The sequence below is a fragment of the Fundulus heteroclitus genome, unplaced genomic scaffold (genome assembly GCF_011125445.2).
Source record: "Fundulus heteroclitus isolate FHET01 unplaced genomic scaffold, MU-UCD_Fhet_4.1 scaffold_185, whole genome shotgun sequence".
Taxonomy (NCBI): Eukaryota; Metazoa; Chordata; class Actinopteri; order Cyprinodontiformes; family Fundulidae; genus Fundulus; species Fundulus heteroclitus.
Genome location: NW_023396597.1, coordinates 159,365 through 231,453, shown reverse-complemented (window position 1 = coordinate 231,453; position 72,089 = coordinate 159,365). Strand labels below are relative to the sequence as shown.

General features: G+C 40.4%; 1 protein-coding gene and 4 long non-coding RNA genes across 5 annotated transcripts in view; 2 read left to right on the top strand and 3 right to left on the bottom strand.

Moving 5' to 3' along the window:
* LOC118558955 overlaps window positions 1-8,920 on the bottom strand; it is a 16,206-nt gene extending 7,286 nt beyond the window's left edge. The window contains exon 1 of the long non-coding RNA XR_004928563.1: window positions 8,594-8,920. This is a non-coding gene — a long non-coding RNA (uncharacterized LOC118558955). The remainder of the gene's footprint in view (window positions 1-8,593) is intronic.
* Window positions 8,921-21,522: 12,602 nt separating this feature from the next.
* LOC118558953 lies at window positions 21,523-28,357 on the bottom strand. The gene is made up of 2 exons (XR_004928561.1): window positions 27,659-28,357; window positions 21,523-22,311 (listed from the first exon to the last, which is right to left on the bottom strand). It is a non-coding gene; the product is annotated as an uncharacterized LOC118558953 (long non-coding RNA).
* A 3,741-nt stretch (window positions 28,358-32,098) lies between these two features.
* Window positions 32,099-32,587, bottom strand: LOC118558952. Its single transcript, XR_004928560.1, has 2 exons — window positions 32,542-32,587; window positions 32,099-32,460 (listed from the first exon to the last, which is right to left on the bottom strand). It is a non-coding gene; the product is annotated as an uncharacterized LOC118558952 (long non-coding RNA).
* Window positions 32,588-37,386: 4,799 nt separating this feature from the next.
* On the top strand, window positions 37,387-38,240 carry LOC118558950. The gene is made up of 2 exons (XR_004928558.1): window positions 37,387-37,497; window positions 37,878-38,240. It is a non-coding gene; the product is annotated as an uncharacterized LOC118558950 (long non-coding RNA).
* Window positions 38,241-55,577: 17,337 nt separating this feature from the next.
* LOC118558957 (gastrula zinc finger protein XlCGF57.1-like) lies at window positions 55,578-56,789 on the top strand. Its single transcript, XM_036129566.1, has 2 exons — window positions 55,578-55,613; window positions 55,695-56,789. Exon 2 carries the CDS (start codon window positions 55,971-55,973, stop codon window positions 56,787-56,789), a length of 819 nt encoding a protein of 272 aa, XP_035985459.1. The 5' UTR covers window positions 55,578-55,613; window positions 55,695-55,970.
* The last annotated feature ends 15,300 nt before the right edge of the window (window positions 56,790-72,089 follow it).

Here is a 72,089-nt window from a genome sequence, read left to right as displayed (position 1 = left end):
CCATACTAATCATAAACAACAGGTGTGTTCAAAGAACCCAATTAGCCGGATCAGGATTAGCCGGATGAAATCATCTTGGATGTCTCATTTGATCTCGGATGTTTTAAACAACGTACGAAGAACGGACCCCAGCATAAAACCTGCCCAACTAAAAATAAAAAAACAAGCCCAAATCTCAAGCTCTCTTATGTTAAAAGCGCATTATTATCAATAGCTTTCCAACATGAGTAGTAAATTTACCTTTATATAAACGTAATTTGTCTTACAGAATATAGCTCAATCAAACATTTCTCTTTCACACAGCCATGAAATATTTTTAAGTTGATCTCTTGGGGCGTTTACATTGACCAATACAATTTCATAGTGACACTTGATTAACCATTATTCATTTCTTGTTTTATTATAACTGTTAATATTATTCATTAGAACTATTATTCATTGATGATGTCAGATTCACCTCATTTAAAAAATAAATTGACCAGTAAAATGAGTTAAATGAGATGGCATTTTATTAAAGGGGTTTTAGTTTAGCTCAGCCCGAAGAGGTGACATGGGTCCCCCTTCCGACGGGCTCACCACCTGTCGGAGGGGCCAAAGGGGTCGGGTGCATTGTGTAACGGGTAGCAGTAGAGGGCGGGGACCTTGGCGTTCCGATCCTCGGCTGCAGAAGCTGGCTCTTGGGACGTGGAATGTCACCTCTCTGGTGAGGAAGGAGCCTGAGCTTGTGCGCGAGGTTGAGAGGTTCCGACTAGAGATAGTCGGACTCACCTCGACGCACCGCTCTGGCTCCGGAACCAGTCTCCTTGAGAGGGGCTGGACATTCTTCCACTCTGGAGTTGCCCATGGTGAGAGGCGCCGAGCTGGGGTTGGCATACTTGTTGCCCCCCATCTCGGTGCCTGCACGTTGGGGTTTTCCCCGGTGAACGAGAGGGTGGCCTCCCTTCGCATTCGTGTGGGGGGACGGGTTCTGACTGTTGTTTGCGCTTATGCGCCAAACAGCAGTTCATATTACCCACCCTTTTTTGGAGTCCTTGGAAGGGGTACTGGAGAGTGCCCCTCCTGGGGACTCCCGTGTTTTGCTGGGGGACTTCAGCGCTCACGTGGACAATGACAGTGGGACCTGGAGGGGCGTGGTTGGGAGTAATGGCCCACCTGATCTGAACTCGAGTGGTGTTTTGTTGTTGGACATCTGTGCTCGTCATGGATTGTCCATCACAAACACCATGTTCAAGCATAAGGGTGTCCATTTGTGCTCTTGGCACCAGGACACCCTAGGTCGCAGTTCAATGATCGACTTTGTTGTCGTTTCATCTGATCTGCGGCCGTATGTCTTGGACACTCGGGTGAAGAGAGGGGCGGAGCTCTCCACCGACCACTACCTGGTGGTGAGTTGGCTCCGATGGCGGGGGAGGAAGCCGGTCCGACCGGGCAGGCCCAAACGTACTGTGAGGGTTTGCTGGGAACGTCTGGCGGAGTCCCCTGTGAGGCGGAGCTTTAACTCCCACCTCCGGGAGGACTTTAAACACGTCCCGAGGGAGGCGGGGGACATTGAGTCTGAATGGACCATGTTCCGCGCCTCTATTGTTGAGGCGGCTAGTCGGAGCTGTGGCCGCAAGGTTGTCGGTGCATGTCGTGGCGGCAACCCTCGAACCCACTGGTGGACACCAGCGGTGAGGGAAGCCGTCAAGCTGAAGGAGGAGTCATACTGGTCTTTTTTGGCCTGTGGGACTCCGGAAGCAGCTGATGTGTACCGGCAGTCGAAGCGGCAGGCAGCTCGGCTGGTCGCCGAGGCAAAAACTCGGGCGTGGGAAGAGTTCAGAGAGGCCATGGAGAAAGACTTCCGTACGGCTTCGAAGCGATTCTGGTCCACTATCTGGCATCTCAGGAGGGGGAAGCAGTGCAGTACCAACACTGTTTACAGTGGGGGTGGTGTGCTGCTGACCTCGACTCGGGACGTTGTGTTTCGGTGGGCGGAATACTTCGAAGACCTCCTTAATCCCACCAACACGTCTTCCATTGCGGAAGCAGAGCCTGAAGACTCTGGGTCGGGTTCTCCCATCTCTGGTGCTGAGGTTGCCGAGGTTGTTAAAAAGCTCTTCGGTGGCAAGGCCCCGGGGGTGGATGAGATTCGCCCGGAGTACCTTAAGGCTCTGGATGTTGTGGGGCTGTGTTGGTTAACGCGGCTCTGCAGCATTGTGTGGACATCGGGGGCAGTTCCCCTGGATTGGCAGACTGGGGTGGTGGTCCCCCTATTTAAAAAGGGGGACCGGAGGGTGTGTTCCAACTACAGGGCAATTACACTTTTAAGCCTCCCTGGTAAGGTCTATTCAGGGGTTCTGGAAAGGAGGGTCCGTCGGATAGTCGAATCTCGGATTCAGGAAGAGCAGTGTGGTTTTCGTCCTGGCCGTGGAACACTGGACCAGCTCTACACCCTCAGCAGGATTCTGGAGGGGGCATGGGAGTTTGCCCAACCAGTCTACATGTGCTTTGTGGATCTGGAGAAGGCATTCGACCGTGTCCCCTGAGAGATCCTGTGGGGGGTACTCCGGGAGTATGGAGTACCGGGCCCTTTAATAAGGGCTGTCAGGTCTCTGTACGACCGGTGTCAGAGTCTGGTTCGCATTGCCGGCAGTAAGTCGGACTCGTTTCTGGTGAGAGTTGGAGTCCGTCAAGGTTGCCCTTTGTCACCGATTCTGTTCATAACTTTTATGGACAGAATTTCTAGGCGCAGCCAAGGTGTTAAGGGGATCCGTTTTGGTGGCCTTAGGATTGCGTCTCTGCTATGCGCGGATGACGTGGTCCTATTGGCTTCATCAGGGCGTGATCTACAGCTCTCACTGGAGCGGTTCGCAGCCGAGTGCGAAGCGGCCGGGATGAAAATCAGTGCCTCCAAATCCGAGACCATGGTCTTGAACCAGAAAAGGGTAGAGTGCCTTCTCCAGGTTGGGAAGGATGTGCTGCCCCTAGTGGAGGAGTTCAAGTATCTTGGGCTCCATCCTCCCCTCGAATGAGGGGAGGATGGAGCGGGAGATCGACAGGCGGATTGGTGCAGCGTCTGCTGTGAAGCAGGCGCTGTACCGATCCGTTGTGGTGAAGAGAGAGCTGAGCCAAAAGGCCAAGCTCTTGATTTACCGGTCGATCTACGTTCCTACCCTCATCTATGGTCACGAGCTTTGGGTCGTGACCGAAAGAACGAGATCCCGGATACAAGCGGCTGAAATGAGTTTTCTCCGTAGTGTGTCTGGGTTCTCCCTTAGAGATAGGGTGAGGAGCTCAGTCATCCGGGGAGGACTCAGAGTAGAGCCGCTGCTCCTCCACGTCCAGAGGAGCCAGTTGAGGTGGCTCAGGCATCTGGTCAGGATGCCTCCTGGACGCCTCCCTGGTGAGGTGTTCCGAGCACATCCCACCGGGAGGAGTACCAGGGGAAGACCCAGGACACGCTGGAGGGACTATGTCTCACTGCTGGGAACGCCTTGGGATTCCCCCGGAGGAGCTAGCCCAAGTGGCCGGGGAGAGGGACGTCTGGGCCTCCCTACTGAAGCGGCTACCCCAGTGACCCGACCCCGGATAAGTGGAAGAAGACGTACGGACGGACGGACAGACGGGTTTTAGTTTTTTCTCCTGACATAGACAACTATTTTGATATATATTTTGTTAATAATTCTTTCTAATAGCCCAACAAATGTGAAAAGCTTCCCAATTTTTTACAACCTGCCCATAACCTAACCCCCCCACCCCCCCTAATTTGTTTCTGCAGACGGGTCTATCCGAGCATGAATTTAAATTGCTCACAGCTCAGATCTCACGTTATTACAACGCGATTAAAACTATTTCAAAGCAACTTGCATATGATGAATGATGAGAGTGAGAAAGAGATCTTTACATCATATAAAGATGATCTACCATCAGGATCAACATTCAAGCAGGGAATGTTTGTGGCACACAAAGTGGTCATCATCAGTGGAAAAACCCAGCTCTCTACCTGAAATTCTAAGGAAAACAAATATGAATTGCTACCGAAACATTTCTATGATTCGTCACCTTCTGTCAGTTATATCTGTTACGAGTGCTTCTGTGGAACGTGCTAACCTGGGCCTTAAAGAAGTGAAAACTTTGCTAAGGTCGACTATGGGACAAGAAAGGTTTGTGGCTTTGCTACTTATGTTTGTCCACAAGGACATTCATTTAGACATCAACAAAATCATTGACATATTTGCCCAGAAGCATCCCAGAGGGTTGACATTTGTAAACCCATTATCATTGTTATGGAGATATTTTCCTGCCAAAAGGTTGTAAGCAAAAAAATGTGTTGCACACAAATAAAACTTGTTTTGCACACAAAATGATATGTTTCACACAAAAAAATTTGTTTTGCAAACTGTTCGCCAACCTTGCACTCAAAATATAATTTATAAGTTTTCCTCGGGTACAAAACTGCCTCTGCTGCACAAAACAGCCTCTGCTGCGGTAAATTTGTGCCAAAAGTCACGTGATAGATGGAGTTGTTGTTGTTGTTGTTCAGACTTCCCGACAGCAGGGGGCGCACCCGAAAGAAACTGAAACGCGCCGGATTAGCTGAGGAAGAAAGACGCGATATCATAGCTCAGTGCAGCTAACAGCAACAGCTTCTCACAGGTAACTTTCAAAACTTTCCCGGTGAAAAAGTAATCGCTCACTTTGCAGATACATCATGTAAGATTTCAGTTAAAGGCACTGCTGTGTTACAGTAAGGGACCATGTTACGTTTTAGAGCAAATAACATGAAAGTTAGCGTTAGGTTGAACGCCATGCTAAAACAAGTTTTGCTTTGTAATGTAACCCCAGTGGTTGGCTTCTCCCTTTACTGTGCTGTGTCAAATAAATAGTACCTGAGTGGACACCCAGATAAATGCATTGTTAACAGATTATAATGTGTTTTTATGTTGTTTTCAAATGACTGTCTGTTGTTCTTATTGGTGTAAACCTAAATTGGTGTTTGGATTTGGTAATTTATCCTAAAACTGTCAAACCAATGCATGTATGCTTATATGCAAAACGGATTCTTAAGCAATTTAAAGAAAGTGGATATTGATTATATGAAAATTGGTAAGGAAATGAATTAAAAATTGCGTTTTCTAACATAAATATGAATGTTACAAGTAAAGCATATAGCAGCAGATCTAGATTATATCTCACTACCTTTCTGACTCCTTAAAGGGGAAGTCCGGTCAACAAGGAAAAATCTGGGTATCATTAGCTAAAACTAAAACTAATACGTTTGTGGTTATTTAATGAAATTATCTTTAATCAATAAGAAAATAAAAACATAAATTGTCGTCTGAATCACTGTGTATAGGGGCTGACATTACTGCCCATATTTGGGCAGTAAGGGGCGTTTGACATCACATCCTGGGGCGTGGAAAAGCGGAAGCGGCGACAGCATTTCTCTCCGCTTTCCATGCAAAGTCAATAGGAGCCGTTCTACACAGCTGCGATCATCAATAATTTTTTCGGATTTCCAGAGGACTTCACTGCTGACATTCCCAAGAGCTTTTTGCTGAAGCAACAATGCCCACGTGCATGGCCATCGGATGTTCCAACACAACTGGTAAAAGTGGAAAAAACATTGCTTATTTCAACTTCCCGATTCATGAGCCACCGGGCTCATTGCTGGATTGCCAACTTGAAGAGAGCAGATTTGCCATCTAACTTCTGGCCAGAGAGAAAACACGTCATATGCAGCGACCATTTTGAAGAATGTTTTCAACATGACATGAGAGCGAGGATTTTCGGTAAGTTATTTTTTATTTTAGAATTTTTTATTTAGAATTTGCGGGGATGGTCACCGAGCAGAGGGGCGGAGGGATACCACATGTGATGTGGTATCCCTCCGCCCCAGCATGTGCTGGAACGCTCTTATATTTTAATATTTATACAATAATGACCACCTGCCCTATTTATTAGAGGGCAAATATATAACTTAAGTCACTTCAGCGATCTCTCCTCCGCTGTGTGTGTGTGTGTGCTCCGCTGCAGCGCCGGCAAAGCCGTGCTGCGGCGGAGCGCGCACACACACACACACACACACACACACACACACACACACACACACACACACACACACACACACACACACACACACACACACACACGTGTATACATATATACTGTAGGACCCGACTGAGTTTGCACTGGAAATAGGTAGGCTGGATTCCGTCAAAAGTCCGGTTTCTGTCAAGAAACTCTTCTAAAAAATCCATATCGCTATCAGATGATGATAGCTCCACGGAACTCTCATCACTGTCACTAAGTACTTCATCACTCTCTGCTTCGTACAGAGCACCAGTCGTCACCATGTTGGAAAATAGTGCGCAGTGACAAACAAAGCGTTGAAACTTGCTCAACTGCGGGTCCGCCGAGTGACGTCAAAAAATGGGAGGTGACAGTACTATTCTTGACCAAGATGGATTCCTACACATAAACATGATTAAATGAAAATTATTCATAATTAAAAAAACGTATAATTTTTTGCACAGTATGTAGTAGTTTTATATTTAAAGTACTTTCAGCAGTTTGAATTCTGATTTTGACCGGACTTCTCCTTTAATTTCTTCAAAGTAAAAATAAGGTCATCTGTGCCCAATTGCAAATATGTGTTGTGCACTTAATAAAATTGGTTTGGCCATGGCAAAAACCACAGCTGGAATTGGCCACATGGGCAGATATTTTCTTAAAACGTTTGTTTTCATCTTGGTGATTTTTTTTTTTTCTTTAAGAGGAGTATTATCCTTTACATAACCATAACACATATCTGTTTTCCAGCATCCACTGATGAGGTGAAGGCCATCAAAATTATTGGCTGGATGGAAGGCTACCAGATCATCAACCTGCTTTGAGACACGCCGACTTCCATCACAAGACTACCAAGACTTGAACAATTCAAAATTTGATGTAATCTTTAAACATACGGCGGATGTTGCAAATAATTTTTGCAACAATGGTAACCACAATAAGATTAAACCCATAAAGTGTTGGTCAGTAGCAACATATATATATATATATCTGAGCCGTCCGATTCAGAATGTCCCAGTGCATCCATGGCTGCCCTCAGTGCTACCAGTTGTTCGGGGCTCAACACATCGCCAGTTTCAGGAATAACACAGTGGATAAAATGCTTATTGCCTGAAAAAGGACAGGACACTCATTACCATCCAACTAAATCGTTTTTGTCCATGCTGAGGAATAAGAAGAGGACTTAAGAAGTTTGGGAGTACATGCCAGAGACCTATGGATTTGCCATGAAGGAGCAGTTGCCTGAGAACACTGAGCTGACCACTTATGCGCGAATAGATTCATGTCTGCCACGTGCTCAGACTGGCCTGACGTTTTTTACTTGCGTTATTGACGTACGGACACTTTTTATATCACAAAACTGATTTTTTCCTTTCTCTTCTCCACTGACTTCCATCACCATGTTTGATCTTATGTGTTATGATGTTTATACTGTGATGTTGCATTATGATGATCGCTATGGCTTTATGACTAAGAATGGAAACTCTCTGTTACAGACACACACACCAAGACCTACAGTTCTTGCAATCTTTTTGCTTTGTTATATAGAGAACCAGGATCTGATGGCTATCACAGATCCATAAGTTACTCGGTAAGGCTAATTTCTAGATTCAATACAGGGTGTCTTCTCGCTCAGATTGGCCCAGAGTGGGAGTGCCCTTGACTGGGGCTCCATCACTTTTTTGCCATTTCTTAGAGATGGTTTTTTGTGATGAAGACTCAGCCTGCCCTATGATGCCCCCTACTGGTACTCCTGGATTTGTGAGGTTGAAAGCGATGGATATTTGTCCATAGGAATGGAGAGTGGAGGACCAAGTAGGAGGTTTTTCGGGGTGGGGGTAGAGTAGACGAATTTGGCCTTGATTAAGGTACACCTTTAGCTTATATAGTCTAAAGTAAACTTAAAATAATGTGCGCATAGGAACCTAAAACAGGCCTAGCTCAAATAGTTGAACCCTAAATTGTAGTTAAAATGCTTGGACTGTGGGCTTGAGTAAAAAATGCTGAATTATGAAGTATTCATGCTGATTGATGCTAAGATGTTTCCATTAAGGTTTGTCCGGCCCATTCCTTGGAACTGTTTTCGTTGTGATGTGCCTTTGGGGCACACCAACAGGGGGGGGGGGCTAACGGACAACTGGACTGTTTTTTACAAAGTGCTTTTCAGTCACACCAGCAGAGACTGTGTGACCCCAGATGACCCACAGTGTGGGTCATCAAGCAGTCCACTGTCGTCCCAGTCAATATGAGGCAGGCAGAGTCTCGCAAGAAAGACGGAGATATATAGTGAATAAAAAAGAGGCCATGATTCTGTTGCTACAACTTACTGAATATAATTGAATTTATGAAGCTAAGGATGGAAAAGCAAATGACTCCAAAATCCATTAATTATTTTGAAGGACCATAATAAACAGCTGTCAAAGAAACCAGTTTCAGTGCCACCTCTCTGATGTACTCAATGTTTTGTTGTATTGGAGTGATCAGATAAATTATTTTTTGGTTTGAAACTGTATAATAGCAAGTACAAAAAAATCCATCTTACCTCCGTGATTTCTGGTTCTACCACAGCATGCTGGATGCTTCCCATCTCCCATAACTGACTGAGTGTTAGATTCCCTTCAGTTCTGAGTGAATGGTCATCCCAGCCACTGCTGATGGTGTGAAAACTTAGTTGTAATCTTGGGACAAATAAATAGTGACAACAGAAGTTATCTAACATGTTTGACAGGTCAAGCAAACTGTTGTCCTCTCCTGAGTGCAGCACATTGTTGTGTACGTTAGTTCCTGCGCACCACACGTCTCTCCAAAGACGTTCAATTCTGAAAGGAGAGTTAAAGATCAAATCATGGTTTAAATACATTATTTTTCAAAAGTCCGTTAAACAGCATTTTTAGATCAGAGATAAAACTAAACAGGGCCTTTAACTGAAATCTTACATGATCTATCAGTGAGCTGTTACTTTTTCACCGGGAAAGTTTTGAAAGTTACCTGTGGGGTGCTGATGCTGTTAGCTATGATATCACGTCTCTCTTCCTCAGCCAAACCGGCGCGTTTCAGTTTTTTTCGGGTGTGCCCCTGTTGTCGGAAAGTCTGAACAACAACTCAATGCATCACATGACTTTTGGCACAAATTTACCGCAGCGGGGGTGGGATTGTTTCGTACTCGAGCAGAGGCTGTTTTGTGCGAGCAGAGACCATTTTGTACTCGAGGAAAACTTATAAATGATATTTTGAGTGCAAGGTTGGCGAACAGTTTGCAAAACAATTTTTTTTGTGTGAAACATATCATTTTGTGTGCAAAACAAGTTTTATTCGTGTGCAACACATTTTATTGCTTACAACCTTATGGCAGGAAATTATCTCCATACATTGTCATCATAAAGTTGAAGGTGTTGTAGAAGAGAACAATATTCTTTGTCAAGTCTTACAGTTCTATTATAGGCTTATGGCTTAACTTCACCGTACATGTTAATTGGTTTAACTTACTTTAAAGTTTTTTTTTCTCTCAACATAGTTTATCCCGTTAAAATATATTCAAAAATCCTTTATCACTTGAACCATAACAAACTATTCTTGATCCTTGGGTCTTTTTATTTCATTTTACCAAATAAATATCATTTCTGGAAATAAAGAAAATCTTTGTTTGAATAATTGTTGATAAGGATAATTTTTTCTTAAAAGTACTTTTTAATCTTTTGCATGCTGTAAAAAACAAGAAGTTTTGGCTTAAAAATCCTTTTTCAATTACAATAATGTAATCATGCTAATTTCACTTATGTTCATCCATTAAAATTATTATCAATTCAAAAACCCTTAGATGAATAATTAGGGTAGTGTGAAAGAGTAAAGATGGCATTCTTTGGTCATTTAGCCTCACATTGTCTTGACATGACTCTTAGGTGCGCACCCCCCTTTGAAAAATCCTGGATCAGCCCCTGCTTTGTGCTGGATGATCTTCACTATGACCCTGTAAATTAGCCTAATAGTTCAGAGATAACTGAATTCTTCTCAACTCAAGAGGCATTTCTCCCAATTTCTACCTGTAATGCTGCCGTTGGAGTTGTTTTAAAAGCCCCTGTGCATAATCTCAAAGCCTGAAACTGGATGTTATCTAACTTTTTTAGAGATGAACTTGATGCAGATCCATACACCACACAACCATAATCCAGTACTGATCTAATTAATCCACAGTAAATTGCCTTCAACGCTTTCCTGTCAGCCACCCAATCACTTCCCACCAAACATCTCATAACATTTAACACCTTCCTACATTTGTCTTGTATTTTCTGGATATGTACACTCCGTGTTATTCCCTCATCAAACCATAACCCCAAAAACTTAAAATGTTTCACTCTTTCTAATTCTTGATTATACAGCTTTAGTTTATTGGTACCTCTGTACCAATTCTTTTCTTTGTAAAAAATATTGTCTTTGTCTTAGGTTGTCAAGACTAGTTAAAGCGCTATACAAGTTCAAGCCATTTACCATTTACCATTTATCTACTGAGAATTTAAAGCCCCATTTATATGACCACTCCTATTTACATACATTTCAGATTTCTTCCCCTCTTCCAAATTGCCCCATCGTCCGCAGAAAGAGAAAACCCCATCCCATTTCCTAGTTCCCTGAAAACATTAATTAATATAAAGATAATAAAGGACTCACTATGCTCCCTTGAGGTGTTCCATTCTCTACAGTATATTTTCGTGAGTAATTCTTCCCTATTCTAACTTGTATTGATCTCCCTTGTAAAAAATCCTTAATCCATTTATATATTCGCCCTTTGACACCTAATTGACATATTCTAATTAACAATCCTTCTCTCCACATCTTATCATACACCTTCTCTATATCAAAGAAGACAGCCACGACACTTTCTTTGTTAACTTGTGCTTTTCTAATTTCATGTTCTAAACTTACAGCTGGATCCATTGTATTTCTTCCTTTCCTAAAACCACTTTGGTATTTAGCTATATATCCTTTCTTTTCCATATAGTATGTTAACCTTTCATTTATCATTATCCCCATTATGTTGCATATGTCAGATGTTAAAGCAATCGGTCTATAATTTCCTGGATTTGTACAATCTTTTCCTGGTTTGTGTTTTGGCACCACCACAGCTTCCTTCCAGCTCTGTGGCAGTTTCCCATCCTCCCAGACTTTATTATATAGCTCAAGTAACACATCCTTTGAATTTTCACGGAGTTGATTTATCATTACATAACAAATCTGGTCGTTTCCTGGTGCTGACATCTTGGATTTCTGGAGAGCGCGTTTTAGTTCTGTCATTGTAAAAGCTTTGTTTAATAAGTCATTATAATTTTCTTCTTGTTGTAACTCTTCATTCTCCCTTACTGCTTTTTCCTCCATCTTTTTCCTTCTTCACTAATATTATTTGAGCTGTGAATTTTTACAAAAGTTTTAGCCAGCATCTCTGCTTTCTCCTCATCTCGTACTGCTATTATTTGTCCATCATCTAAGACTGGGTATCCATACTTTCTTTTTATCCCATTCATCAGTGAGAATGCTATACAGCATTCTCACTGATTTATTATTATTATTATTCCGTACGTTTTTGTGCGTCTAACTACTCCCGCATACTTCAACCGATTTCAACGATTTTCGTACCAAAACATTCGGCTCGTTCTCGACATTACTGCTACATCTCATGGTTATGGTACCTTTTTATACTTTTTGAAGTATTTGTACTTTAGTACTACTACTACTACTACTACTACTACAACCAATACTACTCCTACTGCTGATACTATTACTACTACTATTACTACTAATGATACTACTGCTGCTACTGCTACTACTCCTGATACTACTACTACCACTGATACTACTACTACTAATAATAATAATAATAATAATGATATTACTACTGATACTACAACAACTACTACTGATACTACTACTATTACTACTACTAATTCAACTACTACTACTTGTAGTACTACTGATACTACTACTACTACTACTACTACTACAAATTCCTTCAAATTCTTCAATTTCCTTAAAATTCTTTAAAAGCTGATACTACTACTACTACTGATGGTACTACTATTACTACTACTACTACTACTAATGATACTACTGCTGCTACTGCTACTACTCCTGATACTACTACTGATACTACTACTATTACTACTACTGATACTACTAGTACTACTACAAATTCCTTCAAATTCTTCTTATTCTTCAATTTTTTCAAATACTTCAAATTTTTTAAATTCTCCGAATTCCTTCAAATTCTTTTGATACAACTATTACTACTACTACTAAAACTACAACCGATACTACTCCTACTACTACTACTAACCCTACTACAACCGATACTACTACTAATACTACTAGTAGTATTACTAGGAAGTGAGCTGACGTCACTTCCTGTTTGCGGTAAGGCGTATTGTATCACTTCCTGTTTTCACTGCGTGAGCAACGGTTTATTGCTCCAGATTCTCTCGCTTTTATCTTTAATCTCTTTGCTGTAACATCTGTTTCTAACACATAAGCACTTTTAAAACATTTTCTGTTGCTGCACATCACGCTTGGGAACTCCTCGTGTTTCACGGTTTGCTCTCTTGGCGTGGTAGAAGGGCGCTAGCCTAGCTTTAGCCTAGCCTAGCTTTAGCTCCACAATGGCTTCCTCTCCTACTATTACTTCAGCTTCTCCGTCTCTGACTAAGTCTCCCCTTATCTCCTGCTCTCTGTGTCAGATGTTTAGCTATTCCTCTGCCTCCTTTAGTGATAATGGTACTTGTAATAAATGTAGTGTTTTTGTAGCTTTGGAGGCGAGGGTGTCAGAATTAGAGTCCCGGCTCCGTGCTATGGAAAGACCAGCTGATAGCCGCCCCTCTGCTAGCGCGGAGCCACATAGACCTAGCGTTAGTTCACTTAGTGGTCCTCCAGAAGCACCCGAGCAGACGGGTAAGCAGGCCGGCTGGGTGACAGTTCGTAGGAAGCATAGCTCTAGATTTCAGGCCCCCAGTTCACCACCAACCCGTCTGCGTTTCAAACAAATTTTCCCCACTCAGCGACACACCCGCTGAGAAGCCGATCCTGGTTATTGGGAGCTCAATAGTCAGAAACGTGGCACTAGAGACACCAGGGACCATAGTTAAATGCCTGCCAGGGGCCAGAACGGGCGACATAGAATCTTATCTAAAACTGCTGGCTAAGGATAAGCGTAAATACAGTAAGATTGTTATTCACGCTGGCGGTAATGACACCCGATCACGCCGATCGGAGGTCACTAAAGTTGGTGTTGCTTCGGTGTGTGAGTTTGCTAAAGCAATGTCGGACTCCGTAATTTTCTCTGGTCCCCTGCCTGATTTGACCAGTGATGACATGTTTAGCCGCATGTCATCATTCAACCGCTGGTTGTCTAGGTGGTGTCCTGAAAACGACGTGGGCTACATTGATAACTGGAGAACTTTCTGGGGAAAACCTGGTCTGATCCGGAGAGACGGCATCCATCCTACTTTGGATGGTGCAGCTCTTCTTTCTAGAAATCTGGCCGGATTTATTAGTCCTCCTAAATGCTGACAATCCAGGGTCCAGACCAGGAAGCAGAGCCGTAGTTTAACACACCTCTCTGCAGCTTCTGTACTGTTACCCATCCATTATCCTATTGAGACGGTGTCTTTCCCACGGCCAAAACTTAACAGATCAAAAACTTATCTAAAAGGAACAAATCATAAAAACCTAATAAAAATCAATACGGTTCACCTTGAACCTAAAAATAAAACAATTAAATGTGGTCTATTAAATATAAGGTCTCTCCCTCCAAAGACTTTGTTAGTTAACGAATTGATTTCTGATAAACAGATTGATTTGTTTTGTCTCACAGAAACCTGGCTACAAGAGGACTACGTTAGTATAAATGAGTCAACTCCCTCCAATTATTCAAATTTCCACATTCCCAGATCTGTGGGAAGAGGAGGAGGAGTGGCAACTATCTTTCAGTCTGATTTATTAATTAGTCCCAGGCCAATTAATAACTACAGTTCTTTTGAACATTTAACCCTCAGTTTCCCTCATCCAAGCTGCAAAGCAATAAAACCTCTTCTGTTTGTTGTTTTGTATCGTCCACCAGGCCCTTACACTCAGTTTTTGGATGAGTTGTCAGATTTCTTATCTGATTTGGTGTTAAATACTGATAAGGCTATTATAGTGGGTGATTTTAACATCCATGTTGACACAGAATGTGATAACCTTAGTGTAGCCTTTAAAACTATCCTAGATTCAATTGGTTTTGCTCAAAATGTGCATGAACCGACGCACTCTCGGCTCCATACTTTAGACCTTGTTCTGACATATGGCATTGATTGTGAAGAATTAACAGTATTTCCTCACAACCCTGTCCTATCTGATCATTTTTTAATGACATTTGAGTTTAATCTAACTGAGTTATCCACCCTAGTAGATCTTTATCGGATAATGCTGTATCAAAACTTAAAGAGTCTGTCCCCTTTTTAATATCCTCCGTATTGCAGAAATGCCCTGTAGATGGCAGCAATGTTGTTTCTTCCAATTCACAAATAGATGTCTTTGTAAACGGTATGACTTCGTCATTGCGTTCTGCATTAGACAATGTAGCTCCCTTGAAAAAGAAGGTGATTATTCACAGGAAGCTGGCTCCTTGGTTTAATTCAGAGCTGCGTTCCTTGAAGCACAATGTTAGGAAATTGGAGAGAAAATGGCGCTCTACACACCAAGAGGAATCCTACCTAATCTGGAAGAACAGTCTATTGTTGTATAACAAGACCCTTCGCAGAGCTAGAGCAGCATATTTTTCATCATTAATTGAGGAGAATAAGAATAATCCTAGATTTCTCTTCAGTACAGTTGCCAAACTTACTCAGAGCCACAGCTCTGTTGATCCATCCATTCCCTTAGCTCTTAGCAGCAATGATTTTATGGGATTCTTCATAAATAAAATTGATTCCATTAAAAATAAAATAATTGGCATCCTCCCAAACATGATTACCTCATCCTCAGTAAGTGAGGCAGCATTGGAGGAATCCTTAGAACCTGCGCAGTGTCTGAACTGTTTACAAGCAGTAGAGCTTTCTGAGCTATCTAAAATTTTAGCTTCATCTAAACCTTCTACCTGTATGTTAGACCCAATCCCAACCAAGTTGTTTAAGGAGGTATTCCCTCTGATCAGTGGTCCTATTTTAGACATGATTAATCTATCTTTGGTAAATGGATATGTACCACAGGCTTTTAAAGTAGCTGTTATTAAACCTTTACTTAAGAAACCATCTCTTGATCAAGATGAGTTAGTAAATTACAGACCTATATCTAATCTTCTTTTCTTATCTAAAATTCTTGAGAAAGTAGTTGCTAATCAACTATGTGAACATTTACAAAGTAATGACCTACTTGAGGAGTTTCAGTCAGGCTTCAGAGCTCATCATAGCACTGAAACAGCTCTGGTGAAGGTCACTAATGATATTCTCATGGCCTCAGATAATGGACTTGTGTCTATACTTGTCCTGTTAGATCTCAGTGCTGCATTTGATACAGTTGATCACAATATTCTCCTACAAAGACTTGAGCATACTGTAGGGATTAAGGGAAAAGCATTAGGCTGGTTTAAATCTTATCTGTCGGACAGATTCCAGTTTGTTCATGTTAATAATAAATCTTCCTCAAACTCTAGGGTCACTTGTGGAGTACCACAGGGTTCAGTCCTTGGACCAATTCTATTTACTATATATATGCTTCCGATTGGCAAAATTATCAGACAGCATGGGATTAATTTCCACTGTTATGCTGATGACACTCAGCTATATTTATCCATAAATCCTGATGAATCCAATCAGTTACTTCGACTTCAGTCATGTCTTGATGACATCAAAAGCTGGATGACTTTAAATTTCCTGCATTTAAATTCTGACAAGACAGAAGTTGTAATCTTTGGGCCAGAGTCTTCAAAAAATAAAGTTCTTAATCAATCCCTTAACCTGGATGGCATTAACTTGGCCTCTGGTAATAAAGTTAAAAATCTTGGTGTTGTTTTCGACCAAGACATGTCATTTAAATCCCATATTAAACAGGTTTCCAGAGTTTCCTTTTTTCACCTCCGGAATATCGCCAAAATTAGAAACATTCTGTCCAGGAGTGATGCTGAAAAACTAGTCCATGCATTTGTTACTTCAAGGCTGGACTATTGTAATTCTTTACTATCAGGAAGTCCACAAAATGCAGTTCGAAGTCTTCAGCTGATTCAAAATGCTGCGGCAAGAGTTCTGATGAAAATCAACAAGAGGGATCATATTTCTCCTGTTTTAGCTTCCCTTCATTGGCTTCCTGTTAAATCAAGAATAGAATTTAAAATTCTCCTTCTAACGTATAAAGCCCTTAATAATCAAGCTCCATCATATATCAGAGCTCTGATTACCCCGTATGTTCCTAACAGAGCACTTCGCTCTCAGACTGCAGGTCTGCTGGTGGTTCCTAGAGTCTCTAAAAGTAGAATGGGAGGCAGATCCTTTAGCTATCAGGCTCCTCTCCTGTGGAACCAACTCCCAGTTTTGGTCCGTGAGTCAGACACCCTATCTATTTTTAAGACTAATGTTAAAACTTTCCTTTTTGACAAAGCTTATAGTTAGAGTGGCTCATACCCTGAGCTATCTCTATAGTTGTGCTGTGATAGGCCTAGGCTGCTGGAGGACATCAGGGTCTAATTTTCTCACTCTACTGATTTCTACTGTTCTTCAGTCTACTGTTCTCCAGTTTTGCATTGTATTACATTGAAATGACTTTCGTCATTTCAGCTTTTAACTTTTGCTCTCTCTCTTTTTCTTCATAGTAGGTACACCTGGTCTGGCGTTCTGTTAACTGTGACATCATCCAGAGAAGACGGCTCACCCGCTACTTCCATCTAATGTAGAACAGATTACTAGATCAATGTGTGCTTCTGTGCTTTTTTGTTTCTCTTGTTGTGTCTCTGTTCTGTCTTCTGTAACCCCAGTCGGTCGAGGCAGATGACCGTTCATACTGAGCCCGGTTCTGCCGGAGGTTTTTCCTTCCCGTTAATGGGTGGTTTTTCTTCCCACTGTCGCTTCATGCTTGCTCAGTATGAGGGATTGCAGCAAAGCCATGTACAATGCAGATGACTCTTCCTGTGGCTCTACGCTTCCCTAGGAGTGAATGCTGCTTGTCGGAACTTTGATGCAATCAACTGGTTTCCTTATATAGGACATTTTTGACCAATCTGTATAATCTGACCCAATCTGTATAATATGATTGAACTTGACTTTGTAAAGTGCCTTGAGATGACATGTTTCATGATTTGGCGCTATATAAATAAAATTGAATTGAATTGAATTGAATAGTATTAGTAGTATTACAAGTAATACTACTGATACTACTACTACTACTGATACTACTACTACTACTATTACTACTACAAATTCCTTCAAATTCTTCAAATTCTTTAAAAGCTGATACTACTACTACTGATGGTACTACTACTACTACTGATACTACTACTAATGATACTACTGTTGCTACTGCTACTACTACTGATACTACTACTATTACTACTACTAATACAACTTATACTAGTAGTACTACTGATACTACTAGTACTACTACAATTTCCTTTAAATTCTTAAAATTTTTCATATTCCTTCAAATTCTTTCAAATTCTTCTTATTGTTCAAATTGTTAAAATTCTTAAAATTTTTCAAATACTTCAAATACTTAATTTTTTTTTAAATTCTCCGAATTCCTTCAAATTCTTCTGATACAACTACTACTACTACTACAACCGATACTACTACTACTGATACTACAACAACTACTACTGATACTACTACTATTACTACTACTAATACTACTAGTAGTATTAGTAGTTCTACTAATACTACTAGTAGTATTAGTAGTTCCACCCTATGTTCACCTCCGCATTTAGGACATATCTGCTTCCCTTTGCAGACTACTGCTATATGTCCATACCTCTGGCATTTGTAACAGCGTAGCGGTGGAGGAATGTAGGGCCTTACTGGAAAGCTCATGCATCCTATTTTCACTTTCTCTGGAAGTACGGACTCCTGAAACTCCAGAAGAACCGACAAGCTCTCAAACCTTTCTCCATTTACTGTTCTCAACAGTCTCTCAATTCTGCTCACCTCGCCTCCATTAATACTGTGCTTGAGTTTGCCCAAGTCTTCTTCTACAGGTAGCTCTGTTATCACCCCTTGTAACTCTACTCTCACCCACAGTCTTTCTCTCATCAATTATTTTCTTACACACACTTCCAACTTCCCAGGCTTTGTTTTTCTGTTCCTCCGTTTTGCATGTTATCAACAAGCTTCCATCTCTCAAAATCCTTGCCATTTCCACATCTCCCAGCTTCTTTTTTAACTCCCTAGACCAGGGGTGGGCAGTTATTTTTTCCAGGGGGCCACATGAGAGACAGAAAATGTTGCGGAGGGCCGGACCAAAAGACTGCACTCAATCCTGCATAATATTAATTGTATTTCTTTATAAAAAGCAGTAAATAACATTGTTTTCACAAGCTAGTAATGGTATATGTTAAAATTAAGCAATGAAAAGTGAAGTTGCCTTACAAAAAATACAGTTTATTTAGTCAAATTAGCCAAAACAATAATGAACAAAATGTGAAAATTTTATACCATTTGTGACTCATATTAGTGAACAATTTCAGTCACATTCACTCCAAAACACATTCAAGAAGTTTCAAATACTGTTGGAAAGTGGTGCTTAACAGACTAAAGACACCACAATATTGTATTTGTACTCCAAACAAGATACATCATATTGAACTGATTTTGAGAAAAGGCTTCCAAAGAAGCTTTTGCTTACATGTCTTTCTAGCCATTATCAGGTTTCATAAACAATAACATTTCTGGCAAACAAGCGATCCAACAGAAACGCTGTCATCATCTCATCCCCTGAGTTGGGTCTTCACCGTGATGAAAGCCATTATGGACTCGACACACGGGGAGCATAGCCTTGGCTGATAACATTTATCCCATGCATCATCATCACCATCATGAACCCCATAAAATGAACAGAAAATAAAGAAAATGAGCTGAATTGTATCCTTTGGTCTTCAACTAGAACGACCTTATTGAAAAAGGATTCAGTAAAAAATGTAAATATGGATACAAAAACAAGTACCAATAAAAATATGTATTTGACATCTAATGAAAATAGAAATAAGCAGTTGAATCAACCTGTAGTACCTGACCCTATTTGACCCAAGGCTAATCCTTGTAATCAAATTTTATTATTGCAGCCAACAGTTAATTGGATAAATCTGAAAGGCCTCAGCAGAACTGACATCCTTACATCCTACTCTAGAGATTTTACACACCCTAGCTGGGAATAAATGTCAATCAAACTTACTAGAGTGGATTTAAAATAAAAACTATTCAAAATAAAATATAAAACCAACACGGTTCCTCAAGACCATTGGAAATAACCAATAAACTTTTTACAAGATGGAAGGAGTCTTACCAAAAGGAAAGGCTGGGCAGGGCAGATACAGACTGCGTCACCAGAAAAGGGTAAAATGAGCGCTGGAGAGACGGTATGATAACTTGTAAAAAGGAAATATGACTAATGTTAACTTCTGGTCAGAGTAACCAAATTTTAAAGTGTGTCGAATGGATCTCTCCTGATATTATGTTGGTAAAAGTTCAGTGTAATATTTTACACATGGATGCATTGTGGTCATTCCTGCATTATGGTGCAAAACTAACATAACTTAAATCTAGGTACTACCTATTAGAATTTTTTTTTCTTTTTTTTTAGGGAATAAAAATTCACCGATCACTTATTTGTTAAACATCGTTTATTACAGTTATTTTCTTGCTCATGTTAATACTCTACTAAGGTTTCCTATCATTGTCACCAAACACAGTTTTAAATAGTAAATATTTACTTTTATTTTTGTTGTTTTTTGTCAATGCTAATTGTTTCTAAAGTCATGAAAAAATTTCTAATAATATGGATTTAGTTTCAGTCCCTTGAATCTAGCAGTTGTTATTAGCATGTTTTGATATAAATTGTGAAAAGTTAACCCTTTTTAAATCATGTGTAACTAGACAAAATTTAACACATTACTGGTCAACTCCTTGTTCCACTTTTCTTATGGCCAAATTAGAATTGGTCTTTTAAAACTCATTTGTCCCTGTGCTTTAAACATGTTTAAAGTGTAATTACCCATTATAAATTTTAAATTCCCTCTAACATAATATGAATCCAAATCACAAATTTTCCCATTTCCAACACATTGGGAAAGAATTTCATGCATTAATCTCCAAAATACTTTGTCTACCAGTTTGTTACTGACTCTTGTACATTCTGCGGTCATTCCTGGTTCTTTTACTGAATAATGTGGTGTTTCTACTGTAGACTTCTGTAGGAGTAAAAACACTCACAAAACCACAGTTATATCTTATCAGATTTAATCTAAAAGGCAGAGAAATGCTTCAGTTCAAGTACTGGTTTCTCACACAAGGCTGACGTCATTTCTGGACGTCACATTCACTCCTCCCACAGACCTGAAGTAGGATCAGTTGTGTTACACCCACTCAGCAACATAGCAGTTCCATTCATCTCATTGGTGGAGAGGATATTATAACTTAGCGGACTTGATATTATAACATATATGAAAGGAAGTTATTTGGTCCACAATAAACAATATCCTTAAAGGGCTCTATGGTGTGAGGGGCTGTCTCGGCGTGGGTGTGAACTTTCTTTTTGATTCCCACCTTCGTGGGTGTAAATCCATTTTGATTCCTTCCCCGTGTCACATGTTGTTCAAAATTCAATCTGAATTTTGTCATGGTGCCATGGCATAACACAAAATGTGCAATTTTCTACAGCCTTGAGTTATTTACATAGAAGAACTGCAGAGATATTTTCAGTGGAACTGTGGCAGCAGCTCAGATAGAGTAAAAGATCCACGGAGCCATGGAAGGACTTCAGAACCGGGTCCATGTTCTCTACGTTCTTAGTCTTAGTGAGGACGCGGGCAGCAGCGTCTGATCCACTTTTCAAAGGCCTCTTAACCACATGGATGACCAACAACTCCTGGAATATGTGAAAGGGTAATTGGTGCTACTTATAACCACACGCTCTGTTCTCTGCAGACATTTTTGGTAATTTCTGTGAGGTGGGCTGTGCTTATAGGTCATGTCATGCAAAGGATTGTGGGATTCCTTATAGCTCCTTAGCGCCGGTAAGGGACATTGTGACGTACCTATGCTAAAGGAACTATGAGAGGAAGCATACAGGCTGAAAGGCTACTCTTGGAGGAAGAAACACTGTCAGGTTTTAACACCTAAAACATTCATTAAACACAAAGAAGAGAGACAACAACCATTAGATCTTTTCTTCAAGGAGAGTGCCAGGTATGTGCTCAGTTGCATCTCCTACCCGTTCTGAAACACATCCCTGTCGCTCCTTACTTTTATTTTCTAAGGAGTGTAGGGGAGGCATACAGCAATGTGACCTTCGAGAAAATACAAAGTTTCCCACAGTTCAATTATGCGTATGCAGACCAGATGGCTGAGTGCAGTTCATATCATTATCACAACATATTTTTCTGCTTTCTGCAGGCCTTCTGTACACATAAGAGAGAAAATCAATAGATATATACAGGAAAATAAGATGGTAACCACTGGTCTATATGTTCCAGTAAATATATAATAAAAACATTAAACACAAAGAGAGAGAGAGAGAAATCAGTCACCTGAAAACTTTTTAACAGTAATGAGTAAATATGTGATAAATGCAATGAATATGGTAAATAAAAGAAAACATATAGAGAATAGTAAAAATAATTCTGACAAACACGTAAAAGCCACATTAAAGTTTTCAAACCCACTGTAATGAAGAGGTCTTCATTACTGGGACTGTTTTTAGGAAAAGTAACTGGTATTGCACTTTAAGAATACTTTTGCACTGTAAACTTGCACCTTAATTAGCACTTTGTTGAGCACAGCACTTTAAGCATGACTTTGCACAGAAATAACCATTTGCACACAAGAAGTTTTAACTATTTATTGAATATTTATTGGACATTTTAATAATTAGCATGTAGCCTTTTGTTCAGGCTCTGCACAGCTGCTCCTCATTGGGAAATGGTGTGGGCTCTGTGAAAAGAAGAATTGTTATTTGGAGCTAAGGTCTACTGTCTGGAAACTTAAGCAAATGGTATAGAATCTGTGAGAAGTGAGATGAGAGTGTTAGCATGTGGTGACTTACCTGTTTTCTATGTCCTCTCCAGGGTGTTTGGACAAATGCTTCCCCGGGGGTCCAGACACCATTTATAGGTTCCGGGAGAGACAATGGGAAAAGCAGGGGGGAACTTTTCCACGTTTGTTTAAGGGGTTTTTAGGTGTGGGGTTAAAAGATAAAATATTTATAAAAATAGGTGGGAATGTGTATGTGTATTTATATAATGTAAATATTGTATTTTATAGATAAAGTTAATAGTAAATTGTTTAGTGCAGAATGGTTTAACCCTTAATCATCAGGGGGTATTTAAGGCAGTGATTGTGTCTGTAAACCAAGTTGGTTGTAGGTTGGTTGTTGGTTGGTTGTCAGAGTGAATGCTGCTACCAACAAATAAATATATTACTACTGCCACATGCTGCGGCTTCGTCATTTTTCCTGCTGAAACTCCAGCCTCAAAAGGCCACGAACCGACAAGTGGTGTCAGGAGTGGGTTTTGTCACGCTCAGTGGGAAAATGATGACGAGAGGTGGAAAAAAGCCAGGCCAAGAGGAGGTGCCTGATGATGGAGTTGGAGCTTCAACTGATCTGGAAGCCATGACAGTAACCAACCCTGGGGACAAGTTGGAGGAGTTGGCAGTGCTGGTGAAATTTCTGGTGCATTCTCAAGCTGCCAGAGACCAGAAGTTGGAGAAGGACTTCGTTCGTCAGGAGCAAAGGTGGAAAAGCATGCAACACCAATTTCAACAAATTCAACTTCAAGTTAATTCTATACTTGACAAACCTGACCTATCAGAAGCACAATCTTCCCCTACCACATCTGAGGTCCATGAGGTTGATCAGGGTGACATGCAGGTGGCCCATGGTTCCAGGTCCACAATTGAGCCAAAGTTTATTCCCTTATCCATGGAGGACGACATTGAACATTTTCTGACAACGTTCGAGAGGATGGCCCAGGTGTGTCGTTGGTCCAGAGATGAGTGGGCGGTTCGCCTCGTTCCCCTATTGACAGGAAGAGCTCGCACAGCCTATGTTCTCATGGATATTGCAGACTTGGAGAACTATGACAAGGTGAAAGAAGCAATTCTAGCCAAGTATGAGATCACTGCTGACACTTATCGGCGCCGCTTCAGATCCCTGAAGGTTGAACCAGGTGAGACGCCACGTGAACTTTATGTAAGACTGAAAGACTTGTTTTCAAGATGGGTTAAACCTGAAAAATCTACTGTGCAAGAAATATCTGAGCAGATAATTTTGGAGCAGTTTTTGAGAATGGTTAATCCAGAATTGGAGATTTGGATACGTGAGCGTGACCCGAAGACGGCAAAAGAAGCAGCCAGCCTTGCAGAGGCCTTCACATCCGCCAGGAAGGGGAGCAAGAGCACCTACTTTGGCCGAGAGACCCACTATGCCCAACCAAGTAAGTCCACTGGGGGTGAACAGGGCTCTGGTCAAGTTCAGCCTAGAAATATTTCAAGTTTAAGGCATCTCCCTTCCCAAAGACAGATTGTTAAGAAGTCATTTTCCAAATCCTCAGTCCAAGATGTAAGATGTTATAACTGTAATAATTTTGGCCATACACAACACTTTTGCCCTATCCTTAAATCAAAGCCCTCACTTTTGTGTTCAGTTCCAAGACCAGCTGGAGAGATGGCAGAAAAGAAAGTTTGCACTGTTCCAGTTCTGATTAATGGACAGAAGGAAGAAGCTTTGCTTGATTCTGGGTGCTTCCAGTCTCTGGTGCATAAGAGTTTGATCTCAGAAGAGAAACTTAGTGGGTTGGGGGCTAAAATAAGTTGTGTACATGGATATGAACATGTTTATCCTACAGCTGAGGTGTATTTGACAGTGGGAGGTCAAACATACCTGGTAAAGGTAGCGGTAGTTCCCTCTTTACCATATTCAGTTATTCTTGGAAATGATATCCCCACACTCTTTGACCTTCTACACCAGTTAGAGTATGAAACCCAAGGGCTCAGTGACACAAACTCGCAGATTTCAGTGGATAAAACTCAAGGGCTAGCTGGGGGACACATAAAACACTGTCATGTAGTAACAAGAGCACAAAGTGCAAGGGGAGATCTTGAAGAGCTGCCTTTTTTTGGTGAATCTCTGGAAGCAGAGCTGGGAAAGACAAAGAAGTCTAGAGCTCAGAAAAGAAGGGATAAGTTTAAAGGTGCAGGTAGTGAGGGGACAGCACAGTTGGCTAAACCATCCAACCTCTTTGATTTTGACATTCCCTCAGATATAGGGGCACTCCAGAAGGAGGATCCTACTCTAAAGCCCTGGTTTGAAAAGGTGACAGGGGTGGAGGGAACTCCTCACGGCCAGGTAAACTTCCTGGAAGACACTGTTTTTGTAATTAAAGGGGGCATCTTGTATCAGAAGAGGGGAAAGTCAGAAGCTTTAGCCCTCCCACAGCAATTTAGACTTAAAGTTATGGAGCTGGGACATTCAATTCCCTGGGCAGGCCATATGGCTTTTCACAAGACACTGAGTAGAATCAGCAGGCGTTTTAGTTGGCCAGGAATGTATACTCAGATTTCTAATTTTTGTAGCTCCTGTGAAAAGTGTCAGTTGACTTCAAGCAAGGGCGTGGCGCGAGCCCAGCTACAGCCACTGCCAATCATTGAAACACCTTTTGAAAGGCTAGGCATGGATATTGTGGGCCCATTAGAAAGGAGTTCTGCAGGTCATCGTTACATATTGGTAGTATGCGACTATGCTACACGGTACCCTGAGGCCTTTCCACTCAAGTCCATTAAAGCACGTCATGTCGCTAACTGTCTCCTGCAGCTTTTTTCTAGAGTAGGAATACCAAGAGAAATTCTTACAGATTGTGGGACAAATTTTTTGTCCAAATTATTGCAGCAGGGTTACAAGTTGTTAGGGATTAAGGGACTTAAGACCACCCCTTATCACCCCCAAACGGACGGGCTAGTGGAGAGATATAATCAGACTCTCAAAAATATGCTACGCAAGTTTGTTTCTGACACCGGTACCGACTGGGACCAATGGCTTCCCTACCTGTTATTTGCTTATCGGGAGGTTCCACAGGTTTCCACAGGCTTTTCACCCTTTGAACTGTTGTATGGGCGTCAAGTGAGAGGCCCACTGGATCTGCTGAAGGACTGCTGGGAAGACCCCAAGTCAGACGGTGAAAATATTGCAGCATATGTCATCAATATGAGAGAGAGATTGCAGGAGATGGCATCATTTGCACAGGACAACATGAGATCAGCTCAACTGCACCAAAAGACCTGGTATGACCAGAAGGCCAGAGACAGGGTTTTCCTTCCGGGACAGAAGGTACTGTTACTACTTCCTACCAGTGACAACAAGCTGCTGACACAATGGCATGGACCATATGAGACCACAAGACAAGTGAGTAAAGTCGTGTATGAACTGTACATGCCAGAAAGAGCTAAAAAGTATCAGACATTTCATGTCAACCTGTTAAAGGAGTTTCATATCCGACAGGAGCCTGTGCACTAAGGGTTATTTGTGCGTGCAGTTAAGGATGAGGAGGTGACTGAGAAATTTTTCCCAACTAGCACGTCAGATTGTGCTTCAGTTGACCTGTCTCATTTGTCCCTAATGGAGCAGGGCACCATAAAACCTCTCTTGGATCCTCAGCTCTTTGGAGAAACTCCAGGATTCACATCACTGGTTCAACACAAGATTCAACTGAAGGAGGATGCACCAAGCCGTCAAAGGAGTTATCGTATCCCAGAGCGGTTGGTGCCAGTGTTGGAAAAAGAGCTAAAACTGATGATGGTTTTGGGAATAATTGAGGTGTCTACTAGTGAGTGGTGCAGCCCAATTGTGCTGGTCCCAAAGAAAGATGGCTCCCTGAGGTTCTGTATTGATTTCAGATATTTAAATGCCATGTTCAACTTTGATCCTTACCCAATGCCCAGGGTTGATGACCTATTGGAGAGAGTTGGTTCAGCAAACTTCATCACGACTCTGGATCTGTGCAAAGGATACTGGCAAGTGGCTTTGGCACCAGAGGCGAGAGAGCTGACCGGGTTTAAAACGCCTTTTGGTATGTACCAATTTAAAGTCATGCCATTTGGGCTTCAGGGTGCACCAGCAACATTTCAACGTTTGATGGATCATGTACTGAGAGATGTGTCAGCATTTTCTGCGGCATATTTGGATGACGTTGTGGTGTATAGCAAGTCTTGGGAGGAGCATGTGACTCATCTACAGGAGGTGCTACACTGCATCCGACTGGCTGGGCTGACTATTAACCCTAAAAAGTGTACCATAGCCCAGAGGGAAGTGGAGTACTTGGGCTTTGTCATTGGCTTTGGAAAGATAAAGCCTCAAGTTGGAAAGATGGAGGCAATCCAATCCTTCCCAGTTCCCACCACGAAGAAAAAGGTGAGAGGATTTCTGGGTTTGGTGGGCTGGTACAGGAAATTTGTAACTTCTTTTGCAGAGAGATCAGCATAACTGACTGACCTAACAAAGGGGTCAGCCCCCAACAAAGTGCGCTGGACAGAAGAATGTGATCAAGCATTTAAAGACCTCAAGAAAGCAGTATGTACACATCCAGTTCTACAAAGCCCAGACTTCAGCAAGCCATTCATCTTGCAAACAGATGCTTCAGGAGTGGGCCTTGGAGCTGTCCTTCAACAGGAGGTGGATGGTGAAAGACGACCGGTGGTGTTCTTGAGTCGGAAGCTGCTTGAGAGGGAGAGAAGATATTCAACGGTGGAAAAAGAATGCTTGGCCATGAAGTGGGCCATCAAAGCCCTAAGGTATTATCTTCTGGGACGTCACTTCATTCTGGAGACTGACCATCGAGCTCTTCAGTGGTTAAGACGTATGAGAGATGCCAATACCCGCATTGCAGGATGGTACCTGTCTCTGCAGCCTTTTGATTTCACGGTTCAGTATAAACCAGGGAAGGCTAATGTGGTTGCTGACTGTTTATCTAGGATAACAGAGGATTGAGATACTGTGCTTTGAAAAGAAGAGGGGGGAAATGTAATGAAGAGGTCTTCATTACTGGGACTGTTTTTAGGAAAAGTAACTGGTATTGCACTTTAAGAATACTTTTGCACTGTAAACTTGCACCTTAATTAGCACTTTGTTTAGCACAGCACTTTAAGCATGACTTTGCACAGAAATAACCATTTGCACACAAGAAGTTTTAACTATTTATTGAATATTTATTGGATATTTTAATAATTAGCATGTAGTCTTTTGTTCAGGCTCTGCACAGCTGCTCCTCATTGGGAAATGGTGTGGGCTCTGTGAAAAGAAGAATTGTTATTTGGAGCTAAGGTCTACTGTCTGGAAACTTAAGCAAATGGTATAGAATCTGTGAGAAGTGAGATGAGAGTGTTAGCATGTGGTGACTTACCTGTTTTCTATGTCCTCCATTTCTATGTACTCCAGGGTGTTTGGACAAATGCTTCCCCGGGGGCCCAGACACCATTTATAGGTTCCGGGAGAGACCATGGGAAAAGCAGGGGGGAACTTTTGCACGTTTGTTTAAGGGGTTTTTAGGTGTGGGGTTAAAAGATAAAATATTTATAAAAATAGGTGGGAATGTGTATGTGTATTTATATAATGTAAATATTGTAATTTATAGATAAAGTTAATAGTAAATTGTTTAGTGCAGAATGGTTTAACCCTTAATCAGCAGGGGGTATTTAAGGCAGTGTCTGTAAACCAAGTTGGTTGTAGGTTGGTTGTTGGTTGGTTGTCAGAGTGAATGCTGCTACCAACAAATAAATATATTACTACTGCCACATGCTGCGGCTTCGTCATCTTTCCTGCTGAAACTCCAGCCTCAAAAGGCCACGAACCGACACTCACACATGGACAAGGGATTAATTTTTGGAGACATGTCCTGTGGTCTAAGAACACTAAAGTTGAGCTGGTTGGCCTTAAGGACCATTGTTACATTTGGAGGCAGAAGGGGGAAGCTTTCAAGTCTGAGAACACCATCCTAACTGGGAAATATGAGTTGGTAGCATCATATTGTTATTTTTCTGTGTGCCAACATCTCCTTCAAATGAATAAAAAAAAAAAAAAACGTTTTTTTGCACACAGCTTCAGTTGCTTCAGCTAGTAAACACAGATCAGGCCCAAAATCTTGGTGCACTGACGCAGGGGTTCTCAAACTTTTCATTGCCAGGAACCCCTTAGCAGCAGGAACATTTTTAAAAGACCCCTTTAGATTCTTCATGCTGATAGTATTTCTAAACAGCTTTTTGTACAGTTAAACACATCAGGAATTATGTATGTTTTAAAAAAAAAACACCTAATAGAGATTTTCTGCTCTCTCCATTCGCTATATTTTGTTTGATCTGTTAATGTTTATTTTTTGTTAAAACTGAGTACTGCAATATTTGTTGTAATTGAGTCATTTTCATCATATAAAAAATAAGGCAATATCGTCTTAAATAGCAAGCCCAAAAAAATAGACAGCACATAGAGGATAGACTGATGTGAAAACAATCATCTGCCTTCAAAAACCTGCATCAGTCGATCACTAATATGCTAAAGGAATGAAAAATAAAGATTTTAACACTTTAAATACAGAAGACATTTATTCAAGTTATATTTTCAGGATGTTTTCTTAAAATATAACATTTTAAAGCTTCCAAAAAAATAAGCTGTGAGAAGACTGAAGTTAATTCCAGTGAACCCATTTGGTCCATTAATCAGATTAAAGACTCTTAATTGGTTAAATTTTAACACAACAAACATCTTATTTAAACTATTGGCAGAAAAACATTCTTATGAATCTCTGCTTCAGGCTTTGTTACTCACGGTCAATCAATGACATCAATAACCTCTTGACAATTAGTGAGAAGGATGAGCCTGTCTCTCCCCACAGTTTATTCTTGGAGGCATGGATGACAAACAAACTCTAAGATCATCTTCCACTTGTAAACCAGCTCTGCATTTGTTCTTCATTACAGTCAGAGCTGAAAATGTTGATCCACAGAGGTAAGTGGTCAGAAACGGCAGCAATATTTTCATGGCCTCAGCAGCCAGTTCAGGATACTCATGTGAGAGGGAGGCCCAAAAGTCTGCATGATTTTCCTGATGGAATCTGGCCTTCAATGTTCTGTCACAAGATAACTCCAAGAGCTGTTCTTGTTTTACCTGTTGAGACATTTCTTGTTGCAGCAGGTGAAAATGGATCAGCACCTAGTCCCAGGCATCAGTGTTCACATCAGAGAAATATGAGCTGAAGTGCTCACACAGTGATGTTAGGTGTGAAGTCACAACATCCCTCACAATAGCAACAGACAGCTTCTCATTGTTTAAAAAGTCCATCAGTTGGGGAAACATGTCTGTTATTCCATCTTGTATTCTTATTCATAAAGGTGGTGCTTTTGTCTCCAAATTCAAGGACAGGTGTGTAGCTTCCTTGGATGGAGAGGTTGAGGCTGTTCAATATGATGAACATGTCTAAGATCGACTAACTTGGCGATTCCAGGAAGAACCGGCCTCACCACACTTCACTGCTCATCAACAGCTCAGCTGTGGAGGTGGTCAGCAGCACCAAGTTCCTGGGGGTGCACATCACGGACAACCTCACCTGGTCTGTGAACACCACATCACTGGTGAAGAGGGCACAGAAGCGACTGTAGTTCCTGAGGAGGATGAGGAGAGCCCACCTGCCCCCGCCCATCCTCACAACCTTCTACAGAAGCACCATAGAGAGCATTCTGACCAGCTGTCTCTCTGTGTGGTGTTGAGGCTGCAGTGCCTCTGACTGGAAGAACGTGAGGATAGTGGTGAGGACAGCAGAAGGGATCATCGGGGCTCCTCTTCCCTCCATTAAGGACATTTCATCACAGCGATGTGTGTCCTGAGCCCGTAACATCATCAGAGACCCCTCACACCCCCACCATGGACTTTTCTCCCTGCTACCTTCTGGAAAGAGGTTCCGCAGCATCCGCTGCAGGTCCTCCAGGTTCTGTAAAAGCTTTTTCCCTGCTGCCATCAGAGTGTTGAACTGCTGAAGCTATAACTGGACTCTGTATCACATGTGTCCTGCATTGGTTACATTTCAATTGCTGTACTGTGAAATCACTGTGCACTTTATCCTGGAACTGTCCTGCAAAGTTACTTTACTATCCTGCAAAGTTACTTTATTTATCCTGCAAATTTACTTTATTCTGAAATCCACTGCAATTCACTGAAATTCTCAAGCTGTATACAAACGAAATTTCGTTAAAGCAGTGTGTCATGTTCAGCATCCAGATTTGGGCAAAGTTGACCAAACAGCTGTGATTGCAAAGCTCTGGATTTCACAAAGTCATATCCCAATTTACTTACTTCCTAATTTTAGAGGATTTGGCTTTTACCTTACTTGATGAGGTGAATGGAGTTAAATATTTGTCCATTTTGATACTTAGCTCAACCACGACTCATCCTCAGCAGTGCCTCCTCAGGCCTGACAACAAAGTTTCATAGACCCCCGGGGGTCCTGGGACCCCAGATTAAAGGACGTTACACTAAGACTCAGGCGTGAACCTCCAAAGGTATCTAAACACAATTACAAAGTCTGCCTTCCATCACCTGAAGAACATTTCCAGGATTAAAGGATTGATGTCTCAGCAGGTTTTGGAAAAACTAATCCATGCATTCAATTTTAGTCAAATCAATAATTGAACATTGTTTTCACAGGTCCACCAAAAAAATCGATCAGGGGCACGCTCGTTGCGCAGCGGGTAGCGCGACCCGTGTACCAGGTCGACCCCGGGTTCGGATGCGACCCGTGGTCCTTTGCCGCATGCCCCCCCCCCCCCAACAAGTCTACATCACAGACTTGTTATCAGCATATCAGTGACAAGTGAATTTCTCCACTGTGAGATCAACAAAGTCTTATCAACCCTCCAGACCACTAAGGACTTAAGCTTCAGACCTAATCTGGTAATTGGTCTGTACTTGTATAGCACTTTAACTAGTCCGACGACCCAAGAGTGCTTTACAACTTGTAACATGTTGACCTCCTATATTCTACCAACTGGAGCAAACTTCCAGAAAACTGTAAAAAGTGCTTGAAACCCTGAGTTCTTTTAAATCAAGATTATAAGCTTAATTGCTTAGGATTGACTTTGATTGTTCTAGTTAAGATTTTAACTGAAAAATCATTAGTTTAAATTTGTAGTCCAAATGTTTATAAAATCATTAACACTTGCTCTTAGTTACCCATTTCCTGTTTTATTTTGTTTCACTTGTTTTATTTATCTACGTTTTAATCATCAGAAATCAACAGAAAAGCTTCTGTCTTGTATGGTTTCTCATGTGTGTGTTTAAATTTGATTTGAGGCTAAATCTTTTTCCACATAGATCACAACAGAAAGGCTTCTGTCCTGTATGGATTCTCATGTGTCTCTTTAAATTTGATTTGCGGCTAAAGCTTTTTCCACATAGATCACAACAGAAAGGCTTCTGTCCTGTATGGATTCTCGTGTGTTTGTTTAAATGTGATTTTTGGCTAAAACTTTTACCACATAGATCACAACAGAAAGGCCTATGTCCTGTATGGATTCTCATGTGTACGTTTAAATGTGATTTGTGGCTAAAGCTTTTTCCACATAGATCACAACAGAAAGGCTTATGTCCTGTATGGATTCTCATGTGCATGTTTAAATGAGATTTTCGGCTAAAGCTTTTTCCACATTCATCACAACAGAAAGGCTTCTGTCCTGTATGAGTTCTCATGTGTAGGTTTAAATAAGATTTACAGCTAAATCTTTTTCCACATAGATCACAACAGAAAGGCTTCTGTCCTGTATGGATTCTCATATGTCCGTTTAGAGTGGATTTACAACTAAATCTTTTTTCACATAGAACACAACAGAAAGGCTTCTGTCCTGTATGAGTTCTCATGTGTGTCTTTAAAGTGTATTTTCCAACAAATGTTTTGCCACAGTCTTTGCAGCTAAGCTTCACTGCTCTGCAGTCTTTCCTACATGACTCCACATTTTTCTTCTCTGTAGAACTTTTCCTATATCCAGAGTCTGACAAGTGTTTCAGCTCAGAGAGAGGGTGTTCTACATTACTGTGTTCTTCATCCTCCTCAGTGTCTTCAGTCTTTAAAGAAATAGAAGCATCTCCATGATCTTGTATCCTGATGGATTCTCCATCATTCTCTTCTGGAAGCTCTCTGCCTTTAACTTGGTCTGGATAAACCTGTGAAAGCAGCAGAGACTGTTAATCCTCCAGACTCTTTATGGGAGGAGGAGCCACTGGAAACCTGATGGTATTAATTACCTCCTTCCCATTGAGCTGCTCTCCTGGCAGACTGATGTAGACTCCCTCCTGTTCCTCCTTGATGTGGGGGGGCTTTGGGTCATGCAGGTCAGCAGGAGGTCTGTGGTCTAAACAAGCTTCTTCTTTAACAATCAGCTTCTGCTGAACATCTGCCGGAAACATTGAAACACATTATGCACTCTAGAAAGTATTTGGATCTCAGCCTGAACTGAGGCACATTTTATTTCAGACATATTTAGGTTATTTAGTTAGATTAAATTCTTTGACAGAACATGCAGAACAGTAAAATGACATGACTGTTGTAACCCCTGCAAAAACTCAGTTCTTTGTAGAGCTACCCTGTTTAACCTTAAAGTGCTGATGACACAATATTGACCTTTTCAGCCATGCTTTAAAGAAAGATGTTGGGCATTGTCCAATGTGCCTAATGTGTCTATGTCCACACGTATGGTGCACCGGATTATAAGGTTCACCATCAATGTTTGAGAAAATTTAGGGATTTTAAATGTCCTTTATACGCTTTGTGTGCCTGGACTCTTGTCAGCAAACATGAGGGAGGGAGCCTTTAGTTGGCTGCACTTTTATACGCCTATATTTATATGTGACGGTGTGTGTGCACTGAGCCCCCGCAGTGTTCTGTTCATTTGGTAGATTCAGGGTTTAACTGTTTACTGTAAATTATGTGATTCTGTCCGTCTTTCAGCATCATGGGAATTACAGCCCACAGCTACTAGCTACTTTATCGATACCTTATAGATTACATAGTCCTACAAATCTGAGACAATGTCCTTAGCTCTGAAACACCAGCTTTATTGAGTTGTAGGTGCATGAAGTAGGATGCTGATGCTGGTCGCTGCGTAAGTGATGCACACCGCAGATGTGCGCCGTTTATAAAGCCAATTGTTTGTTTTTGGGGTTTTTTTTGGGGGGGGGGGGGTATCTTCCTGGGTGGGTCTCAATTTACTTTGGCCGGCTGCTGAAGTGAATCTATCTATGGGAAACTCTGAAATTTCACACACACTGGCGTGAGCATGTCAGAAGTTTTGGCATGAGGGACAATAGATAAGGTGAAACCCTCAGAGCTTGACAGAAACAGGGATGTGTGAGCAGGACCAAAACTAACCATTCAGAAGATTGGGAAGTCTTTACAGTCCTGCAGCTCTCAGAACGTTTTTTAAAATACAGAATACATTTACTACTGTACTATTACTGGAAGTACTATTTCACCCAGTATAACACCAAAGTGTTTCTGAATAGGATTACAAACTATAGCTTTTGGGGTCCATCCTGGGTCCCATCCTGTTCAACATCTACATGCTCCCTCTAGTTCAGAACATAAAAACACATCAATTACCATAACTAAGCAGACAACACACAGCTCTACATCATCTTGTCACCTTGTGACAAGATGCTTTAGAAATCAATGCATGGATGTACCAAAATTTTCCTCAATCTAATAAAAACAGAGTAAAAAAAAAAAAATTGGACCAATGGAAGAGCCACTAAGAGTTAGTACACAGCTTCAGCTGCTTCAGCTAGGAACCACCGATCAGGACCCAAATCTGGGTTCAGTGATGGACTCAGACCTGAACCTCCAGAGCTATTTCAATGGTGTTGTGTCACATGAAGGGCTACCAGTACTGAACTTTGAACTAGAAGTCAGAGTTCAACTAACTTTATGTAGAATAAACACATTTTTGATGCTTTCTTCTATATTGTGGATTAGCATTAGTCTAAAGCCTACAGGATATAGCATCATAGGAAACAGCTCTTTTAGGTCCTATCCCCAAATTCTATAAGTATAGGCTGAGACTTTTAGGCTCTGGGCTTCTTCTCTACACAGCCTGGATGGCTGTAGAAAAACAATAGAATATTTGGGAACTGATTGTCTGATCCCAGCATCCTTTATGTTCAATGACAGCAGGTTGAGGCGGTCAGAGAACCGCAAACAAGTATTGTAGTTCTGCTCTGAGCGCAAAGGTTAAACATTGTTGGTAAAATGCATAAATACAGGCTGCTGCATCCCAGATGCTCTAAGGAGCGTTTCTGCAGATCCTTCCTCCCAGCTGCAGTCAGACTTTAGAATCTTAGCTGCTCCCAACAGACATAATATCTGTTTAAATCATATAAAGTGTTCCACAGGACATGATCCAACCATTATTGTTTTCACTGTTCCCAGATCTGAAGATAACTGTTTACATCATGCTAATCGTTGCATAGCTTCTCAACCATCAACTGTTTACACTGTTCCCAAATGCTAAGGTAACTCACACGCTTTAGCTAGGATGAAGCTGCACTACCATATTCATTTATTGCAGTGTTTCCCTAACATTCAACAGGAGCCACTCTGCCAATAACCAACTTTCAGCTCAGAGTCACCTGGGTCCTCACGCAGGTAAACTTACAATCCCACCAGGTGAGACAGCGCTCAGAGTCCCAGCATATTTCTACCTGCCTTGGTAAACATATGTGTGTTTAGTAAACAGGCCTAGTTTCTAGTTTCTGAGGATGGCTGCAGTAAAAACCTCCATGGAGTCGGCAGCACTGAGCGCCTTCTGGCCGTGGAGACGTTGGTGGAGTTCTGATGGGGAAACATGCGGTGGTGCATTAAAGAGAAAAACTGAAATATGCAGGAATTATCCCAGACACAATTTATATCACATGTGTCAGGAGCAAAGGGAAACAACAGGATGAAGGCCTCCTTTGTGGTTTCTTTCTGTTGTGCTACAACAGAAAAGGGACATGTGTTTATTTCATGTTGTGGTTCCTGATTACTTCAATACACTAAGAATGTTTGCCTGATACAAGGACGATCATATGTTTTAACTAGATTATTAGAAGGATTAACGCTCAATAAAGCACATTCTCAGCAAGTTAACGACTCTATGGTCATTTTCAGATGTCCTACAAAAATAACATTTACTTTGATCGTCACTAATCACCAAAAGTCTGTTGGAAACAAAAACCCACCTTCCTGAGTCCATCCCTGAAAACAGATGCTGCTTTATTCTTGGAAAACACATTTTTGCTGCTTTATAGACCCATGAATAGATTGGAAACAGATCCCAAATGTAATAAAATTAAAACTTAATAACGTTACACTCAAAAATAATATAAACTCTGGCAGATCTAGAATCTAAAAGGGATTTACATTTAATTAAGAAGTAGGGAGTAAGAATGGCAGCTAGCCTTCAGAACATAACCATGTATAAAGATACATGGAAAAAAAAAGTGTCCCCCCCCCCCCCCCTCCGATATGTTATGGAAGATTTGCATATATCATTATCATGTGAAAGGTAAATAAAATGCAGTTTATTCTTCCACTATCATTTTTTTTCTTTCCTTGGTGAATATTTATTCTGGTATTTTACTCTTATCTGCTACTCTTGGTGTTTCTTTAGAGGTAACTTTGGATTAGACAGATTCCTTCATTTTTATTCTCATTTTTGCCTCATTGCTAATAATTGTGTGTAACTGTCCATGTGTTTGCAACTGTGACACCAATATTTCCCTATTGTGGGACAGTAGAGGAATACTTTTTCTTACTTTTGTATGCGATCTGAATTATGGCAGGATTGGTCCTCCATAACCAACAGCCAGAAGAAAACATGCAACTATCTTTCTATTCAATTCAATTCAATTCAATTCAATTTATATAGCGCCAAATCATGAAACATGTCATCTCAAGGCACTTTACAAAGTCAAGTTCAATCATATTATACAGATTGGGTCAGATTATACAGATTGGTCAAAAATGTCCTATATAAGGAAACCAGTTGATTGCATCAAAGTCCCGACAAGCAGCATTCACTCCTGGGGAAGCGTAGAGCCACAGGGAGAGTCGTCTGCATTGTACATGGCTTTGCTGCAATCCCTCATACTGAGCAAGCATGAAGCAACAGTGGGAAGAAAAACCACCCATTAACGGGAAGGAAAAACCTCCGGCAGAACCGGGCTCAGTATGAACGGTCATCTGCCTCGACCGACTGGGGTTACAGAAGACAGAGCAGAGACACAACAAGAGAAACAAAAAAGCACAGAAGCACACATTGATCTAGTAATCTGTTCTACTTTAGATGGAAGTAGCGGGTGAGCCGTCTTCTCTGGATGATGTCACAGTTAACAGAACGCCAGACCAGGTGTACCTACTATGAAGAAAAAGAGAGAGAGCAAAAGTTAAAAGCTGAAATGACGACAGTCATTTCAATGTAATACAATGCAAAACTGGAGAACAGTAGACTGAAGAACAGTAGAAATCAGTAGAGTGAGAAAATTAGACCCTGATGTCCTCCAGCAGCCTAGGCCTATCACAGCACAACTATAGAGATAGCTCAGGGTATGAGCCACTCTAACTATAAGCTTTGTCAAAAAGGAAAGTTTTAACATTAGTCTTAAAAATAGATAGGGTGTCTGCCTCACAGACCAAAACTGGGAGTTGGTTCCACAGGAGAGGAGCCTGATAGCTAAAGGATCTGCCTCCCATTCTACTTTTAGAGACTCTAGGAACCAGCAGCAGACCTGCAGTCTGAGAGCGAAGTGCTCTGTTAGGAACATACGGGGTAATCAGAGCTCTGATATATGATGGAGCTTGATTATTAAGGGCTTTATACGTTAGAAGAAGAATTTTAAATTCTATTCTTGATTTAACAGGAAGCCAATGAAGGGAAGCTTTCTAGACAAGATAAACCAAAAAGTGATGATCGGAGGAACTTTGCCAGGGAGACAGACAAGAAGAACTTGATGCTGAATGTTGCTACATGCTAAGCTAGCATTAGCATCCTCTTTGCTACATGCTAGCTGACCACGTGCTGCAGGCTTAGCCAGTTTTCTGGGGGAAACCCCATAGATATCCATAATAAAGGCTAGATGTCTTACGGCGGAGTCTCAAACGTCATCACCGGCGGCCATCTTGCCTCAGGCAAGCTTTCTGGCGTGCTCTGTGGTACCTAATGTAAGGTGAGTGATCAGCACGAACACAAATACTCTTATCTCATTGAATTCTTGACGGATTTACAAACAGTTTGGTTTCTTACAAACGTTATGAACGTGGCTATAATTCTTGATGTTTGAACATGTCGAAATTGCAGATTTTCTTGTTGAAAAATAACTTAATCATGCAGCATAGTTGTGCATCACGGCTACTTGCCCAGGTTATCAAGGCTGAGACCACTGGTCAATTATATAGGTTTTACTGACACCAATAACGATTGTATGACAATTAATCTTTGGTGTAAATTTGAGGGAAATCAATCTCACAATGGTCCAAAAAAATAAATGTTCCCCTAATTTCCCCATGGTTATTATAAATTATTTTAATATACCAACTCTTATTTCAGGATTTGTTGAGCGACAGGCTCTGAAGAAGCTGTCCTGTGATGTCTGCCGTGCCAGCTTGGTAACAGATGCTGCATCTGCCATCACGGACCAGCGCTACCACCTGCTGAAGTTAAAAAACAATGGAAATCTGGTGATTCCATCAGAAGGCACAGTGATGGTAGTCAGGGCAGCATAGTGGGTCATTCGTCAGACCTGTCTATGGCAAAGACAGCCACCACCATACGCTGTTAACGTTGGTTGTGTCCTTGTTTTTTTTAAGTTAAGGCTGCACCACATTGCCAAAATAACTAACCTTAGCTTACAGAGCAACAACATGCAACAGAAGCTCAATAAAACCGTCCTTTTCAAAGGGCATTAGCCAAGCTATGTTTTTTGGGTCATTTTTTAAATCTCTGTCTTCCATGTGTATACCATCACAGTAGTGTAGGTGGGGATTTCAACATGCTACATCTATATATACTTGTGAATGGGACTATTGTACCAATTTTTATAGCAAATAAATGTCACTTTTACAATGGTTTAAAAATAGGAACTTTTGTGTAATTACTCCTGATATATAATCTGAATAGTCTACATGAAACTTCAAAGTGTTACCTTTAATTTGAAACCTGGATTATGCTTCTACACCAAGAGGTTGCCACACAATAAGCCTTTTTTGTCAGTATTTCATATTTTATTATAACAGTAATATTCATATTATAAAAGTATGTATGTAAATATAAATAAATTAGGACTGTGAAATAATTAATCACACCCAAATAAAAGTGTGTATATATATATATATATATATATATATATATATATATATATATATATATATATATATATATATATATATATATATATATGTGTGTATATGTATATATATATATATGTATATGTGTATATGTATATATATATATATGTATCTGTATCTATGTATCTGTGTCTCTATCTATCTATATATATATCTATATCTCTCTCTATATATCTATATAATGTTGCCATTCTGTACACTGAGTTTTAATAGCATATATTGATTTAACATAAATACCTTGTGCATGTGTATATTTATTGCACCTGTATGTTCTATTCAATGTTCTTTTCATATAAAATTCCATGGTTAAAATTATTCATAAGTGTGCAGTGTCATAACTAAATGTCTGACTTTTGTTTAACAAACCAAACAGTTTGAGAATCGTTAGACAATTGAGGAAGTTATGGTTATTTAAGTACATGCGCCATTGAAACACAATGTTACGAATGAGCGAGCTGCCTGTGGCAAGATGGCCGCCACGTGCGGACGTCGACCCCCATTGGCCAGCAGCGCGGACGAGACATCTAGCCTTTATTATGGATATCTATGGGAAACCCTGCAACGAGTTGTGATGAAGAGGAGGAATCCATCAGCTGCTGAAAACGGCTCCTAAACTTTAGCTCCATCCACACAGTTAGCATGAAGAAGGAAATCTCCAAACCTAATCGGTGCAGCAGAACTCTGGGCTGGAAAACATCCCCCATCATTGGTGTCTCCTCTGCTGCGTCCTGCCGCTCTTTGAGCTCCTGCTTCCCTCCAGTTTCTCCGCTGTGCCTCCAGCTGCTGGACTTCTTTCCAGACTTCATCACCTGCAGCAGCTGCTGCTCTCTTCCAGCCTCACCAACACTCCCGCTTCTGGCCTCACAGCAACACAAGGACAAAGAACCCGGAGGATCAACGTGGCTGTAAACTGGGAAGAGGGAAGGACCACAGACGTTTTATAAGACTAGACCCCGCATTGACCGTCGCTGCACAGGAATTACGGCCGCCATCTTGGGGCGGTCGACCTGCTACCCAATCCTGCTGATTCAAGCTGAACACACTAGGTCACTAAGACTAAGAAGAATGTAGAGAACATGGACCCGGTTCTGAAGTCCTTTCATGGCTCCCTGGATTTTAGAGAATAGACTTTAAAATCCTTCTGTTAGTCTATAAATCCCTGAATTAGCACCTAAATACATCACAGACTTGTTATCAGGGCATCAACCCTCCAGACCACTCAGGTCTTCTGGCTCCAGCCTGCTCTGCAGAACCAGAACCAGAACCAGAACCAGAACCAGACATGGAGAAGCAGCATTTAGTTCCTATGATCCACTGATCTGGAATAAACTTCCAGAAAACTGTAAAAGTGCTAAAAGCCTTAAATCAAGATTATAAACCTATTTGTTAATACTTGCCTTTGAATGTTAAAGCTTAAGTTTGTAGTCCAACTTGTCTTATACTCTATCTGAGCTGCTGCCACAGTTCCACTGAAACATTCTCTGCAGTTCTTCTATGTAAATAACTCAAGGCTGTAGAAAATTGTACATTTTGTGGTATGCCATGGCACCATGACAAAATTCAGATTTAATTTTGAACAACATGTGACACGGGGAAGGAATCAAAATGGATTTACACCCACGAAGGTGGGAATCAAAAAGAAAGTTCACACCCACGCCGAGACAGCCCCTCACACCATAGAGCCCTTTAAGGATATTGTTTATTGTGGACCAAATAACTTCCTTGCATATATGTTATAATATCAAGTCCTCTAAGTTATTTAAATCATGTGTAACTAGACAAAATTTAACACACTACTGGTCAACTCCTTGTTCCATTTTTCTTATGGCCAAATTAGAATTGGTCTTTTAAAACTCATTTGTCCCTCTGCTTTAAACAAGTTTAAAGTTTAATTACCAATTAGAAATTTTAAATTCCCTCTAACATAATCCAAATCACTAATTTTCCCATTTCCAACACATTGGGAAATAATTTCATGTATTATTCTCCAAAATACTTTGTCTACCAGTTTGTTACTAACTCTTGACCAATTAACCTGACAAAATATTTTTTGTCAGGTTAATTGGAGTTTTATTTATCTCAAAGGATTTACCTGATATTTTAATCTAAACTTCTAAAGGAAAACAGTTTCTATCTCTTAGTTAACAGAGCATGAGGTAATTAATTATTTTGCAATGGGGGAACCCATCATCTTCATTATTTAACACACTCAGCTGGCTTAACTCAGAAATTAAGAATTAGAATTGATATATATATATATATATATATAATCCATCAACAACCACACTCCATACCAGTAAGTGGCGGTAATGCTGCTCAAAGTTTGTTGCCAACCGCCATTACACACCAGAAGAAGAAGAAGAAGAAGAAGAAGAAGAAGAAGAAGAAGAAGCTCTTCCCTCTTCCCAGTTTACAGCCACGTTGATCCTCCGGGTTGTTTGTCCTTGTGTTGCTGTGAGGTAGTGATGGCGAGATGAAGCCTCATGAGGCATTGAACCACTCAGCCAACTGGTTCGAGAAAAGGTTCATTTCTTGACGGTTCATGTGCACACAGCACCACCTACTGGCAAGTTGTATAATCACAGCCAGCTGTATCTTAACACGTGTGATGCATTGAATTTTTGTCTATTATGACTCTTGGGAATGACTTCACAAAAGGTGTAGGACGAAATAATTTGTCTACATAAATTTTGTATACACATGTGTATAATAAAACATTGTTTGAATGTATTGTCTGTGTGTAATTATTCCCAAAATAGTAGTGACATGATATGGCATGTTGTGTAATAATGTTTTTCTGTGACTCTAGAAAAATGGCATGGGCTTAATCAGGCAGAGGACAATGAAAGTACTTGTGGAAGTAGGCAGGGGGTAGTGAATAGGCTAATGCTTGTGTAACTTGGATGATTTCATGCATTTTTATTAAGAAACAACAATTTCTCCACAGTTTTTGGTTTCAAATGATTTCTCTTTTTTGATACTACTTCTCCAACCTTTGAAAAGACACGCTCACATGACACAGATGATGCCGGGGTGCATAAACAAATAAGTGCAAGTATGTACAGATTGGGGTACTGTGACCAATGATTAGCCCAGTACTATACGGTCCCACAGTTTCCCTTTCAGCAGCAACACTGAAGCACACAGAGGTTCCCGCTGCGTCTTTACGCACGATCCAGCTGCTGATGTCTCCTCTCTTTTCAGCTTAATGCAATTCTAGACAGTAACAGTTTATAACCTTTATCACCTTTCACAGCAACAGGTTTCTCATCTCAGTCGACCAGACAAATCTCTATTGCTCTCCTCAGTGCGCTCTGGGCGGTGAGGTGGGAGGATTTTACCCGATGGTGCGCTGCGTGCGAGGGATAAACAGGGTGGAAATGCATAAATAAAAACTGTAAAGGGCTCCTATACAGTGATCATAGGAGCTGACCGGTCTGAGATCAGCCTCCTGATGTTACAAGTTCTTTAAAATGAAAGCGCGCACCCAAATTACAAGTAACGTAATTTTGCGCACCTGAAAAAAGCGCACGGCAGAAGCGCATCGAAGCGCTGAGGCACAGAAATACGGTGCATGTAGTTAAAAAAATGCAGAATTAATAAAAACAACTTATAACCAGACGTAGCGTTTTAAACTGCATCTGGTGAGCAGAACTGTTTTATGATCCAGAGTGCAGCCATAACTGGTTCTGAATGAAGGCAATATCTGGCAGCAGCTCTCTTCCCCCGCCCCCTCCCCTCCTGCGTACGTAGTACAGGACCTTACCGGCACACTTTCAACCGCTGGTTAAGACTAAAATTATTCATAACTCTGATCGCTCTTCCTGCTGCTCTGTTAACATGAACTGCAGCAGGACTGATGGCCACAAGCTGTGAAAGAAGCTGAAACATCTCAGCAGAAGGCGGAGTTTTTATCGTCCGCTGCCCAGATGGGCTTTGGGATTTTTATGCGTGAAAAATGCCATGTTTGCGTGTGACCGTGTGAAGTCAGTGACGGTCAATGCGTGATAGTTGAGAGCACTGATCTCCTATCTATCTATCTATCTATCTATCTCTCTCCTAAACTCTCCAAACACCAAACTAACTGTCTCAAACTAAATAACCACTATCCAAACTCTGCTATCCAAACTATCAAAACTCTATCCACTCTCTCAACTGACCGCAACTCGCCTACAACAACCCACATTTTGAATGGAGCCTGTGGGGTTTCTAAAAGCTGTCGAAGCCGCGCCAACATCTGAGCCACTTCCCGAAGCAGTCACGTGGTACAGCCGGCCAGCGAGGCTTCGGACGTCATCGTTTTCGGCTCCTCCCCTAAATGAAGCAAGCCTCGATACGCGCTTCACGGAAACGCCCCCTCCATTACTCGACACACGCCTCGAAGCCTCGGCACATCACGTAACATCACTACTGTGAGGCCAGAAGCGGGAGTGTTGGTGAAGCTGGAAGAGAGCAGCAGCTGCTGCAGGTGATGAAGTCTGGAAAGAAGTCCAGCAGCTGGAGGCACAGCGGAGAAACTGGAGGGAAGCAGGAGCTCAAAGAGCGGCAGGACGCAGCAGAGGAGACACCAATGATGGGGGATGTTTTCCAGCCCAGAGTTCTGCTGCACCGATTAGGTTTGGAGATTTCCTTCTTCATGCTAACTGTGTGGATGGAGCTAAAGTTTAGGAGCCGTTTTCAGCAGCTGATGGATTCCTCCTCTTCATCAGAACTCGTTGCAGGGTTTCCCCCAGAAAACTGGCTAAGCCTGCAGCACGTGATCAGCTAGCATGTAGCAAAGAGGGCGCTAATGCTAGCTTAGCATGTGGCACATGGGATGCTAATGCTGGTTTAGCATGTGGCACATGGTATGCTAATGCTGGTTTAGCATGTTGCAAAATGGGATGCTAATGCTTATTTTCCACTTAGCTGTCCATTTAAATCACAGAGTACAGATTTATATAAGCAGCCATCTTCTGTCTCTCTTAACCTGTTATTTATCAATCTTTCTGTCTCTATCATGTATCTTTATACATGGTTATATTCTGAAGGCTAGCTGCCATTCTTACTCCTTACTTCTTAATTAAATGTAAATCCCTTTAGACTCTAGATCTGCCAGAGTTTATATTATTTTTGAGTGTAACGTTAAGTTTTAATTTTATTACATTTGGGATCTGTTTCCAATCCATTCATAGGTCTATAAAGCAGCACAAATGCGTTTTCCAAGAATAAAGCAGCATCTGTTTTTAGGGATGGACTCAGGAAGGTGGATTTTTGTTTCCTACAGAGACCTTTGGTGATGTGCAACAATCAAAGTAAATGTTATTTTTGTAGGACATCTGAAAATGACCATAGAGCCGTTAACTTGCTGAGAACGTGCTTTAATCAGCGTTAATCCTTCTAATAATCTAGTTAAAACATATGATCGTCGTCCTCGTATCAGGCAAACATTCTTAATATATTGAAGTAATCAGGAACCACAACATGAAATAAACAAATGTCCCTTTTCTTTTTTTATGTTTTTTATAATTTTTATTTTTAAATGTTTTCACAGTATCAAACATAAACATATATGGGAAGCATGCCAATATTCACAAAACAAGGTTTTAAGTACAGAAACGTATCATTCATACAAAATCTGACCGTAAGGGTTTTATGTACTCAGTTCATTTAGTCCAGATTTTGTAAAACATGTCCTTTTGCATCCTGAGGGTAAAAGACAACTTTTCCATTTCATATATTTCGTGTATTATGTTGATCCAATCCTCAATAGTTGGAGATTCCACTCTGAGCCACTTTCTTGTGATGGCCTTTTTACTTGCAATAAGTAACATACCGAGTAATCTTCTATCCGTGTTATTCCAATTTGTCACAGGAACATCCCCCAAATACAGTGTTTCACATTTAAGGGGAATTTTAGTACCAAATACATTATTAACATGTTCACCTATCTGTGTCCAAGAATTAATTATAACGTGACATTCCCAAAAAATATGAAAGTGGTTGGCACCAGTGACCCCACATAGTCTCCAGCATCCATCCCCACCACCTTGGTGACGTTTCTGGATAGGCGTAATAAAGTACCTGATCATGTTCTTCCAACTGAACTCTCAGCATGTATTCGACACTGTTTTTGTCCACTGAAACTGACAAATATTGGCCCAACTGTCAAGTGAGACAACCATATTTCCCTCCTTTTCCCACCTCTTCTTTATACCTTCTGTGCTGACTTGTGTACATTGCTGAATGCCCTTATATAATTTAGAAATTATATTATTTTGATAATGAGACCTGGTTAGAGTTAAGAATATCTGTAGGAAACCTAAATCTTTCTTTTCATATACTGTTTTTAAATTTTGGTGGAAATAATGTCTAACCTGCAAATACCTGTAAAAATCATCTTGACCTAAACCATATTTAGTCTGTAGGGCCTCGAAACTCGAGAATGCCCCCTTGTGGATGAAGGAATAATAGGTTGTTAACCCCTTAGATAGCCATCTCTTAAACCGATCATCATATCTAATTGGCACAAACTCAGAGTTGTAGGCGCACCACCTCAAAATATTGGACAGTTCACCCAGTTTACACCTTTTAATGATTTCATTCCAGGAATTCAGCAGGGAATTATACATAAAGCCAGAAGTATACAGTGTGATCTTCTGTAATTTAGTATCTGCCAATAGCGCCATGATGGGCACCTCTTTTGTAATATCAACTTCTATATCCTTCCATCCTGCAGAATAGGTTGGCGAACTCAAACAGATTAAGGGTCTAAGCTGGGCAGCATAGTAATACTCCTTAAAACAAGGAATGCCCATTCCCCCTTTCTCTTTAATTAATTGGAGTGTTTTGTATTTAACCCTGGCTCCTTTATGTTGCCATATGTATTTCGCCAGCATCCTGTCCCAATCATCAAAATATTTCTGAGGTATTTTAAATGTTAAACACTGAGAAAGGTAAAGCATACGAGGGAGAATGTTCATTCTAATTGATTCCACTCGTGAGTATAAAGTTGAACTCAGAAATGTTGAACTCTGAACTACTGAAGACACAAAACGGACACTAAAATTTATTTATTGAATGTAAATCAGATTTTACCTTTGAGGTTAAGGATCCGTAGTTGGCGTTAACCAATTTAGATAAATCCTTTGTCAGAACTACCCCCAAATATTTAATGTGTTCTGAGTCCCAGTTCCATTTGTACATGTTCTTAATTCTAATAAATGGATTAAAATTCAGACACAATATCTGGGTTTTGTTAACATTAATTTTATATCCTGAGAGTGATCCGTATTCCTCGAGTACTGTCATTAGTCTGGGGAGTGTCTGATTTGGCTGTGTTAAGAACATAAATACGTCATCGGCGAATAGGGCCAGTTTTTGTTCCCCTGCTGTCATTGTAACCCCACTAATATCAGATCTTTGTCGTATCCACTACCCCAGAGGTTCTAGAAATAAGGCGAAGAGGAGTGGAGAGGCACCACAGCCTTGTCGGGATCCTCTCTGTAGAGTAAAACTGTTAGTCAGATCCCCATTTACTTTGATCTTGGCTGTAGGTTTGCCGTACAGTGCGACAAAAGTATCAGCTATGTTTGAATGGAAGCCAAATTTTGATAAAACTTTTTATATAGAAAAGCTCACTGTACCGGATCAAAGGCTTGTTCAGCGTCTAAACTCAAAATCAGAGTTTCCAATTTATGCTGGCTAACATGCTTCATAATATGCAGTGTTTTTCGAAAATTGTCTTGGGTTTGACTTTGTCTAATAAAGCCTGTCTGGTCTTGTTAATGAGGTCTGGCAGTATTATTTCCAATCTTTTAGATAAAATTGAGGTGAACAGTTTATAATCGATATTTAATACACTAAATGGCCGGTAATTACCACACTCTAATTTATCTCTATACTCCTTAGGAATTATAGAAATGATGGCCTCACTCCATGAAGAGGAAATCACCTTTCTCTCCATTACCCAGTTAAATGCTCTCAGTGAGATCGGTAACAGTTCCTCCTGCATACTTTTATACCACCCCAAATCATAACCGTCTGCGCCAGGGGATTTACCTGTCTTTAGTCTTTTAATAGCTGATTAAAAACTCCTCTTCAGTAATTTTGGATACCAATCTTTTATTTTGAGAATCAGTGACCCTTGGTAGATTTAGTAAAGACAGAAAAGTATTAATTTGGTTAACCTCACCTGCGGCTGGGAATATAATTTCTGATAGCACGACCTCAAAACACTGTTTTATTTTCTCCGGGTCGGTTTCTATTTGATTTGTCAATGGATTTCTAATTTTGTGTATTGTCCTTTCTGCTTGCTGTTTTCTTAACCTGTAAGAGAGTAGTTTCAATGCTTTCCCCCCTGTATCATAGTACTGCTGCTTTGTAAAAAGCAGCTTCTTTTGGAATTCTTGTATTTATTTCATTAATTTCATTCCTTTCTTCTGCTATTTTTGTTTTGATTGTATCCTGTAATGATTTGGAGTGCTCTTTCTGTAGCCTCATAAGTTTATCTTCTAGATCCATCAGTTTCTGACTTTTAAGTTTCTTTACCATGGCAGAAATGGTTATTATTTTACCTCGGATTACTGCTTTTAAAGCACCCCACAACACAGTCGGTGATACCTCTTCGTTGTCATTAAACTCTAGGTACGATCTAATTTCAAGTTTCAGTTTGTCCTTAATTACACTGTCTTTTAAAATATTTGCATTTAACCTCCAATGAGTAGATCTTGTCTTATTAAACAACTGGAGTGATAGATAAACGGGGTTGTGATCTGAGACTGTACTAGCACACAGGCCAGCTGACAGCTTTGCTAGGGCCCGGGACAACGCAGTCTTTTTGGGCCCCCCTCTCTACACCTGCCGCCAACACACACACACACACGCACGTGCACACACACACTAAAAAAAGTCAACTTAACTGTGTACTTCATGCCCTGGAAATCTCTTTATTTTATATTGGATATTTTAAACCATTCTATTGAATTTAGTGCACTGGTTAATCTTTTCTTCATAAGAGAACAGCAAGCACTGCAGCAAAAATATGGCCTTTTTTGACCTGCTGTATATTAGCCAGTCCCTAAGCTTGATGTATCATGAAACTGTTGACCTTCCGGGTTTTGTGATTTTTATTTTACTATTACAATTTAATAATATTAATAATAATAATAATAATAATAATAATAATAATAATAATAATAATAATAATAATAATAATAATAATAATAATAATAATAATAATAATCTTATGTTCATAGTGTTTTTTTTTCAAAATCAACCTCTTATATCTTTCAATCCTTATGTAATTTTGTCTGTGTTGTGTGCACCTGCCTGTTGCTTTAATCCTATAAATTTCCCTGTCGTGGGATAAATAAAGGATTATCTTAAATAACACTTTTTAATAGGATATATGTACTGGGTTCTTTCAAGGTCTTAATTACATGTTATGTGTGGGCTCCAGTAACATATGATAGATAATATCTACTTTGAAAGTTAACATGAACTGCTGCTGAAGATGACCACTCTGATCTACCTGGATGTTCTCTGGAGGACTGAATCGCCTCAGTCAGTAACGTCAGTCTGTGGGTCTGTCGGGGCAATGAGAGAAGATTTGTCTCCTCTCTCCGTTTGTTGCTCAACGTTTTCTTGCTCATAGTTTTTCCCGTGCTTATATAAATTTGTTATGTTAACACTTAATTTAACCAGCTTTTTACAAACCATACAGCCTGGTTTCATTTACGGTATTAAATTTAGCCAAATGGCGCTTCTTTCCCTGTTCATGTTTTTTTCCGCTCGTGCAGTCCCTCTCTTTCTCCGAGTCTGATCATATGAACAGCACCGCGGATGTTTGTGTTGGGAGCAGCGGGCGTGCTAGCACCGACATTGCAGTTAATGGCTCTAAAAATATTGTTTTTAAACATAAAGAAATGGTCAATGCGAGAGTACACAAGAGCAGAGGAGTAATGTGTATAGTCTCGACTTGCTGGATCAATTTCCTTCCATACGTCAACAATTCCCAATTCTTTCATTAAGATATTTATTCTTCTACTAATATTTTTGGCATCAGATTTCCCATTGGATGAATCGATTTTTGGGTGTAACCTAATATTGAAGTCCCCCCCCCCCACATATTACAATACCTTGACATTTTGTAGTCATAATGTCAAAGACGTGTTTGTAAACTGACCAGTCACTGCCTGGAGGTACGTAAACATTGAGAAGACTTACTAGAACACCGTGGATTTTTCCCAATTATCGTAACATATCTCCCTTTAATATCCTTGTATTCAGATATATCTAGTCAAAATCTACTGCATTGGACAACAAAACCACCACCCCCGTTCGCCTTCCGGAGCTATGGGAAGAGAAATAGACTGTTTTAAATCCCATTTTATTTAATTTAGTATGTTCAATATCATCAAGATGTGATTCCTGAATGAATGCTATCTGGACTTTATCCCTCTTTAACTGAGACAACATTTTCCAACGTTTGATTGGATTGAGTACACCATTTATGTTAAGTGAAACTTTATCGGCCTGTCTTGCATCTAAATATATAACGAAGTGAACAACTTAATAAACAATGTGGCAAGCTTCCCCTTCTCCGCACACAACAGCAGAGGATGAACAAAGAAATAAGTAAAACACCCAAACAAGACATACCGTTAACTAACAAACAATGACAGAACACAAAATGTGACTCCTTATGCAGGGGTCTAATCTATAGACCCTAATTACCCTGATGGGCGCTTAAACGCAAACCCTTCTCCTATTTTGGTGAACGTGGTGCTTAGTGGCTACAACCGTATATTGAAGTTAACCCTCAAAACCCCTGTAAGAAAGTTCACAGCTTACTCACCCACTCTCCTTTTAGCATTGTCCATATTTAGAACGGTGGTTAACTGCAAGAAAGAAAATTAAGATAAACCAAAGCCCAAGTCTTTACTCCACAGAAGCACCTGGTAAAGACCTAAATGCGCGAAGCTTCTCCTTGTAACTGGCGTCTTTGACGGGATCAAGCGCGCTCCTGCTTGTGGGGCGTTCCTTTCTCGTCCAAGGCAGCTGCTTTATCCGCTCCATGAGAGACTCTGGTGCTTTCGTAGTTTTAACAGCGTATCCTTTCCTCCTCAGGTCATCCGCCGCATCTGCTGCAGAGTCATACACTTTGACCTCGTCTGTGTATTTTACCCGCAGCCTGGCAGGAAATGAGGTCTGGAACTGAACTTGATTCTCTTTCAAAACCTTGCGGACCCCTGCGTATTCTCTTCGTTTATTAATAATGCACAATCGGTAGTCTTGGTCCAGGTTTACGTGTTTGTCCATCCATTTAAACCCTTTTATCTGCCAAGCGGAGCAGAGAGTCTTTGGACTTAAAACTCCCAAACTTCACTATGATGGAGTGTGGAGATGCCCCCACCGGTGGCTGCGGCCCGAGGGAGCGGTGCGCCCTCTCGATATGAAGATCTGGCACCTCCTCCTCGGATAACTGTAGACCCTCACGTAGTAGCTGTTCTACGAATGATGCCATAGTTGTTGAGTCCTTTTCCGAACCCTCACACACGCCGTATATCCTTATGTTGTCTCGTCTGGAGCGGCTCTCCAAATCTGTTAGCTTATCATGTAGCTTCACATGTAGCTTTAGCATCTCCGTCACTATGTCTTCTGTAGTTTGGACCCGCTCCTCGGCTTGTTCTATTTGGTTCTCTGCTTCGTCCAGTCTTGTATTTATTTTGGAAATCTCGTCTTTAATAGTCTCTAGCTTTTCGTTGTTTTCCTGCCGAACTCCTCTGAGTTCCTGGAGGATTACATCTAGATCAGCCATGGCTTTAATCTCGGCAAGCAAGATGCTAACGAGGTGCTAATTAGCTTTAGCTTCGGCTACCGGGCTTGAACAGTATATTTATCTTCCCACCTCCAAATAAGTTGCTTAGGGTGAGCTGTGCCCCCTTTGTATCAACAATCTTGAAATAGTACTACTTCTGAAATGGGGCTTTAGGTGAATTTGCTGGGGTTTTGATGGGAGCGCTCTTAACGTGCTGCCATCTTGGCGATGTTCCGGCCGGAAGTCCCACAAATGTCCTTTTCTGTTGTAGCACAACAGAAAGAAACAACACTCTCTTGCAGGATCTATTCAAACACACTGCCAAGGCTGGTGTCTGTGCTGAGATGTGGCTTTTTGCTAGACTGTTGCTCTTCTGGCACATCACTGCTGGCTTTTCGTTAACTCCTTCATCTTCTCCACCTCTCCAAAGAGAGCGTCTTTGGCAGGCCCTAAGCTATTAGGATCTGCAAAGTATCTGGAAAAAAAACAATATTGTGAATTTTAATAAAGTGCATATTTCTAGAGTTTGAAACAAGTCATGAATTTGATTCTGCAACTAAAATATTCAAAATATACATTTAAGGGACTTGCCTGTCTTTGTATCTTGGATCCACTAATAAGGCCACTGAATACAGTGGATCAGTTTCAATGTGGTTGAAACGTTGTTCCACTGCCTCCAATAGGGTCCTTTTCATAGTCTTAACTCCTTCATCAGTGGTCTGCTCTCTGGAAAGAACACGCTTCAGGGCTGCAATTGCAGGAATCACGTCAGCTGTAGTGGCTGTTTCAGCGCTGACAGCTCTTGTTAGCTCCTCGAATGGAGGAAAGATCTCGACCGCCTCTCCATCAGTCACCACTGGTTCACTGTTAGAGTAGCTGGGAGGTTGTGCTCTGCAGCGTAAACGCTCAGGGTGCGCTTTTGGCCGAGGAGGCTCTGCATCATGTACAGTGTACTATTCCATCTTACTTGGACATCTTGCAGTAAGCGCTTTACAGGTACTTTCATCTCAATTAGGATGTCTTGTAGTTTTGAGTATGCCAAAGTTGAGTGCTTGAAATGACCAATGATTCTTCTGCCGTTGGCAAGTGCATCTAGTCCACAAATAGTGCAGCGCAGTGTTGCTTCTGGTCCAAGGCATTTATAATGTCATTTAATAGTAGCAAAGTTGCTGTAACAGTGCTGTGTCCAGCTCTAAAACCCGACTGTACATCAGTTAGAATATTGTGCTCTGCCAAGTAGTCTTTAAATTGACAGTTTACTTGAGCTTCCAAAATTTTTGCAAGAATGGAGAGCTTGGAAATTGGTCTATAATTGTGAAGATCTGAAGGGTCACCACCCTTCAACAAAGGAAGCACATAGGCTGCTTTCCATATTTCAGGGATTGAATTGGTCTGCAGACTACAATTAAAAATGTATGCTACAGGCTTAGCTATAAATTCAGCTGCAACTTTTAATAAGAAAGGTTCTAGGTTGTCTGGTCCTGCTGATTTTTTTGGATCAATAGCTTTAAGAGCAATACAGACATCCTTTTTAAGAATGAGTCTAAAAATAGTAATCTGATTTAGTTTTTCTGGTCATGCTTGTGCATTTATTTTTGAAACATAAGTTTAGTGTACTTTGATTTCTACTAACCGAGAAGACGCTGCTTCTCTTTAAGGATCGGTTTAGCCAAGCTGCACCGCTTTAACCACACCACTGTAGCTCGGATTCTTCCTGCCCACTTTGAGATGACTGGTATAGTGTATAGCTTTTGAGCAGCAATGTTTAGAGTATGAGGAAAAACAGGCAATCTTTCTAATTTTTTTTTTTTTTTAGTTTTTTCACTGCTACATCCATATTAGCTGCATTGTCTACAGTGATCGCAACAACTTTATCCTTTTATATTTAATTCCTCAAGAATATCCCCTCTCCTCGGCTATTACATTCCCTGTCTGTGATGTGTAGACTGCCCTGGTATGCAGGATTTTCTCCTTCATGACCACCTCTCTCAAAAAGTGGACTGAAACAGTCAAGTAATGGTCTTGTGCCACACTGGTCCACCCATCCGCTGTCACAGCCACATCTCTGACGTCTTGCAATTCTTTCTTGACATTTTCCTTCTCTACTGCATACCATGCTGGTATAAGTGTATTTGACAGCATGTCTTTGCTGGGGGACTGGTATCTGGGGTTAAGGGCTGTTACCATCTCCCTAATTGACATTACAAAACACAAAACATCAACAATAACATGGCTGTGTAATTTTTGCTCAAAAACCATTATCTAGGCTAAGAGATAACGGCTAAACTGGTCAACAATATAGCCTGCAGCTTACTTAACTCCATAATGGAGCCTCCACTATAGAAAAAGGCAGCAAACCTTTAACAACAAAGTTTGTGACTGCCCTGTGACACTGATCTTGTTTTTCTTTTGGCATCCTTGCCTTTTCTGCAAGTGTGAATGGATTTACGCTGACTGGCTTTTTCCTCCTCACATCAGAGTCAGATGCTACTGTGAGGAGAATATAAAAATAGTGAAGATAAGGTTAGCTGTTTAACCAGCTAATGCAATGGATGGCATATTTTTACAAGCTTAGCGTTAGCTGTTAATGTTAGCTTTTGATGTAGCTAGCTAAAATTGGGCTACGCGCTAACTCAGCACGATGCACGTTCTAAATTGCTGTAACGCTAATAAATGTATACTTGCCTGTTGAAATTCCAGACACCATGCCATCCTCTGTAATCTCTGAGGCGGAGTGCGGTGGTTGACATTTTTCACTTCGCTCCGGTTTAGCACTGTCCAAGGGCTGCTGAGAGGAGGACGGCAGCGCTGGCTGTGGTCCGCTCTTCTTGCAGTCAAACACTGAGCAACTTTCCGCTCTTAAATTGATCCCGTGCACGAGGATGTCTTGATACTCTGTAAAACGGAAGCATTTCGGTCGGTACCATAAAAGAACCGAAGTTCGGTACCCAGCCCTACTGAGGACAGGCATTGAGAATTAGCCTTAGCTAAAATGTTGTAGTGTGTGACATGATTCATGAAACATACTTGTCCCTATCAAATAAACGAATAAATAAAAATGAAATAAATAAAAGAAATGTTTGCGGTTCTCTGACCGCCTCAACCTGCTGTCATTGAACATAAAGGATGCTGGGATCAGACAATCAGTTCCCAAATATTCTATTGTTTTTCTACAGCCACCCAGGCTGTGTAGAGAAGTGAGGTGTAGTTAAGCCCAGAGCCTAAAAGTCTCAGCCTATACTTATAGAATTTGGGGATAGGAGACTAAAAGAGCTGTTTCCTATGATGCTATATCCTGTAGGCTTTAGACTAATGCTAGGGGTTAAAGGTCAAGCAGGGGTCCAGGCCTCACTGGGTCTGCTTGGAGCACAAACCTAAAACATCTGTTCAGAGAACTCCAAACTCAGCCTTGGCCATGCCTTATTACACACTTAGAGGCAGCCTGCGCACACACTGTGCGCAGGCTGCCTCTAAGGCTGAAATACAGCCTCAGGCTGAAATACTGTGTGGTCGGGGGGGGGGGGCTGAGATGAAAAACCAATAAGTAACGTCAGACTACAAGCTGTGAGACATGCTGATTAAAACAGGGCAGAGCTTTAACTTTACACAGGACATTTCCACAGGATTTACGTCACAGGTGTGGGCCATGCGTCCAAACTCTTGACACATGTCACTCAGTAATCTGCATGGATTGCCAGACAGAGCGCAGTTAATGCAGAAATTAAGAGCACAGTTTAGTAAAGCGTGACTACGGATGTCAACCAGATTTTTTTTTTTTTTTTTTTTTACCCTCTGAAACTTGTCCGGCTCCATATAAAAGAAAAGTAAATAGCAGTTTCCCATTGATTAAAAACGGTTTTGTGTCCTGGGCGTCTGGATCAGTGATGCAACTGCGGCCGTGTCCGAGTGACGCTGCATTCAGAAACGCAAATGAGGAGTCTGATGGGCTGCCGGAGTTTAAATGATCCAGAAGCTGCTCTGCCCTGTTTGTGGTTCTACATCATCTCACAGGTGGTTCTGGTTCTGATTATTTTTATCTTCTGTGTTTACGCTGCAATGTCGCCAACACCCCCACCCATTTTAACAAGACAAAAACACCAAAATAATCCGTAGTAAACAATGTTTATTTTTAACCTACCGGGCGGGTCTTCCTCTGCTGAGACACGGTCTGTGTCCGACGCCGCTTTGTGCTGTTGCACAAACGTGTGAACAACATCCATCCATTTTCTGACCCGCTTAATCCCTCATGGCGTCGCGGGGGTTGCTGGAGCCTTTTTCCCGATATTCAATAATTGTAGCCGTCCAGTGGTTTCAGGGGCTTTCGTGCTCTCTGTCTGTACTGGCCTGCGTGTTTATAAGGCAGTTGTATATGTCGCGGTACGGAACAGTTGGCCAGCATTTCACAGACTCGCTCCGTCCCTTCAGGCTTTTGCTGTGTGGATCTGGCAATCTGATACCATCAGCCATAAACTTACTCTTAAAACGATCTTGTAGTACGTTATCTAAAGAAGAAAAATACGTGGAGAACTCGTCAGTTTCGCTGTTTGCGTCCGCCATTGTGTTCGCCTTTTGCCTACCAGTCCGGTGCACATGCGCGAAAAACCCGGATCAAAACAATAACAATGAACTGGTCTATAAGTCCCTAAATTTTCTCAAAAATCCATGGTGCGCCTTATAATGCGGTGCACCATATGTGAACATAGACACATTAGGCACATTGGACAAAGCCTAACATCTTTCTTTAAAGCATGGCTGAAAAGGTCAATATTGTGTCATCAACACTTTAAAGGTAAAAAAAAAGGTAGATCTACAAAGAACTGAGTTTTTGCAGGGGTTACAACAATCATGTAATTTTACTCTGCTGCATGTTCTGTCAAAGGATTTTATCTAACTAAATTACCTAAATATATCTTTATTAAAATGTGCCTCAGTTCAGGCTGAGATCCAAATACTTTCTAATGTGCATAATGTGTTTCAATGTTTCCTGCAGATGTTCAGCAGAAGCTGATTGTTAAAGAAGAAGCTTCTTTAGACCACAGACCTCCTGCTGACCTGCATGACCCAAAGCCCCCCCACATCAAGGAGGAACAGAAGGGAGTCTACATCAGTCTGCCAGGAGAGCAGCTCAATGGGAAGGAGGTGATTAATGCCATCAGGTTTCCAGTGGCTCCTCCTCCCATAAAGAGTCTGGATGATGAACAGTCTCTGCTGCTCTCACAGGTTTATACAGATCAAGTTAAAGGCAGAGAGCGTCCAGAAGAGAATAATGGAGAATCCATCAGGATACAAGATCATGGAAATGCTTCCATTTCTTTTAAGACTGAAGACACTGAGGAGGATGAAGAAGACCGTGATGTAGAACACCCTCTCTCTGACCTGAAACACTTATCAGACTCTGGATATAAGAAATGTTCTGCAGAGAAGAAAAATGTGGAGTCATGTAGGAAAGGCCGCAGAGGAGTGAAGCTTAGCTGCAAAGACTGTGGCAAAACAATTATGGGAAAATACGCTTTAAAGACACACATGAGAATCCATACAGGAGAAAAGCCTTTCTGTTGTGATCTATGTGGAAAAAGATTTAGCCAGAAAACCTCTCTAAACACACACATGATAAGCCATACAGGAGAGAAGCCTTTCTGTTGTGATCTTTGTGGAAAAAGCTTTAGCTTTAAATCAAATTTAAACACACACATGATAATCCATACAGGAGAGAAGCCTTTCTGTTGTGAGCTATGTGGAAAACGATTTAGCGATAAACCCACTCTAATCAGACACATGAGAATCCATACAGGACAGCAGCCTTTCCGTTGTGATCTATGTGGGAAAAGCTTTAGCCAAAAATCTAATTTAAGAACACACATGAGAATCCATACAGCACAGCAGCCTTTCTATTGTGATCTATGTGAAAAAAGATTTAGCACTAAAGGACATTTAAAAAGACACATGAGAACTCATACAGGAGAGAAGCCTTTCCGTTGTGATCGATGCGAAAAAAGCTTTAGCTCCAAATCATATTTAAGCAGCCACATGAGAATCCATACAGGAGAGAAGCCTTTCTGTTGTGATCTATGTGGAAAAAGATTTAGTGAGAAATCCTCTCTAAACACACATATGAGAATCCATACAGGAGTGAAGCCTTTCTGTTGTGATCTATGTGGAAAAAGATTTAGCCATAAGTCCTCTCTAAACCAACATATGAGAATCCATACAGGAGAGAAGCCTTTCTGTTGTGATCTATGTGGAAAAAGATTTAGCCGAAAATCAAATTTAAACATACACATGAGAATCCATACAGGACAGAAGCCTTTCTGTTGATTTCTGATGATTAAAAAGTAGAAAAATAAAAATGTAAACAAATAGTTTGAATGAAATGTAGGAAAAGTGAAACAAAATAAATCAGGAAAAGGATAACTAACAGCAAGTATTGATTTTATAAACAATTGGACTACAAATTTAAACTAATGATGTTTCAGTTAAAAGCTTAACTAGAACAATCAGAGTCAGTCCTAAACTAATAAGCTTATAATCTTGCTTTAAAAGAACTCAGGGTTTAAAGCACTTTTTACAGTCTTCTGGAAGTTTGTTCCAGTTGGTAGAATATAGGAAGTCAACTTGTTACAACTTGTAAAGCACTCTGGGGTCGTCGGACTAGTTAAAGTACTATAGGGTAGTTCACGCGTGACGTCAGCGCTACATCCGGGTCCCGCTGGTAGGCAAAAAACAGTACTGTTCTCGTCTAGTACATGACAAAACGGGTGATTTAAAGCGTACTTTTAGTTAGTTTATTTTTGGAACCTAAGCAATGCCTACGACTTGTGCTGCCGATTGCACAGAGAGGCATTCCAAATCGTTGCTAGCAGCAGCGGCGGCTACAGCGGCTAGCAGCAGCAGCAGCTACAGCAGCTGCTGCTGCTATTACGCCCCCGTTCACGGGCGCTAGTACGTCTGTGTTTACGCTGCAATGTCGCCGACACCCCCACCCATTTTAACAAGACAAAACACCTAAATAATACGTAGTGAACAATGTTTTTTTAACCTACCGGGCGGGTCTTCCTCTGCTGAGACGCGGCCTGTGTCCGACGGCGCTTTGTGCTGTTGCACAAACATGTCTGAACGTCCATCCATCCATTTTCTGACCGCTTAATCCCTCATGGCGTAGCGGGCGTTGCTGGAGCCTTTTTCCTGATTTAAAATAATTGTAGCCGTCCAGTGGTTTCAGGGGCTTTCATGCTCTCTCGTCTGTACTGCCGTGTTTATAAGGCAGTTGTATATGTCGTGGTACGGAGCACTTGGTCAGCATTTCACAGACTCGCTCCATCCCTTCAGGCTTTTGCTGTGTGGATCTGGCAAACTGATACCATCAACCATCAACTTACTCTTAAAACGATCTTGTGATACGTTATCTAAAGAAGGAAAATACGTGGAGAACTCGTCAGTTTCTCTGTTTGAGTCCGCCATTGTGTTCGCCTTTTGCCTACCAGTTCGGCGCGCATGCGCGAAAAACCCGCATCAAAACAATAACAATGAACTACCCTATACAAGTACAAACCAATTACCAGATTAGGTCTGAAGCTTAAGTCCTTAGTGGTCTGGAGGGTTGATAAGACTTTGTTGATCTCACAGTGGAGAAATTTAGTCGTCACTGATATGCTGATAACAAGTCTCTGATGTATTTATGGGCTAAGCCGTTCAGGAATTCTATTGACTAACACAAGTATTTGTCTATTTTCTGAGATCTTTTCTACTTTCTTACTCTTAGTGAGAACATGGGCAGCGGGAAAGTGTTGCAGAGAGTTTTTGACCCACACAGAGAAATTACTGAATTTATGAGAGGAGAAACCGGACATTGGACATTTCTGATATGATCCAGACTGCATCGCCAAGTTAGCCAATCTTAGACATATTCATCATATTGAACAGCCTCAACCTCTCCATCCAAGGAAGCTACACATATATCCTTGAAGTAAAAGATGAAATCACCACCTTTACGAATAAGAATACAAGATGGAATAACAGACATGTTTCCCCAACTGATGGACTTTTTAAACAATGAGAAGCTGTCTGTTGCTATTGTGAGGGATGTTGTGACTTCACACCTAACATCACTGTGTGAGCACTTCAGCTCATATTCTTCTGATGTGAACACTGATGCCTGGGACTGGGTGCTGATCCATTTTCACCTGCTGCAACAAGAAATGTCTTAACAGGTAAAACAAGAACAGCTCTTGGAGTTATCTTGTGACAGAACATTGAAGGCCAGATTCCAACAGGAAAGTCATGCAGACTTTTGGGCCTCCCTCTCACATGAGTATCCTGAACTGGCTGCTGAGGCCATGAAAATATTGCTGCCGTTTCCGACCACTTACCTCTGTGGATCAACATTTTCAGCTCTGACTGTAATGAAGAACAAATGCAGAGCTGGTTTACAAGTGGAAGATGATCTTAGACTTTGTTTGTCATCCATGCCTCCAAGAATAAACTGTGGGGAGAGACAGGCTCATCCTTCTCACTAATTGTCAAGAGGTTATTGATGTCATTGATTGACCGTGAGTAACAAAGCCTGAAGCAGAGATTCATAAGAATGTTTTGTTTTTTTGCCAATAGTTTGAATAAGATGTTTGTTGTGCTAAAATTGAACCAATTAAGAGTCTATAATCTGAATAATGGACCAAATGGGGTTCAATGGAATTAACTTCAGTCTTCTCACAGCTTATTTTTTTGGAAGCTTTAAATTGTTATATTTTAAGAAAACATCCTGTGAAAATATAACTTGAATGAATGTCTTCTGTATTTAAGGAGTTAAAATCTTTATTTTTATTCCTTTTAGCATATTAGTGATGGATAACGGTTTTTGAAGATAGATCATTATTTTCACATCAGTCGATCTAACCCAAAAATGTGCTGCCTAATTTTTTGGGCCTATTAATGAAGAGAATATTGCCTTTTATTTCCATATGATGAAAATAACACAATTATAACAAATATTGCACAACTCATAGTTTTAACAAAAAATAAAAATTAATAAAGCAAAACATTAACAATGGATAGCAAATGGAGGTAGCAGCAAATCTCTATTAGGTGAACCCCTGTGTCAGTGCACCCAGATTTTGGGCCTGATCTGTGGTTACTAGCTGAAGCAACTAAAGCTGTGTGAAAAAGTTTTTTTTATTCAATGAAAGGAGATGTTGGCACACAGAATAATATCAATATGATGCTACCAACTCATATTTCTCAGTTAGGATGGTGTTCTCAGACTTGAAAGCTTTCCCCTTCTGCCTCCAAATGTAACAATGGTCCTTAAGGCCAACCAGCTCAACTTTAGTGTTCTTAGACCACAGAATATGTCTCCAAAAATTAATTCCCTTGTTCATGTGTGGGTTTGAATACTTTAATCTGGCTTTTACATGTTTGTTAGAATTATTTTTACTATTCTCTATATGTTTTATTTACCATATTCATTACATTTATCACATATTTACTCATTACTATTAAAAAGGTTTTAAAGTTTGAGTTTATTCAGATATTAAAGTTGTTTTCAGGTGACTGTTGATGTTGTACCCGTGTTACTATTTATGTGTTTGTTTTTATTATAAATTTACTGGAACATATAGACCTCTTCCATGTGGGGGTTTGAAAACTTTAATTTGGCTTTACGTGTTTCTTCCTGCAAGAGTAGCCTTTCAGCCTGTATGCTTCCTCTCATAGTTCCTTTAGCATAGGTACGTCACAATGTCCCTTACCAGCGTTAAGGAGCTATAAGGAATCCCACAATCCTTTGCATGACATGACCTATAAGCACAGCCCACCTCACAGAAATTATCATAAATGTCTGCAGAGAACAGAGCGTGTGGTTGTAAGTAGCACCATTTACCCTTTCACATATTCCAGGAGTTGTTGGTCATCCATGTGGTTAAGAGGCCTTTGGCCATCTCCACCTTTGTTGTCTACAGCAACTTAGATCTGATAGATATTGTAACAGTGTAACAGCAACGTGTTAAAGGAAGCAATAAAATCACCAGCTGTGATAAAATACAATTTATACATCTGTGTTGGCCACACCTGCAGCCACACAGTCAGTAACCCCACAAACAACTACTTCTTCACTTTAAGTTTTCACACACATACACGGCAGCATAAATACATTGGTTTGTTTATTTTTATTGTGACAATATTGAAAGACATTAGTTCCAATTGTAGCGCACACATTTGTTTAACTTTTGTATATTTAATGTTGTCACATAACATTTGTTTGTGCTTCCTGTTGTGGGGAGTACCTTGAACTGGGCTGAAGCAGAGGACTCTGGCTGGTACACTCCAGTCCCTTATTGACTGACTGACTGGGTGGTACCATCTGGAGTTCCTCTAGGGGGAACACTATGGAGTCCTTATTCTAACTTTGTTGCATAATCTTTCTTTTGCTTTACTGATTTGTCTTTTTTGTTAGTTATGTTTAATTATTAGTCATTTAAGTGTAATCCTTAAGCTAACTGTTTAGTTATTTTTGTTAAATGTGTGTAGATGTTCCCCCTTCCCTCTTCCTCAGTGGGTCAGTCTGGTCTGATCAGCCAGTATTTAAGACCCCTTTGTTGTGTGTTAGGTCAGTTTATTTGAGCTGTTAGTTTGAGATTTTGTTTAACTTTGATATGTTTTGCCTTAAATCAGTTTCTTCATTTGACCTCTTTTAAGGACCCTGTAATTATTGTTTGGACTTTTGTTGCTTTGGGCAAATAAAACCCATTTTCCTTATAAATCCCCACTGTGTCTTCATGCTTGTCCGGCTCGGTCCGTCACAACATAAGTCGATATTAAATATTAAACATTAATTTTCATTAATGTACATTTTTTTTCTATTTTTCACGTGTGTATACACCATCTTTTGTTAAAAACAAAACAATTATTTAATTAAAACAGATAAAATAAAACTAAATCATCTGTATGTCAATTCTGTTTAGGAAGACTGGTTACTGTTAGAACGCCTCGAAAAAAGGAAAACTATCCAGGCTTTAGACAAGTGAGAAATATCTTAAAACTAATTTTGAAAAGGTTATTCCAAGTGCATTAGTAAGTCAGTTAAAATCAAGACTAGCCTGTTAATGCTTCTTTCGGTTTTCATTCTCAATCAGTTTTATAGAGAAGATCTTAAAACCAGGGCAACTAAATGAGATTAACCTTAATGCATTCAAGAATCATTATTAGGTTATTCATCTCCTGAATATGCAGGACCAGAAGGCCCCCGGCACTGATGGTCTTACAGTAGGGTTTTACAAAGCCTACTGAGACATTCAATTCAATTCAATTTTATTTATATAGCGCCAAATCATGAAACATGTCATCTCAAGGCACTTTACAAAGTCAAGTTCAATCATATTATACAGATTGGGTCAGATTATACAGATTGGTCAAAAATGTCCTATATAAGGAAACCAGTTGATTGCATCAAAGTCCCGACAAGCAGCATTCACTCCTGGGGAAGCGTAGAGCCACTGGAAGAGTCATCTGCATTGTACATGGCTTTGCTGCAATCCCTCATACTGAGCAAGCATGAAGCGACAGTGGGAAGAAAAACTCCCCATTAACGGGAAGGAAAACCTCCGGCAGAACCGGGCTCAGTATGAACGGTCATCTGCCTCGACCGACTGGGGTTACAGAAGACAGAGCAGAGACACAACAAGACAGACAAAAAGGCACAGAAGCACACATTGATCTAGTAATCTGTTCTACATTAGATGGTAGTAGCGGGTGAGCCGTCTTCTCTGGATGATGTCACAGTTAACAGAACGCCAGACCAGGTGTACCTACTATGAAGAAAAAGAGAGAGAGCAAAAAGTTAAAAGCTGAAATGACGACAGTCATTTCAATGTAATACAATGCAAAACTGGAAAACAGTAGACTGAAGAACAGTAGAAATCAGTAGAGTGAGAAAATTAGACCCTGATGTCCTCCAGCAGCCTAGGCCTATCACAGCACAACTATAGAGATAGCTCAGGGTATGAGCCACTCTAACTATAAGCTTTGTCAAAAAGGAAAGTTTTAACATTAGTCTTAAAAATAGATAGGGTGTCTGCCTCACGGACCAAAACTGGGAGTTGGGTTCCACAGGAGAGGAGCCTGATAGCTAAAGGATCTGCCTCCCATTCTACTTTTAGAGACTCTAGGAACCACCAGCAGACCTGCAGTCTGAGAGCGAAGTGCTCTGTTAGGAACATACGGGGTAATCAGAGCTCTGATATATGATGGAGCTTGATTATTAAGGGCTTTATACGTTAGAAGGAGAATTTTAAATTCTATTCTTGATTTAACAGGAAGCCAATGAAGGGAAGCTAAAATTGGAGAAATATGATCCCTCTTGTTGATTTTCATCAGAACTCTTGCCGCAGCATTTTGAATCAGCTGAAGACTTCAAACTGCATTTTGTGGACTTCCTGATAGTAAAGAATTACAATAGTCCAGCCTTGCAGTAACAAATGCATGGACTAGTTTTTCAGCATCACTCCTGGACAGAACGTTTCTAATTTTGCCGATATTCCGGAGGTGAAAAAAGGAAACTCTGGAAACCTGTTTAATATGGGATTTAAATGACATGTCTTGGTCGAAAACAACACCAAGATTTTTAACTTTATCACCAGAGGCCAAGTTAATGCCATCCAGATTAAGTGATTGATTAAGAACTTTATTTTTTGAAGACTCTGGCCCAAAGATTACAACTTCTGTCTTGTCAGAATTTAAATGCAGGAAATTTAAAGTCATCCAGCTTTTGATGTCATCAAGACATGACTGCAGTCGAAGTAACTGATTGGATTCATCAGGATTTATGGATAAATATAGCTGAGTGTCATCAGCATAACAGTGGAAATTAATCCCATGCTGTCTGATAATTTTGCCAATCGGAAGCATATATATAGTAAATAGAATTGGTCCAAGGACTGAACCCTGTGGTACTCCACAAGTGACCCTAGAGTTTGAGGAAGATTTATTATTAACATGAACAAACTGGAATCTGTCCGACAGATAAGATTTAAACCAGCCTAATGTTTTTCCCTTAATCCCTACAGTATGCTCAAGTCTTTGTAGGAGAATATTGTGATCAACTGTATCAAATGCAGCACTGAGATCTAACAGGACAAGTATAGACACAAGTCCATTATCTGAGGCCATGAGAATATCATTGGTGACCTTCACCAGAGCTGTTTCAGTGCTATGATGAGCTCTGAAGCCTGACTGAAACTCCTCAAGTAGGTCATTACTTTGTAAATGTTCACATAGTTGATTAGCAACTACTTTCTCAAGAATTTTAGATAAGAAAAGAAGATTAGATATAGGTCTGTAATTTACTAACTCATCTTGATCAAGAGATGGTTTCTTAAGTAAAGGTTTAATAACAGCTACTTTAAAAGCCTGTGATACATATCCATTTACCAAGGATAGATTAATCATGTCTAAAATAGGACCACTGATCAGAGGGAATACCTCCTTAAACAACTTGGTTGGGATTGGGTCTAACATACAGGTAGAAGGTTTAGATGAAGCTAAAATTTTAGATAGCTCAGAAAGCTCTACTGCTTTTAAACAGTTCAGACACTGCGCAGGTTCTAAGGATTCCTCCAATGTTCCCTCACTTACTGAGGAAGAGGTAATCATGTTTGGGAGGATGCCAATTATTTTATTTTTAATGGAATCAATTTTATTTATGAAGAATCCCATAAAATCATGACTGCTAAGAGCTAAGTGAATGGATGGATCAACAGAGCTGTGGCTCTGGGTAAGTTTGGCAACTGTACTGAAGAGAAATCTAGGATTATTCTTATTCTCAATTAATGATGAAAAATATGCTGCTCTAACTCTGCGAAGGGTCTTGTTATACAACAATAGACTGTTCTTCCAGATTAGGTAGGATTCCTCTTGGTGTGTAGAGCGCCATTTTCTCTCCAAATTCCTAACATTGTGCTTCAAGGAACGCCGCTCTGAATTAAACCAAGGAGCCAGCTTCCTGTGAATAATCACCTTCTTTTTCAAGGGAGCTACATTTTCTAATGCAGAACGCAATGACGAAGTCATACCGTTTACAAAGACATCTATTTGTGAATTGGAAGAAACAACATTGCTGCCATCTACAGGGCATTTCTGCAATACGGAGGATATTAAAAAGGGGACAGACTCTTTAAGTTTTGATACAGCATTATCCGATAAAGATCTACTATAATGGAACCCTCTTTTGGGGGTGGAGAACTCAGTTAGATTAAACTCAAATGTTATTAAAAATGATCAGATAGGACAGGGTTGTGAGGAAATACTGTTAATTCTTCACAATCAATGCCATATGTCAGCACAAGGTCTAAAGTATGGAGCCAAGAGTGTGTCGGTTTATGCACATTTTGAGCAAAACCAATTGAATCTAGGATAGTTTTAAAGGCTACACTAAGGTTATCGCATTCTGTGTCAACATGGATGTTAAAATCACCCACTATAATAGCCTTATCAGTATTTAACACCAAATCAGATAAGAAATCTGACAACTCATCCAAAAACTGAGTGTAAGGGCCTGGTGGACGATACAAAACAACAAACAGAAGAGGTTTTATTGCTTTGCAGTTTGGATGAGGGAAACTGAGGGTTAAATGTTCAAAAGAACTGTAGTTATTAATTGGCCTGGGACTAATTAATAAATCAGACTGAAAGATGGTTGCCACTCCTCCTCCTCTTCCCACATATCTGGGAATGTGGAAATTTGAATAATTAGAGGGAGTTGACTCATTTATACTAACGTAGTCCTCTTGTAGCCAGGTTTCTGTGAGACAAAACAAATCAATCTGTTTATCAGAAATCAATTCGTTAACTAACAAAGTCTTTGGAGGGAGAGACCTTATATTTAATAGACCACATTTAATTGTTTTATTTTTAGGTTCAAGGTGAACCGTATTGATTTTTATTAAGTTTTTATGATTTGTTCCTTTTAGATAAGTTTTTGATCTGTTATGTTTTGGCCGTGGGAAAGACACCGTCTCAATACGATAATGGATGGGTAACAGTACAGAAGCTGCAGAGAGGTGTGTTAAACTACGGCTCTGCTTCCTGGTCTGGACCCTGGGTTGTCAGCATTTAGGAGGACTAATAAATCCGGCCAGATTTCTAGAAAGAAGAGCTGCACCATCCAAAGTAGGATGGATGCTTGTTATGTTGTGAGCTTGTTCATGTGATGGTCCATTTTAATTGTATGCTTTGTCTTGCCTGTGTGGCACTCATTAGTGCAAGTGGAGACAGCTGGGTTCCAGATGAGATGGTGTCAGCTTCACGGTAGAAGGATCTGGTCTCTTGCAGTGAGTTTTCACTGTAACAGCCAGACGCAGGGAGTTCCAAACGGGTGTAGTTTAATCTTTACTTTTCTTGTGAAAGACACCCTGAAAACTGTAGTATGAAATACAAAGATACATAATTGTTGGACATGCTCAACTCTTGTAGAAAACTATCAGCATACAAAGTTCTGTTTTTAAACAAACATGACATTCTACAACTTCTTAAACAAATGAACGACATCTCTTATCACAAATCACAATTGCATATATTCATACCTCATTCTGCTTTCCAAGGGCGCTATCTTAACAATTTTCCTCAGGTTCCTTCAGGATCAAACGTTGGCCGTTTCTCAGTTCACAAGAACGCGAGTACGGACTCGCGTGTTCGTCAAGTCCGGTCTTGGCGAGAACACAGGAAGATCGGACTTGACAAGAACAGAAGCGTACTTGTGACGTCATGAGACGCACAGTTCTTTAGCATTTCTTTAACATTCAAAACTGTTTATATACTACACCACAATAAATCTTATTGAACATTTTTTTAAAACATTTTTAATTTCTAAAAGCCTAAAAATTATCTTGCCGCGGTGCATTCTGGGCAAGCGGTCAGTCTGAAGAATGCACAAGTCTGCTCTGATGCATGCTCGATAAAGAGGGTGGGCGAGAACAACATCCGGGGAATTTGGCGCGTTCTCGGCAATCGGAACAGTGCTCGGGCTGAGGCTGATGACGTGTCACGAGCACACGAGCACACGAGAACGCTCAAGAACGCATATTGAGAAACGGCCACTGTCTCATTGTGCTTAGTAAGAACAGGAAGTGCTACATATAACAAAACACACGAAGAAGAAATCTACCGTTCTTCAAAATAAATGCATAAATTAACCACTAGGTGTCACTGTTAAACCCATGAGCAAGAAGGAGAATTTTATCATTTAGTAGCCATTTACACAGCGTTCTAACAGTAACCAGTCTTTTTAAAAAGAGTTGACATACAGATGATGATCTTGTTTAAGTTTATTTGTTTTAATTATATGAATAAGTTTTGTTTTTAGGGTTAACAAATGTAGTGAGGGACCGAGCCGAACAAGCATGAGGACACAGTGGGGATTTTCAAGGAAAATGGGTTTTATTTCCCCAAAGCAACAAAAGTCCAAACAATAATTACAGGGCCCTTAAAAGAGGTCAAATGAAGAAACTAATTTAAGGTAAAACACATCAAAGTTAAACAAAATCTCAAACAAACTGACCTGACACACAGCAAACAAAAGGGTCTTAAATACTGGCTGATCAGACCAGACTGACCCACTGAGGAAGAGGGAAGGGGGAACATCTACACACATTTAACAAACATAACTAAACAGTTAGCTTAAGGATTAAACTTAAATGACTAATAACTAAACATAACATAATAGACAAATCACAAAAGCAAAAGAAAGATTATGCAACAAAGTTAGAATAAGGACTCCATAGTGTTCCCCCTAGAGGAACTCCAGATGGTACCACCCAGTCAGTCAGTCAATAAGGGACTGGAGTGTACCAGCCAGAGTCCTCTGCTTCAGCCCACTTCAAGGTACTCCCCACAACACCAGAACAGGAAGCACAAACAAATGTTATGTGACAACATTATATATACAAAAGTTAACAAATATGTGCGCTACAATTGGAACTAACGTCTTTCAATATTGTCACAATAAAAACAAACCATTGTATTTATGCTGCAGTGTATGTGTGTGAAAACTTAAAGTGAAGAAGTAGTTGTTTGTGGGGTTACTGACTGTGTGGCTGCAGGTGCGGCCAACACAGATGTATAAATTGTATTTCATCACAGCTGGTGATTTTATTGCTTCCTTTAACACGTTGCTGTTACACTGTTACAATATCTAACAGATCTAAGTTGCTGTACACAACAAAGGTGGAGATGGCCAAAGGCCTCTTAACCACATGGATGACCAACAACTCCTGGAATATGTGAAAGGGTAAATGGTGCTACTTACAACCACACGCTCTGTTCTCTGCAGACTTTGGCCGTTTCTCAATATGCGTTCTTGAGCGTTCTCGTGTGCTTGTGACACGTCATCAGCCTCAGCCCGAGCACTGTTCCAATTGCCGAGAACGCCAAATCGAGAACGCGCCGAATTCCCCGGATGTTGTTCTCGCCCCGCCCTCTTTGTCGAGCATGCATAAGAGCAGACTGATGCGTGCGTTCTTCAGACTGACCGCTTGCCCAGCATGCACCGCGGCCGCAGCTTGACTCGAGACAGCGCAAACAGAGCTCACAGCGGTAAGTTAAAAATTCCCTTTTCTGCTGTTGTTGTTCTTCAAAAGTACGTTTTCAGATCGTTTGAGGCGAGAACATTATACTTTTAAGCTTCCCTATGTGGCCTGTTTACAGAGTTAGTGCGTAATTAAAAAAAAGTAGTGTGCATAATACCGCTGGTTATGATTTGTTTTGTGTTTATCTGACTGACGTGTGTTGCTTTATTAACTCAATACTTGCTGGAATAAATTGTAAATGTCTGCCAAGGACGACAGCAGCATATATATATATATATATATATATATATATATATAAATGTTTTTCCTATCTAAGTGAGTTTCTTCTGAGTCAGGACATGAATAATTGAGAGGAGAAAGAGGGAAAGAAAACAATAGTAATAATAGTATATAAAAATAACATTTATTTTGTACAAATGTTTTATCTTTGGAACAGAATGAAGGTGTAATATATTCAACAAATTATTAACAGTTACTAACATGGTTTAAAACAAAGAAATAACTCCTATTAAGGTCTTATACAAATAGACAACGCCTATAAACTTAGAATTAAAAATAGTTGGAATGGAAATTATTTAATGATTATTTAATGTATTTTCACAGGTGGTAAAAAAATTAAATGAAGCAGCATGTGAACATGACTCCAACTGATCTAGGTTAGGTCAGATGTAGTCATGTTCACTTAAACATGCAGCCAGCTGGAGCAGCTCCCTGTCTTCAGCCGCCGGATGGCCGTCCTCCTCTGGGTCGACCTCCTCATCTAGCTGATCACCTGCTGCTATACAAATACTGTGGAAGATGCAGCAGGCGGCGATTACTTTTGGGGCAAACGTCAGGCGGACCTCCAACGCCCTTAAGAAGATGAAATGCCACCGTGTCTTCAGACCACCAAAGGCACGCTCAACGATGTTTCTCGCCTTGGCGTGGTGTCTGTTGTAGCGTGCCTCCACTAGACCTGTACCAAATATAAAATTAACTTGTAATTTAGGTAATATAGTGATATGTCTTAATCTTCTATCCAATTAATATAATCTATGTATCAATTGTGTGTCATTGTTGGCTCTATTTAACGACAAGAAGGTAAGAGATCTTACTGGCAAGCTGTTTCCCTATAGGATGCACCACAGGCCAGCCAGTAGAGGGTCAGCAGCACCTCTATCTCATGTGGCCATCCATGGACCTTCTGGATGGGGACCACGATGGTGGCCCTGTTTAGCCTGAAGGCTGGTTTCAGGTCCCCTTCATTAAAACATATTTGGAGGATTGGCACAGAGGTGTTTATCCTCACATATTTTGTTTCTGTTTCTTCCTGTAAATAAAAAATGCCAAATGTTACCGTAATTGTTTTTTTCAATTGTCACCTTTTCACAGCATAAAACTATACCTGCTTAACATGCAGATTATTATAGTTCTCAAGAAAGAAAAGATAAAATGTATAGTAAATGTAACAAATGGCTTCCCTTCTCTGGTATTTTTACCATTTCACTGAAAAATGAGCTGAACTAACTGCACATAATTTATAGATTAATCACTGTAAAGGTGGACAGACATAAAAATGTGTTTTTTTTCCCTTTCTTAATGATCAATGCTGTGAAGGTCAGTAGGTGCAATAAAGTAGCTTAACTCTGTCATACTGTTACTAATGTTACAATTGGGTCTTCATTTTAATTATTTATAGAAAAATAGTCACAATTTCAACCTGATCACGTTTTCAATACCATCCTCAATGTTTTTTTAAAGATAAAAGTAGGAAATAGGCTGTCAATCTTAAAATGCCTACCAGTTGGCAATAGATGGGTGAGCAAAGCCTGCCTTCTTAGCCTCCTCTGCTGCATCAATCTTCTCCTTGCTCAGATTTGCCTCCTTAACTGCATCACCTCCTCTTCAGGCTGCTGGTAAAGCTGACCAACGACCGAAGCAACAGCAACATTGCTCGTATCGCTCATTTTGCTTCTACAAAGTGCTGATTTTTAAAGAAGATTCAATCGCCTCTGCAACTAAAACAATTACAACTCCCCAGAAATTCCCGCTATTGTTGGTTTTATGCCCACAGTTCTGTGATTTCTTTTAGATATTTTATTAGACTTTTTAGAAATTAATAAAAAAAACGTTTTCAATAAGATATGATGGTGTAGTGTATAAATAGTTTTGAACGTTAAAGAAATGCTCAAGAGCTGTGGGTGTGATGACGTCACGAGTATACTTCTGTTCCAATGCACAATACGTGCTGCGTGCTCGCGTTCTCGTCAAATCCGATCTTCCTGTGTTCTTATCGAGAACAGACTTGACGAGAACGCGAGTACGGACTCGCGTTTTTTTTTAATTTATTTTTTTATTTAAATATTTTTATTGATAAAGGGGTTTACAAACAAGCAAAATTAACAATACAAATGAGTAATAAAACAGACAAGACAGTAATGCCAGGGTGTTACATATCAAGCACAAACAAATCGAAAAGCCAATAAATAAATGAAAAATTAACTCAGAAAGATATTAAAGTAAGAGCACAAATCCATTGTCTTAATGGCTTTTCTATTTTTTGAATATTCGAGAGATCTAATATATTGTTTGAATTCCTCTCTAAAGGCTGCAAAGCGAGGTTTCTGATTTGAAAATTTAGATTTATGTATATGATATTTGGCAACGAATAAAATTAGATTGATAATATAAAAATTTTTAGTTTTATTAGTGGGATAAGAGAAGAATCCAAACAACACATTTATATAGTTAAGAGAAAAGCCATCAAGAATTGTTTGGGAAATAAATGTACAAATATCTTGCCAGAAAATATGAGAAATTACATGACCAGAATAAATGACAGAGATCTTCTTCATGGAGTTGGCAGAATGAACAGTTTGTGTCAATGTCTTTTTTGTATCGTTGCAGGAAAAATTTACAGGGATAAAAACGATGGATAATCTTAAAAGATACTTCTTTGATCTTATTAATAATCAAATATTTAGATGGAAGACACCAGATTTTTCCCCAGTCCAGGTTGGAGGCAAAGTTATTCCAATACGAAATAGCATTTGGAGCAGAGACAATGTCCTTCTGGAATAAGGCACGTATATCACGGTTGTTCTTTCGTTTTATAGTAGAAAAACAGATTTGACCAACATTAGTGTTAGCAGGGTCCAGATCCGGTGGAGTCAGAGCAGAAGTTCTAGAAGATTTAAAAAGCATTATGACACCAGACGGGATGGCGTCAAAAACAAGTGCATATTCTTTAGGAGGTATGGGGAGACCAAACTTTTCTAGAAGTTCAGAATATGACATTAAGACTCCATCAGGACTGAAAAGCTGCTGAACTAAAATGATTCCATGTTCAAACCAATTTTCCAAGAACAAAGATTTATGTTTGTACAGAATGTCTCCATTGTTCCAAATATGATAGCGATGGGGCGAAAAATTGTGTTTGTAAATTAGAGACCAGGAAAGAAGCATTTGTTTGTGGAAATTAGATAACTTTATGGGGAGTTTTTCAATGTTGTAGTTGCAAAGAAGAATAAATTTAAGGCCACCAAGTTTTGAGAATAAATAGTTTGGTATAAAATTCCAGATTGAGGATGAATTTTTAAGAAACTGTTTAATCCAATTTATTTTGAATGTATTGTTTAAGGTCGAAAAAATCAAGAAAATTGAGGCCACCAAGTGCCAATGAGTTCATTAAAACTGATTTCCTGATATAATGAATTCTATTTTTCCATACAAATCTGTAAAGCATTTTATCAATGATGTCAGATCTTTATTTACAGAAAGAGACAAAGCTGGATAAGTTAAACGGGAGATACCTTCTGCTTTTGCTAATAAAATTCTTCCTTGAATTGATAAATCTCTTTGGAGCCAAGAATTGAGTTTCTTTTGTACATTTTCTATAATAGGGTTAAAATTCAGAGCATTTCTAGAGATTTGATCTTTGTTGATCTTTATGCCGAGATAGGTGACAGAGTCTTTTACAGGAATATTATAGATGGAGGATGTGTTACAATTTTTAAAGGAGAAGTCCGGTCAAAATCAGAATTTAAACTGCTGAAAGTACTTTAAATAT

What these genes read in the sequence shown, in the direction of transcription:
- LOC118558957 (XM_036129566.1), top strand. Translation starts at nt 55,971, where the DNA reads ATGGGAAAATACGCTTTAAAGACACACATGAGAATCCATACAGGAGAA.